The 55,903-nt window shown below is 39.7% G+C and overlaps 1 protein-coding gene across 1 annotated transcript; it reads right to left on the reverse strand.

Moving 5' to 3' along the window:
- Nucleotides 1–11,136: 11,136 nt before the first annotated feature.
- LOC139723007 (uncharacterized) lies at nucleotides 11,137–54,998 on the reverse strand. The gene is made up of 7 exons (XM_071634286.1): nucleotides 54,962–54,998; nucleotides 44,576–44,664; nucleotides 33,749–33,890; nucleotides 17,441–19,191; nucleotides 16,667–16,915; nucleotides 12,700–12,913; nucleotides 11,137–11,530 (listed from the first exon to the last, which is right to left on the reverse strand). Exons 1-7 carry the CDS (start codon nucleotides 54,996–54,998, stop codon nucleotides 11,262–11,264), a joined length of 2,751 nt encoding a protein of 916 aa, XP_071490387.1. The 3' UTR covers nucleotides 11,137–11,261.
- Nucleotides 54,999–55,903: the final 905 nt, after the last annotated feature.

The raw sequence follows: 55,903 nt of genomic DNA on the forward strand, positions 1-55,903 counted from the left end.
ACAAGTCTTTAAGGGATGATAAATATTGTGCAATACGCAGAGTGAGCTTTTGACTCTCTCAGAGTTATATATACTTCTTCTCTTTTTTTGCCATCAAATGTCACTGAAGTGAATTTTGTTAAAATTCTTACCTTGTAATTTAAGCCACTGAGTCCATGTTGTTGAGAAGGTGCAATATTTATGATCTTTAATACACATCTGATCTTTTCCTTTTTATTTTTTGGTGTTTGCAAGTGTAACATTTTAGCAGTACAGGCTGATGCTGAATCCAAAGAATAACAAAAAGATAAAGAGAGAGAGAGAGAGAGAGAGAGAGAGAGAGAGAGAGAGAGAGAGAAAGAGAAAGAGAAAGAGAAAGAAAGAGAGAGGGAGAGAGGGAGAGGGAGAGAGAAACAATGAGAGAAGATGAAAGAGTGATTGGTACGGAACAAAGAAATGCACTTTTATGTACCCTTAGTTTAGAGAAGTGGTTAGGAACAAGTCACAGTGGTAATTTAGTAGTCATGGAAAATATGCTACAGTGTTTTAAAAAAAAATCAATGCACTGTATTGCGAAAGGCAGCACTTTATTGTGACACCAATATGAAATGAAAATATGTGTAAAAATGTTTGTTTCCAAAAACAACTTGTACATCAGATTCTAAGAGAATAAAATGGCACATAAAATTTCAAAGAACTGTACTCGAGTGTTCACTATCTACTCTTGGTAACAGGTTGAGAAGTGAATGAGGCATAGTCACTAAATGGCTCGAATTCACGAAGGTGGTACAATTGAAAGCATGGTTTAAACCATGGACAATTTGTATGGAGCACCAAGCGTCGCATGGCCTATTTCATTACAAAACGATCATTTCATAACGAAATGACAACATTTAGTCGACGAAATGACTGATTTCATTACAAAATAGGCCATGCGACACTTGGCACTCCATACAAATTGTCCATGGTTTAACCCATGGTTTCAATTGTACCACCTTCATGAATTTGGGCCATTCTGTCTGTTGAAGGGTTGAATGAGTAATTATAATCCTCCTTCGAAGTGGATGTCTACCCATGCTGTCCCGTAATAGCTCAGTAGAAAATACCACAGACTATCAATCACAACTTTGCAAATTAACGAATCTACAGGTGATCTTCATGAAATATATTGTTTTGCCGTGTACATGTTTACACAGTAATGCGCTGCGCACCCTGCGCAGACCACAGAACCACATGCAGAATGACATTTTGTTACATGTACACGCGGGAACCCCTGTTACAATGAGCTGGCTTACAACGAAGTACCACTTTTAACAAGGTGAAGCCATCCATTCTGATATTACACAGCTATATTATTTAGCTGGTCTCTTGTTTTTTTAGCACATTGATAACAAGATGCCAGTTATAAAATATGCAGTTTCCCTGTATTGACAAACATGATAATGTGTCATGTGTAAATATGTTATTATTTACTGTTGTGTGTGTGTGTGTGTGTGTGTGTGTGTGTGTGTGTGTGTGTGTGTGTGTGTGTGTGTGTGTGTGTGTGTGTGTGTGTGTGTGTGTGTGTGTGTGTGTGTGTGTGTGTGTGTGTGTGTGTGTGTGTGTGTGTGTGTGCGTGTGTGTGTGTGTGTGTGTGTAGGAGGACATCAGTGTCACTTACTCACAGGAAGTATTGAGGGCAGCATAGCAATTAAAATGTTGTTTCCATACCATCACCAAAGAAACCAAAACCACCAACTTCACTGCAAACCAACAATTTTACCACTAACCACCATTATCCATCGATACCAACACCACCATCCCCAACACCACCTCAGCTTTCCTTGTGGTTCCCTTTCTATCCATTTGTCAATAATGAGAACTTAAGTCTTACCTACTCTTCTAGCTAGAGATGTGCCATTGCGTATTAAATGTCTGTATATAGTACGAATGAACATGAATGTATACATATATAAGAATATACATACATATATCTATATGTATATAAATAAATCTATATCTACACACACACACTTATATAATATACAGTATATAAATATTTTCATCTTTTTTTTAGGAATATTTGAATATATATGTTGATTTAGATACATTGATTATATTCATGTATGTATGTGTATAATAGACATAAATATACATATATATATATACATATATTTACATATATATATACACACACACACACACACACATATATATATATATATAATATATAAATATTTATGTACTTGTGTATCTGTCAAACTCCTGTACACGCCATATATTTAGCGAGTCTAAATTTTCACGAAACAGGACTTCCCGACGATTTCGCCAGTGTGTAAATTCGTGATCGTGGAGTACTGTACTGAACGGAGAAATGTATAATGTGAGCATCACATTCATATCGGGATCAGGGTCATTATTTTTCGCGTGTCTTTAACTTCACGAATAGCACCCGAATCGCGAAATTCGCGAAAATAAAAACCTTCCGAAATATTCAGTGTATACAGTATCTGTTTGTATATCTCTCTATCTACTGTATTTTTGGTCTCTCTGTTTATCTATATAATTATCTTTCATTCCATCCATCGTTCCTCCCATCCATCCATTCACCCGATACAATACACTGTAGAAGTGGACATTTCTGTGCATGTCGTGAGGCCAGTAACTAGCTCCAAATTAAAAGCATGCTTTAATGCTTCAAACACTTTAATGGTTTGATTCTGGAGAATTAAAAACACGCAAAATTCATCTTGTCCTGCTGGGTGCTAAAAAAAAAAAAAAAAAAAATACTTGCTTAAAAATGTCTGCTTTTACAACTTTTTTTGAAATTGCCCCTATTGCCTTACTCTCTTTGAGTGAAGAGCAGATTATAACACACAAACACACTGGTGAATGAGAAAAATCTCTTATCAATGCATCTATTACACACAGGACTATGACATAAAACAACAACGCAGGCAGGAGATATTACTGATTTAAAGCTGTGTATCGCTGCAGGCACAAGACCCTGTACCTTGATGTGTCTATGTGCTCAGAGACCAAAACCTGTTCAGAATCAGGCCCTGGTAAACAGATGAGACAAGGGCTTCATGACATTAAAATTTTTGGCTCCTTCGACCATTGCTCTCATGCAATATCTGCATGCTACAAATGTAAGCCAGACACAAATTCCACTCACAAACATAGCCCTAATCCTAATCCTAATCTAATCCTAATCCTCATACCAAACTAAACCTAAACCCCTATCACAACCCTAACCCTGTAAGTCCTTGGAGAAAATATTACAGACAGGAGCAATTGTCACAGGTCCTAGAGCAAATGTCATGTCACTGTGATCGGGACATCATTTTGTGCGTAGTCGTGATGGTCATCCAGTGAGAATCCTTTAAATTTTATTTTACTCTCTGTGTAACTCGAAAGGGACAAAATGAAATAAACTTTGTTCATGTTTTCTCGGAAATGATAAACTGAACTACATTTGAACAACTGGACAAAGACAAGGGCATGACAAAGACACATGACAAAGACACACACACACACACACACACACACACACACACACACACACACACACACACACACATACACATACGCCAAAAAAAAAAAATCCAAAATAAAACATATGCATTGCTTGTATTCCAAGATTGTTTTCTGCCAAAGTTTCGCTGCCTGGGAATGATTTTTATGGAGATCATACAGCAGGCATAGAGTCTTTCGTCCACTCATCTGGGCCCCCGTTTTATCAAAAGATAAAATTGATTTTAAATTTTCTTACCACACAGGCTGCCATAGACTTACAGTTGAAATCAACAATATAATCAATTTTAACTCTTCGAAAAACAGGGCCCAGGTCAAAGAATCAAAGAGACAGACCAATCTGTGAGCTTAATATCATCACTCTTTAATGAAAATTGGACTTTCCAAGTACAACATGACTCAAGATTTTTTTTTTCTTGCACTGATGCAACAGAAGGGGGTATCACCGAGAAGATAGACAGACGATTCTGGTACAACAATCACAGTAAATAGCTTTTCACCTCCTGATATTACACCCATGGGTTGACCACACCCATGGGTCAGCCACACCCATGGGTCAGCCACACCCATGGGTCAGCCACACCCAACCCTTGTTGGTGTCCATCCACTTGGTATCCACTTTTTCCCATTAAGCTCAAACTCAAGAATGGTTCTCTCTCAGAAGCGTGGAATTCAGTATCATCTCCCAACATCCTGGCAAGTCTCCACAGACAGAGGGCGCACTGCCACATATATCACAGCATTGTGGTTGATTGTCGACATAACATGCGCTTGTTTACAACTGTATCGAAAATATTCTCTAGATGCATTATTTTTAATTGTCTCCATTGACGTTACTATGTCATTTCACCGACTCACTTGAATATAAATAAATTGCATTACAGAGGAATACTTTACACACTTCAAATTCTTACTAATTTCAACAATATTTTGCCATTAATTGATTTCTGGAAAAGACACTTAATCCACAGGATGGGAGGGGTTGGCAATAGTTTGATGTTTGAGTCTTCAGAGATTGCCTGGTATGAAAGAAGACGCCAGCATCCATTTCAAAACTTTATGGAACGTGCAGCAGTTGACAACAGGATCGGTGCTTCCCCAAGGCACAGGGACACATGGATGATACTGTGGTTCAAATTGTGTAGGCTGCTAGGTGAGGCCTTCTTCCATTAAACATTTCTTTCAAGGGAAGAGATATTGAATGAGTGCTTTTGCTTGCATGTGCCCAGTTTTGAATGACTATTGCTCACAATTTTGAGATCAGAGCTCGACTACAGATGGAAACACGTTCGCTCCGTATAGCACGCTGCTGGTGCAACGAAGGTACAGGACGCGAGTATTTCTGTTCTGCTGGTCATTTGTATTGATTCAAATGTCCACTACAAACAAACATTGTATCACGCGCTTGCTGGAGTGGAGAAAACATACAAGGTTTAGTTTTGTAGGAGTGATATTAATGCCAGTCCAGGACCCCTCCACCTCCTTTAGCCTTTCCAGGTGAAACAATGATTGAACAATGTTCTCATAAATCTACTGGTCACAAGGCGCAGGTCATTTATTACTTATACAGGCTGGACGTAAGACATTTAAAGGACAGTAAATACCCTTAGCATGGAGTTCTCATCAACTTTGCTTAGTCAATGGAAAATCAAATACAACGACATTACAAAGGTTTCTTCCTTTTCCATTTCACATAACTACATACAGACAAAAAATATGCTTGTTGCATTTGCATGTAATATTTCACTTTTTTGTGACAAGAGAAAATATGCCAACACACAACACAATCGCAATTTTTAACACAATTATTTCAGAAACCACTGATTTCATCACAGACTTAAAATAGAGATTCAAAGTTTTATGAGTATTTACAAAAAAGACAACAGCAAAGGGGAATCTCTCTTACAAACCTAGAGATGTATCAAGATGAAACCAATGGCAACAAAAACGTCTCTCTTTCATATATAACATAAAGAAACAGAAATCAAGATTACTCACAACCCAGGGTACACAAAAATCTAAACAAACTGCAGACATTAATATGCACTAAATTCATGCATAGGAAAATACATTTCACAGTTTACATGTTTTGTAATACGTCTTTTACGTCGTACAATTTCAGCTGTTTTAGTCAAAATTAGTTTCATTTCCATTTCTTTTCTTAATATTCAAATGCAATCCCAAGGATGTGGTGAACACGACACAAATCACTGTATACCAAATGTGAACATGAACAATGAAATAATACACACATCTCCACTTTACCACAAGCAAAATGTTCTCTAGCATTCACCATAGTCCTAATATGTAAAGTTCATCATCAGACAGTCAGCAAACATTACAAAACATTTTGCTTTGGAACACAGGGCTCATATTCAAATTGCCTTTACATTTTTAAAATTCTATACATGACTGAGGTAAACGCATTGATTAACTTCTCATCCTCGTATTCATTTCTATCGTGATATCAGTAAATTTACACTGTTTTTTGTTGTTTTTTTGTAATGCTTCTCTCATTCTCCTCATAGTGTCTGGCAGTATACACATATGATGACATCATACAATAGGCAGAAGATGCAAAAATACAGGTTGATTCTTACATTGATGGCAGAATAAAGCGACCAAATATACAGTGACCACCCGACTGACTACAAGTGGACAAGCGAGGGCGATCTGTACAGCTACACTATTCACAACTCTTGCAGAATGGCAAGAAGGTTCACGCTGGTCAAGTGCAAAGAAACATGTCATTAGTACACTGAGAAAATGTCTCACACACCAGCCTCCCCCTCTTTCATTATGCATTTTGACATAAACTTTTTGCTGTACAAAAAAAAAGAAGAAGAAAAAAAAAAAGATTATTTTCCCCATGATTATACAAGTAACACACAATGACCGGTAGTATTATCCTAGTGTCACAAACAGGTGGCAAAATGTTGTGATATTCATATATACATACAGATCACAAAGAATTTATTCATTTTCTTTTTCTTATCACACTGTTTCCAATTCTACATCCACTATACACTAAACTGTGAAAATGCCTGAGAGTATATTTCAGATACATAATATACATTGGCTGCCAGTGACCAAAGGTGCACAGTTGTTAGAATTGAGTTGTTTGTTTTTTTCTCCTTTTTAAAATACACAAACAATGAACAGCTTGGCATCAGCACAATCAATCCCATGATTCCAGGGTGGCTTCATTGATTCTTATCCTCTTAAAATGAGATGCATTACTTACTGATTTGTTTTAAATTTCAAACATATTGCATTTATTTTTCTTTGAGCGCATAGGCAACATACACTTAAGAGGATGGAGATATAGTGGCAGTATGTAAGTTTGGTGTGATCCCACATGGCAGATTTCTCGGTTCTCCACCACATGACTGAACAACAATCGACAAACCCTAAACAAACTTGCTTCCTTCCACCCAGGCCACACGCTGAGCGACATGTAACTCAAGACACCAACTATAACAATTTCTTGACATCTCTTGAAAAATCCCTCAAAGGAAGAAGCACATCCAGGGTCCCCATTTCAATGCTATAATCACCTCTAAGATGATTAACCCATCCACCCCCCTCAAGTCAACAGTTTTTATAGCCCAGAGAAAATCTACCAAGAAACACTTCAGCAAAGAAAATGGTAAATAGAGGAAGATCTCTTATCATTGAACTTGGTAATGAAGTGAAAAACTACCTCTCATGTTCTTTGTGTACAAAAGGCTAGGAATAAGTAGCATACTACATCTCAACTCATATTGTTCGTCAGACCAAAGGACTACACAGTGAATGTCTGGGAATAGAGGTGATACAGCGCCATCTACTGTCAGATAGCAGCCAAGGTTACAGCCATGGCATGTTCTATTTCTGATTCTGAGGATTGTGGCAGTATGTTGATAAATTTGTGCTCTCACGAACAACCGACGACACGTACAAGTATCAAGGCATAGCAAACGCTCACACGTTCATGAAATCACCAGTCCCTATTGCATATAATGAGCAGCTAACAAGAATGCAGTCCACTTGTGGGTGGGGATAAGAAGAGAAATATGTGAGGAATTCAAAGCGATGTAGACAAGACCTTGCTATCGATACAGCAAAAAAAGAAAAAGAAAAAAAAAAGATTATCATCAAGCATCAAACTCGTATAAGTCTTTGGGTGTGTGTGTGTGTGTGTGTGGGGGGGGGGGGTGTCTAGCTCAAAAGGAGCAAGAATTGCATTCAACAGGTGTTTAAGCACAAAGTATGTGACTGTAGAACACTGTAAATTGAATTCTGGCTGCATCACATAAGTGATCCAAGAATAGCAGTATGCAGGATGGAGGATCAATTGGACCGCAAGACTTTTGTTGCAAAAATGACGAAACATGGTTTGCAGTCGGGTGGATATGCCAGTGTTCTTTCTCTTAAACACTCAGATGAGTTGCAACAATGCCTCCTTAGCTTCCCCCTTGCCCTCTACATAATGCTGGGTGGGGTGATGACAATAAGCAAAAAGTACTACTTCAGGCAACATGGACTGCATGAAACAAGAAATTCTCAAGGGGAAATGTACAATATAACCCATCCCACCCTACCAATAAGTTTACAGCACCCCACCCCCCCCCCCCCCCCCCCCCCGAAAAAAAAAAAAAAAATCCAAAGCGTGCTGTTGCATCCCGCATTTCATGACATTTGGCATCTAAAGTTTTATAATGAAAGTAAACATGAGGGAATTCATTGCCACGAACACTTCTTGTATTTATGACACTTGTATAACAATTTCAAGACAGACTACACACAAAAGTCAACTGACCACAGTGTTTAGAACGGCTTCTGGCATTAGCTTGGCTACCAAAAGGGTCACGGCTTCTCACACTTGTGCGCAGCATTTTTAACGTGAACATCCTATTGTGACGCTGCACACAGAGACTGAAGGACTACACAGGTTGCTTCTTTAAAGTCTCACATACATCCTGGTCAGATGCATGTTACATACCTTTTCAGAACAATACACTAATCACATCATGTCATCACGCAACTCAAGCATCTCAATTGATAAACGTAGGAAATAATTTGTATTACTGTCTGCTTTTGCATCTTACAAGGGAAGCATTCATTAGCTTAGCTACTTTTAACATAGTATTTCAATTTTTTTCTGTTTCTTTTCTTCTTTTTTTTTACAACACCAAGTTACAAAGTGTTATCTAGTTAAACTAGCTTGTGGTTTTTACGAACACAGTTACGCTGATAAACTTTCAACAGCTTTTATTTCAATTATTTTCCTTTAAACACGTATTTGCATCAGACAGGCTCTTGAGCCAAGTGGTAGTCACAAACTAACAAAGAAAAAACAAAATAAAGGAATCCCACATACTACAAATTAAGCTACATACAATTCATATTTCAGTTGATGCTGGCGTAGCTAGCCTAATTGGCACTCGGTGTGTTCAATCCAGTATAAAGTATCAGTGGCAAACAGAACATTGAGTTTTTTTGAGTTTTTTCCTCTCTCTCTTTATCTCACAATTTCTCCATGTTAGTGGAAATTTGTCTGATTTCAGAAGTGGCAGTATATGCGAAATATCTCTGTGGTATATATATAAATATATAAATATACTAAAATGTTCACCTTCTTTCCTTTTAATGTTCAAAGTCCTTGATTCATTATACTCCAGTTTCAAACTGGAGATAGAAATACATTTCGATTACAAGGTGACTAATCATAGGTGAGACACTCTAAAGAGTTGATTGTATGAACGCTGCTTAAAAAATAAAAAGATAATAATAATAATTCCTTAGAATTGCCAATTCCTCGTAGGGGAATCTCGCTTTTGCTCTGTATTCTATGGCAACATACTCTGCAATAGTGAGCGGCTCGTCTCTAATTAAGCTCCAAAGATCGTATGTTAGCAAAATGGGTGAAGGGACCGAGTTGTACTCTCCTTTATATACCATCAGGGCATCAAGAATGTCAGCTTTCACAAAAATTGTCGTGTGCTGCCTCGTGCACTTTTAGGCCTACATATCATGTCAGCTTCTGATCACTAAAATAAAGTCTCATTGTTTAGAAGCGATGCTCAGTATTTTTTGACAGATTTGCAAGAAACTTGTCAAACAGCCACAAAAATGGAGCAGAATGCACGTACAATTCTGCCCAGGAACATGACCCATGCATATTCCGCTTAGCAGCCAAAAGATTTTTTTGTTGTTGTTGGTGCAATTAGACAACCTCAGAAACCTTAATCACAACATTTGAGTTCTGATTGGTCACCACCAGTGCCAGTTTTTTTGTTTGTTTGTTTGTTTTTTTAGAAATGCATCTCTGTATAAAGCCAGTTGCAACGCATACCATCACAAAGATGTAACTCGTAAGGCTTTTTTTTTTTCCTTTTTAACATCTCCTTTTCCTACCACAAAAAAGACCCTGGTTTCCTTTTGAGAAAAAAAAGAAAAGAAATCCAACTACGCACATAAAAGCATGTTATTTTCACACACATTTGGATTAGTCTTTCCTTGTTCTGATCACAGTAAGCAGCCAATCATTAGCTTCATGTTAGAACAAACACAACAAAATCAAATTGTCCTTGTAACATTTCATATGATACAATCAGCCTTTTTTTGTCAGAAATTTTTTTGGGAGAAACCCGTACAAATTAGAGTAAAAATGGGTGAAGAGATCTACAGGGTTATGACATACATCTAATATTTTCTTGCCACTACATCTAGCACTGTATGAAAATAAAGGGTTCATTCTCAAGATATTGGGAGTATTGGGGTATATATATAAACTTTGTCAGCCAATCTGCACAGGTCACCTGTATTACTGAGATTAATTTAGATTTCACACACCTATGCACTATGGCATGATCATTTCAGAATGCTATTTCATTTTGTCTGCCACAATGCTTATGAAATCTCGTTCTTTCTCTCTTGGTCAACACACTACTCACTTTTAATAGCAACAGTGAGAGATACAGTTCTTATCAGTAGGTGCGTAAGGTTGTAAACTTAATGCCTTGTTTGAAAATTCAAAAGTCTCTGTAAAGTAACTTTGATGGAGAGGATACTTAGGCAGGGTCGACTGAAATCTGATTTTCGTTAACATCGACAGCTATCTCAGCCTTGGCTTACGGAAATTTTGAGTCTTGTCATTTCATGTAAATTCCTAGATTTTCTTTTGTTTTATTTGCACTGATCAAAACCTCTTGTAGTGCTTTGTACTTTAAGCTTCCCATGTACTTGGGACTGGTCCAAGGACCATTTACAAAAATGATAAAGAAGGGAAAACTTCTGATCTCACACTTGCTGACATGCGTTGTCATAATGCTGCTAAAGCGGTCATACTACACGTACCTAAAAAAAAATTACGACTTTAATTGCCCACCGCACCAGTTCCAAAATCTGGACACATTGACCCGCAAACAGTTTGCAAAACTTCTCCTCATTCTCCGGTCACTCATCCGCGGAGTAGAAATCTGGCTGGAGATGGACGGGCACGAAGTTGACCCTGTTTACCCTGCAAAAAGCCGTTGCAGTTTTCTCAAAAGAGTATTGTTACACAAATGTCGCTTGCATCTCCAGCTCACTACAAATGGCTGCGTACATCTCTTTCACCAAACATTTCTACGACAAGTTTTCAAATGACTCCCTGGAAATAAAAAATGGCCACAAGAAAGAGGACTATAGATTTGTTTAAAAAAAGAAAAGAAATAAAAAGAAGGAAAAACAGAGTCGCAATGTGTTCTGTTCTTGGTGGGAAGGTAGCATCACCATGCTGGCTAGCTAGTATCTGTATTTTCCTCCTTGTCCAGGTCAAAGATCTCCGCGTGGAGAGGTGGGAAGCTGACGCCGGGCTGCTGGATCTTGAGGTCCATGAGGCGGCGCGTGTGCTCTGGGCTGATTTCACGCAGCTTGGGAATGGTGGTGAGCAGGCGGGCAAAGAGTTGGTCGTCCTCGGGATGGTTGTCGCTGATCTCAAGCTGCAGCGCCTTGAGCAGGTCCAGCTGTACCTCCTTGATCAGCTTGCGGTTCTTCAGGCCGGGACGATCTTTGAGGATGACAGGACCAGAGGGAGAAGGAGGAGGTGGAGGCAAAGGGAGAAAGAGAAATGAATGACCTCTGTCCCAACATAGTGCTCACAAGGGCTCAAAATTCATCTTCCACCATTTTGAATTTACTTACAGTACATTGAAAGGGTCTACCCGGAAACTTATTTGTTTCGGTAGGATAGCGAGTTGCTTTGGAGTATTTTGAGATCAAGCATGCAAAATAATTTCATAATCATATGCATACAACTTTTATTTCTGAAATCCCCCCCCCCCCCCCCCATTCAGTAGGGTAGGTGGAATGTTACATGATGATCAATCGTGCTCTAGCAATCATATTTTTTCAACAAGCTGCATGAGATTCACTCTCGTGTGGAAGATCACTGGATACTGCTGTGGCCCAATTTGTTGCTTGTCAATAATTGTTTATGAAAAACTACATAGCTCCCACAATAGGGTATGCTCTGAGACCATAGTACTTCCAGGGAAAACTTTTCGGCCAATATTTCATATTTTCGTTATTGCCTACCTGAATCATGTTATTACAGCTTTATCAAAACTCATTCCTTATGCATATGTGCACATGTTAGACATGTTTTATACAACACCTCTGATGTCAACAGATGCGGACCTAACCAATTCCTGAATTTAGTGCTGCAATAGCACCATTTTTTCATGAAAGGTGAATGGTTGTACATTGTATTGTTGTACAGAGCAATCCAGTCAATCGTACACAAAAGCGCTTGTTTGAAGTTGCTGACAGTAAACTGAGTGACTGAATGTACACTTGCAACTGATTGAGTGCCCGCAACAAAGGTAAGTATATTGTGACGTCAAAGGCATGCAATGGAACAAATACTACAAGTTTATCATGATCCTAACATGGGGACCAATGTAAATTGGCGAGGTCAGCCATGCAATATCAAAAGTTGTTTGACAAAAAGTGCACGTCTCAACAGCCTCAGCCTGCAACGGTACTTTTAGCTGCATGTCACATGTCACAATCAACCAAATGAATAGCAGGAACCTTTTTTAGGTGCTGTATAATAGATGTTGTTCCAAGTAATGACAAGAAATTGAAGCACATGGGATTAGTGCATCTATGGCCCAGAGACCACAAATCTAGTGCCTTTCATCTCTTGGTTCCACACTCCATGCTTTGGAGCCATACCTGCAGACATGATGACCACAGCCGACATGAGTGCGTATTCGCTGTCGTCCAGCATCATGCGGTTGACCCTCTGTCCGAAGTCGAAGAGGAGGTCGAAGAGGTTGCCCATGGGCATCTTGTGGGCGTCGATGAGACTGAAGGTGTCCCCCGTCGTCCACCAGTGCACCGTGTTGGTGGCCACGTCCACCACAGTGGAGAAGCGTATAGTCAGCACCTAAAGATGGATGTGGATGGGAATGGGAAGAGAATAGTTTCAGGGATAATGGTTACAACAAAACACCTGCTCACTAAGATAACGGTTCCATGACATTTGCTCCTGTGACCATTGTTCCCATGAAATATCTGCATGCTAAGTCAAGCATAATTTCTACCCACAAACATGAATAACCCTAACCCTAACCTCAATCCTAATTCTCACATCAAACTCTATCACAAGCCTAACCCTAAGTCCTTGGAGAAAATACGACCGGAGCAACTGTTGCAGGTGCAAATGTCGTGTCACTGAAGACAACAGGCTACAATGTGATGTATGGAAGAGCAGACTTACTGTAAAACATGAAATATTCGCGGCATGAATTTTTCGCGAATTGGAGCCGACGGCCTTTTTTTCGGCATGAAATTTTCGCGAACTGCCTCTGGAATTCAATGCATATAGTGTAGACAAGAACTTTCACGTGCATTTTAATTTCGGGAATCTTGGCGCTTGCGAAATTCACGAAATTAAAATGCACGCGAAAATTCCTCGTTTTACAGTAAAACTTTGAGGACGGGTTGATTTTGCTACAACACACATTTCCTATAGACACTTGCCTGAGTATACTCGGGATTCATCTTCAACGGGTTAAAATGCTTCTGCCAGATAGGGCTATCATTTAGAGTATATCTGGCAGCCATATCATACGGAATTATGATTGATTACAGGAATCATTTAATTTGTAAATCCCAACAGTGTGCTGAACAAACTTGTAGTTGCTTGTTTCGTATTATATTGCACACACTAGGCTCTGGTCTACATACTTTATTGTGGGCCAACACAGAATTTTTTTTTTTCCTCTCTCTCTCTCCATAATACCGGTATCCAATGACCACTTCTATACCTACATCCCAATTCTCAAAACCTGATTACCTACATGCTACAGACACTGTTTCTATGAAACTTTAGCCTGGATATCACTGTCTAAGCAAACAATGGAGAGAGAGAAATCTTCCATGACAAACAGGGTATGTTTCATATTGTCACATGGATTTCTGTTACACACAGAATCTAAGACACTGGAAATGAGAACTGCAAAGGATGCTTAGATTGGATACCAGTCTGCCAAAATGCAGACAATATGAGACATCTCTAACCCGTTGAAGACTAGTCCCGATTACACTCGAGCAGGTGTCTATGGGAAATGTGTGTTATAGCAAAATCAGTTCACCCTCAACGGGTTAATGATGGTTTGGTGGCTGCCATACCATCAAAACCAACTGGACTGACACCAGAGAGCACCCCCCCCCCCCCAACTTCCCACCCTCCCCTCTTGAGCTAACCACTAGACACTTTACCAGACAAGGGCATCATGGATAAACTCCCAGGCAAGGTGTTGAAGAAATGTGTCGTTGAATTAGGGATGTGCTTCGCGCATTAATTCTTCACAGGAGAATGTACACCAGGCAGCTGCAAAAGACAGCTAACGCACGCAGGATACGTGGGTTGTCACGGCAACCAAACATGATTATGTCTACCTACTACATTGTGTTGCTGATGGGGGGGGGGGGGGGGGGAGGGAGGGAGGGGGCAGGGTGGTGGTAACATTATTTTGCACATCATTGTAAAGAAATGCACATAATACTTCCCTTCACGCCAGTAAAGTGAGCCGTACACCTGTACGTCTCCTTTGATCAAAGCATTAAGATGATTAGTACTGATTACACTCAATGCAACCTATCAATTTTGTTCATTTTTTGTTGCTGACACAACCAACCAGCAACACAATAGCATGCTCGATGTGGTGTGTAATGTATTGATAGTAAAATGAAGCAAAGAAATGGAAGCAAGAGGAATAGTCACTGGCAAGTGATACATCACTTCAAAGCACTTTCCTTCAGATAAGAGTGCTCTGTGCATTCAACTGCAATGTGGCAGAGAGCAAATGTATTGCTCCTTGGGGAGCATTTATGTATGTGCCATTTCAGAATCAGTAGCATAGCATCCTGGTCTTTGAATCTAAACTCATGAAGTACTATAAAAGTAGAAATTTTCATGTGAGTAATTTTTCATGCTTAGTCTGGTATTGAATTTTGCATGTTTTTTTTTATTCGCGAAATCAAAGAGATAACATGTCATTATATTACAAGTAAAAACATTTACAACGCTTTTATTTTCACGCTGGTTTGATGTCGGGCGAAATGCATGAAAATTCCACACTGCAAAGTTGTCCAGTAACCACGTTGTAAATATCCTCTTCAGTATGTAATTTATCCCCTCCCCCATATGGAAAAAAAAAAATATATATATACATATATAACAAGAGACGCGCGGGTCTAGCGCTCACCTGAGTATCGCAAGTTCACCTTTCAAGCAGTCACTAATCTAAATTACACACACAACTCTACCAAAATTTGACCAGGCATTCTCAAGTAGAAGATGAAAATGTACAATTAGGGCCCAAATTCGGACCCCCCCCCCCCCCCCACTCATAAGTATCAATTTTAGCTCTATCACTTCTGGTTCTAGAGAAGAGCATTTTTTTAAAGATTCCTTAATTTGGGGGGATTGGGGACCCCCTGGGGCCTTTCTGGGTGGAGCATGGTGCCCAATTTAACAATTGAGATCATAACCCCATAGTTTGGTGAACATCCATCATGAGGTTTTCAAGAAGAAGATGAAAATGTACAATTTAGGCCCCAATTTGGACCTCCCCATCTCCCCCCCCCCCCCGCAAAAAAAGGGGGGGGGGGGCACCCCTGGATCTGCTACGAACAAACTTGAAACTACAGTCATTAATGTACTTACTCATAGTATTAACTTAGCTCTATCACTTCTGATTATAGAGAAGATGTTTAAAGATTCCTTAGGTTTGGGAGGTTTGGGTCCCTTGGGGCCCTCCAGGTGGGACACTGTGCCCATTTGAAGAAATTGAGATCCTATGCCCCTAGGGATGCTACCTGCCTAGTTTGGTGAAAATAGGTCATGAGGTTCTCAAGAAAAAGATGAAAATGTACAATTTAGGCCCCATTGCAATTTAGGCCCCATGGCAGATCCAGGGGTGCCCCCCCCCCCCCCCCCCCCCCCCCCTTGGGGCAGGGGGGGGGGGGGCACCCCTGGATCTGCCATGAACAAACTTGGAACTACAGTCATTAATGCACTAACTCATAGTATTAACTTAACTCTATCACTTCTGGTTCTTGAGAAGAAGATTTTTAAAGATTCCTTAATTTTGGGGGGTTGGGGGCCCCCTGGGGGCCCCCTGGGGGTCCCCTGGGTGGGACATGGTGCCCATTTTATAAATTGAGATCCTAACTCCCTAGGGATGCTACCTGCCTCGTTTGGTGAAAATTGGTCATGGGGTTTTCAAGAAGAAGATGAAAATGTAAAAAGTTTATGCACGCCGGACACTGGACGCCGGACGCCGGACGAAGAACGATCGCAATAGCCTTTGTTTCAGGTGAGCTAAAAATCAAAGACCAGCAAATCCACTTGAAGAGGTCTAACTGCACTATGGCTACCGGAAGAAAAAGTACTCTCTGTTGTTGTTGGATTTTTGTTTTTGTTTTTTATGGGGGGGGGGTACAAATTTTTTGTTTCTGACAAATCAGTGTGATGTAAAATATAACATGCCCTACAAACATATTCAATTTCATGGCAGCTGGCATCAAAGTTTCAGAATTGAGAGCATCATGCCTTAAGATGAAGAGAAATCTGGATGAATCACAAGTTGAAGTTAGCTGCTATCTTCTCCCAGTTGCCGGGCAACCCTACCTCAAAGAGTCCGGTCTTGATGAGGGTGATCTGGTCCTCCCGATCCAGCTGCTTGAAGCCTGGGATCATCTTGCTGAAATTGACGATGCGGGTGATCTGGCTGGTGAACTTGTTGGAGAAGAAGGTCCACATCCTCTGGCCATCGATGGCGCCCTCGGCCGGGTCCAGCTCTCGGGGCGGGGTCAGCGAGGTGGGGAAACCTGGGGGCGGGTCACACTTGCTACAGTCATGGTCGTACTTGGAGTGTAACTGCAGGGTGAAAGAGCAGGTATGTGGTAGATTCTATAAGCCACTGAGACATAATGAGAAGCTCTTGAGGTGTCCATGCACTTTACAAGAAGTAACTTGCCAAGTTTTTCTTTTAGCAACCATCTATTTCTTCAAAATTTGCGTGAGTTAGACTCATGCATGTTCTCTTTTAGGATAATGCAATTGATCTATAAACAAAACATGCTGCCATATGTCCATCAGTTAACTCTTCAAATGTTACATTACATCAAAACAAACTTCTTTCAAAGCAAATTATAAACCTCGATGTCTGCACAAACAGGCTATCCAACTGTGCCAAAAGCTGTTGTAATGGGCTTTTCAAATCCGTCTATTGCCTTTTTAGATTTTCATCTTTGATAAAGAAAATCAAATAGAAAACTTGGTGGTGTTCACTGAGTATATCAACTCCTATCACTGAGAATTCCATGCAGATTTTGATACTTTTGAAGCTAAAATCATGATCCCATCAATGCCTGTACATTATGGGACAATTCATGTTCTCACCCTTCCATTCAGCTCCTCATCTTCTCCTAGATGCGGGAAGTAGCGCTCACGGAGGAACTTGATTCTCCTGAAGGTGTAGTGGCAGGTGTCATGGTAGACCTTGTTGACATCGTGGATGATCTTGTGCAGCTTGGCCTTCATCTCGGCCGTGATTGGTTCGTCCATGTTGAACTCCGGCAGCCCGCCGCGGGGCTTGGGGTCAGGCTCGTCGGGAACACCTGGCTCCTTCTTCACCTGCTTCACCTCCTTTGGCGACGATGGGGACCGCGCTCCCCGGGCGGGCGAGGAGAACGACGGTGAGGGTAGAGAGTGGTCGTGCTTGTCGTGTTCGGGAGGTGAGCGCACTCGGGCGTGGGACTGCGTCTGCGGGGACTTGCAGGGGTTGAGCGGCGAGTGGTTGCTTTTCCGATCCACGGGTGTCGCATGGATTTTGGGGTTGGGCACCATGAAGGGATTCGTCATGGTGATGTGAGGTGGGGATGCAGGCATGAACGACGCGGAAATTGCAAGATTTGGTCGAGATATGGCCATGGGTGACCACGGAGAGCTGAGAGGTGAGTGTGACGGGAGAAACGATGCTGGCGGCATACCCTGGGGGAAGGACCCACCCAAGAAGAACTGGCCACCAGGACCCTGGATGGACGGAAATGAGGTCATCTGTTTGCCCGGTGGGATGGGGAAATCTTCACCTAAGGATTTTCGCCGCTTCATCGACGACATCTGATGTGCATATTTTGATGAGGACGGTGAATCTCTGCTATCTGATTTTGTGCTCTTCTCGTCGTCATCGTCCCGGTCGTCGGCCATCTCTGAGTCTACTTCTCTTTGATTCTCTACTACCACTACCGTTGGACTGGGTGGTATTACAATGTCTTTATGTGATTTCTCTTCCCTGGACACATCTTTGGGTATTAAAATGACCGGTTGACCCGATCTCAGCATCTTGGATATGGTTGACATTGGCAGCTTGCTATAGGCGCTTTCATCGACCTCCATGGCAGTGGGTTCCCCGGACTGTTGGCTGTTGGGACGCGCACATGGCTGGTATTCCTCATCCACTTTGCTGGGCACGCACACATTGGGTGACCCATCTTGCCTCTGGGTGGCAGTGCTTCCGGGTGAGGGTAACTTAATGGCTGAATACAGTTCCACACTGTTATTGCCACGCTGCTCCCCGGGCCTGAAGGGCGTTGACAAGCTGGTGATGGTTGGAGACTGCATGGCGTTCTGCTGCATCGTGGCTGACCCGTCCGAACAGCCGACGGACGAGCGTCGACTGTGAACGGGCGGCGGCGAGCCCTCCGGTGGAGTGGAAACCTCTGTGTAAGGGTCGTGGCCCCCCTGCTCAAGTTCTTGTTTGATGATGGTGGAGATTGAGCGCATGTGATCCATCACAACCTGGGGATTCACCTGTCCATCACCACCCAACATGGCAGCCATGGGAAAGCCCCCCATGCCACCAGGCATGGCACCCATGTGGCCATACATGGCCCCCATACCCCCCATGGGCATGCCACCCATGCCGCCCGCCATGTGGTGCCCCAGCATTGGCCCGTGGGGCCCTCCGGGATGGTTCATACCTGCCGGCGGTAGCGCGCCCGGACCATACTTTCCTGCATGCTCGAACAAGCCTTGGTGGTTGCTATAGAAACCAGCTGGCTTCCCTGTGAGGTCGCCCTGGTTGCGTTGCTTGGCAATGGTCTCGTGCATCTTCTCTATCATCCGTTTCGACCTTCTGCCTAACCTGGAGCCTGAATTGCAAAATGGGAGAAATAGCAACAATTAACTTACCAATAGCTTTTGAAGACAACACATGTTCAGACATAACTTCAGATGATATTGATATATTATTAGGAAGCTAGAAAATTGATTTGATAGTGTGTAATTTCTTTAGAATGAATTGAAAACATTGAGAGAAAGAATAGATGAATACACAAAAGAAAGATCCATTCATCCAAGTTACCCATTATCTATCAAGAAATGGTTTCTTTCTCCTGATATTCTAAGAGTAAGTAGTTTAAGAGAAATCCAAAGGTCAGAAAAACAAATATGTACAAACCTTTGAAGCTACAAACATAAACACACGCACGCACACAAAGGTTTCAGGTAAACGTTCAAGTCTCATTTGAAGACCACATTAAATCCTGTCTCATTGGGTTTCTCAATGTTTTTCCTTTCTTTCGCAGCAATATCCGTAAATGGTCACATGAATTGGTGTTTAGCTCTATAAAACACTGATAATAAATGGACACTCTTCGCCAAAGAGTTGACAAGCCTAATACAAGCACCCAAAAAAAAAAAAAGAGGAAAAAAGTCTCTTTAAAATTTGATGTGTTTTTTTTCTTCTTCTTTTTTTTTTTTGCCATTTTTGATATCCACTGGAGTAGAGTACCCTCAACCTTGATGGCTTCCTGCCACTTCCTGGTAAAAACACCAGATCCTCCGATTCTATGGCATGCGCAAAGTTCATACACCTTTCAGCCAGTTACAACCTGTCTTAACATAATGTTATTACAAGCAGTAATGTAATTACTTGCGTATTTCAGCCACCCCCTGGCCCTGGTACACGGCGTATTTGCATACACGTATTGTAGGATCACAGTAATTCATTTAACTTGTAGCTTTGTGATAGCTCTTCAGGGATTGTCCAAGCCCTGTCTCTGGATACATTTATGACAAGATTAAGTTTTGTTATGCTTCTCTGAACTTTCATTCTTTCTTTCTCTCACACACACTCACTCATTTGCTATGAAAAGACAATGTTATGCACTTCCAGGCAGTTTGAGTGCACTCTTAGCACTGTTTCGTCTACTCTGAAAGAATCAAACATTTCATGTGCTTTCACGCATTTTGCAAGACCGCCCTCTACTGGCTTCCAGCAGTAAACTGTGTGATAAATTGCAGCGTGATATCAAGGTATAAGGGCTGGCTAATGTCATACTACTGCTTTAATATCCAGTTGTGTATGATGCAAAAAGAAAAGCAACTCATATGTGTTGTTGATAGTCAGTTTGTTTACAAGGAAAATGCTTTATGGCTTTTATAATCAAGCAATGTCTTTTTCTTTTGGAAACCAAGGGTTTAAACCATGTAATCACAGTCTTCTGGCTGGAGCATTGAATGGCAACATAAAAACACTGCATGATTTCACAACATGTGAAGTTCATCTTTACGGCAGTACCCCAAAACACATGACAAACGCAAGGATAACAGAAGATTAGTTACGAAGATTGGACAATCTATCTTCCTGATTGACTGAAAAACTACATATTGTACCCAGTTATCACTTTTATTCCCTTTTGTTTTAAGTAAGTATTAGCATTTTTGTCCACTGAGACATGCAGCCACATCAAACAGGCTTAGTCCAAATCTCCAAGCTCTGTTTTACTTTATATGTATGTGCTCCTTGTGTATCAAGAAACTAGGAGCTGCTGAGTTTATGGTATTTCTAACTTTTCCTTGACTGACATATATTATGAATGCATGTCTCTTGCTTAGAATCTTTATTCAATATCTCACTTCAAAATCTTGATTTGATAACTCGCTTCAGAAATATAAAATAGAAAAGGATATTCCATCACCAGTGACTTTCGACTGGTAATCCTATTCTGTTTCAGTTTTACAACAACAAAAAGCAGAGCAAAACAAAACCAAACACAGCAGTGTGCAACCTGATTTGAAATTCATGAAAGATGCACGTAACAAACAATTATTGGTCAGAGAAACTTAATTTACCAGTTCCTCTCCCTGTATTAAAATTTGATACCTCTTTCTGGGAGATAAATCCATTGAAGTAATAACCCCCCTCCCCCTTAAGATTTCCCACGTGCAAAATTTGTCACAGGCATACTGTATACTACTGCACAGTCCAGCACTGTCGCATTTCTAAATTTGTCTTTGGGAGCCAAGGCACACACTCTCCTAAATAAATGATGGCTGACAGTTATGCTTCATTTTCTCTCGGACATGCTGATTGGACAGATATTGAGTGCAGATTGACCAGTAATGAAAATACCAAAGCTCTCGCCCCCCTGGCACCCTTCTGAATGCAGAGGGAGACGGGCCCAGACCCTGAGAAAGATGAAGAGCTGAGCGAGAGGGAAGATGACCTTTCTCTTTTATCTCTCATTGTCTTCCAGTCCTTTTTATTTTTCTTCATCTCCACTCCATCTTCCTCTTCTCCTCTCCATCCTGAAGTGATGGAAGCCAAGAATCCTGACTATCGCTTGAGACTCTAGAGCAGAAAAGACACTTCCCTCAACTTGGACATTAATGAAGTGTCACGACTCATCAAATGTACTCAACATATTGTGTGATTCGCAGCCACAACAATGAGCATATATCGATGTGAAAAATGAACTCATCTGCTCAAAAGGGTCGAGCGAAACCGACAGAAAGTTGCGACAATTACTAGTTGTACATCGCTGTTGGAAACTAAACTACCAGTAGTGTGCTGTGATGAAAACTTTGAGAGATACACGACTGTACTGCAAGCATTGGCTCCATGCATGCAACACCAGCTCAGCTGACGAGGGCATAATGATGCTGAACGAGGCTCAAAATGGCACAGGAGAAATTGTGGCAATAAACACATGTTTTGATATTCAATGCAGACATTTCTTGCTTTCCAGTATCAAAAAGCTACATCTCATGTAGTCCGCCATCCACTCTGTCCACAGACTATGTTATCCATCAGCAGTGCGGTACCTTGAACCCTCCAAGGCTGGGGGATCTCTATCATTAAACATACCACTCATGGTACATATTTCATGTCGGAAGGCAATTTCCGGCCAAATTGTTATGTGGACTCCATTCGCGCGGGCAGGCTTTTGCGTGTTTGGAGGTCAGGCCATGTGCCATTCCCGTTTTTCCCCTCGTCAGCTAATTGATCCTTTGTTTGCTGATCCATGGCCAAGGTGATGGGTGGTGCTGGAGGCGCGTGCAGGGGGGTCCTTGGCGTAGTACCAAGTTTAGCATTACATCATGGCCGTATGTACATCAGTCTGCACCGGTCCATCATCTGTCTATCTTTGTCAATGTCACCTTCAGCTCCCTCTCCTGTTCGGCTGCCATGGCAACGGAGAACGAATGCAGAGGAAACAAACTGTGCAATTGTGAAATCATCACATATTTGCCTTGCTATGATCCTCCAAGCCGGTACTCCTGTCTCTCTGCTGTACCAATCTAAATACATTTACAAACAGGATTCCAGCCCAGCATATCGAAACAGACTGAGAAGCAGAAAGACATTAGTCCCATAATCCTTGTATGGAGGGTGGTAACACCCTTCTACTCCTATATTCTTTTGGTCATCTATACCAGTTCCACATCCACATGAAATATGTCATGGTCCACCTAAATCTTGATCCAGCTACCTGTCCACATATTCCTTCAACCCAGAGCCAATACACAGAGTAAACATCACCCAAATGCTATCATCTAGGCTGATAGACAAGGCTGGAGCAGGACAATGTATGTGTAATGCCGTTTTCTATCAAGGGCATATGCCTGGGAAGACAGTACTGTCGAATGACTTTACAGCTAAATTTAGTTGGAAGAAAACTCCACAAAAATATGCAGCAAAACTTCCCAAATTTTCTTTCTTCTCACTCAAAAAAGGATATTATAACATTAAAAAGTTCATTGTTTTCCTTCTTGTTTATGAGGAAGTACTCATCCTATTTTCCAAATTTCTACACAGGCATTTTCTGTGATAGGAGCTTTCACCTTTGTGTGTGTGTGTGTGTGTGTGTAAAATATCGTTCTATGCTGGTCTACAATCACTAAAATAAAGGGTCTCATATGCTTAGCTCTTGCAAGTAACCCACGTTTCCATTTACAAAATGATGCTACAGCTTTCCCTCTCCCCTTTGGCTTAAAGGTTCAGTTTACCTTTGGGAGCAGTGATTTCAAAAATATTCAAGATGTCACATTTGATGCATACAAGCTTGTATGTGCAGGTTTGTTGTATCACAAAACATCCTACCATATAAAGTTTTTGCAAGAAAGCCTGAAATACAAAGAAATATAAGTGTTTTTCTCAATAAACCATAACTGTAGACGGTTTAGTCTGGAAACATTTATATTATAACTATTGGTCACATTTTGTGTATTTAACAACACTAAACATCGATTATATGGATTCAAATTTTTACAGTGGTTGTTTCTATCCCTAACTCACATTTTAGAACTATTTAAAAGCATTATTGCTGGGTTGTTTCATCTGCAAATGGTAAATTATGCCTTTAACCCTTTGCATGCCATATTCCTTTACTATCAATTGGTATGTGTGTGAAGTCTGTACACATGAGACTCACAGGCACAGGAAGGGTTAATGATCAGGGAGCATTGTGAGGATATAGCAAATAGAATGCACGGTGACATGTGCTGTTTGAACTTATCTTCTATGAATAAAATCACCTAACGTATCTTTAACAGAAATACTTAGCTGACAACAAAAACAACAACAAACACATATATACACTTATATGTCGCATGGGAGGTGTGGCTTTCAATATGTACCTGCATAATTATGACTGTTGACAGACAAAAGAGACAAGCTTTTGAATATGTTTGTAATATGCAGGGGCTACAAACACCTGCTGACAAGTGCCTTCAAAGTGCAAGTGACTAAATCATACCATTTGATGCTTTTCATATGCACCATATGATTACCACAAAAATTTACCACAAAAAGACCAAAAAAAAAAAAAAAAAAAAAAAGAGAGAGAGAGAGAAGAGATTACTCCAGAGTGTTTAGCAACGGGTGTCATTTTTCCAATGACTGAACATGGACAAATCAATCATACTGTCCCAGAGCATGAGGGGTTGCCAATGACAGAATCACTATCATGGAGTCCAGGGGGGTGGTGGTGGGGGGGGGGGGGGGGGGGGGCTGTGCTGGGAGACTGAAGCTGCAGCATTCTCATTAGACGGAGCAGCGTCAGCTCCGTGTCTACCCAAGTGTGACAAATGCTCACAAACTCACATTCACCAATGAAAACATTGGCAGTATGATTGAGTAAGCCCAAGTGCTTTTGGCGCGATACATCAAATCATGACATGAGAATTCTGTTCCCCCAATTTGGGTGAATGCCCTTCCCCCAAGTCCTGGCTAGGAGAAGTCATCATGGCACAACATGACTTGTCTTCTTCCATAAAAGACCGGCGGGGGTGAGGGGCGGGAAGGGAACACCCGGTAGGAAGTGAACGAAACAGTGTGCTGCCAACAGAAGGCTGAAACCAGGAGGTAATTCCAAGAGGATGGACTGTGCTGTTCTCATGGCAACGCCATCTGCCGTACAGACACAAGTGACATTCGGCGCTACATATCATTTCTGCTCTTATAATAACAAAAATATGGAGCTCAGCTTAACATAGCCCTGCAACTGTACATAGAGGATTCTATCACTGCACCAGAGATACCACAGAGTTCGAAAGTTACCAAAGTGTAGATTCTCAACAAAGCTTTATCAATTATTTGCCTTCAGATCTACTTCTCTGTCTGTGCTCATCATAATGATTCTTATATTCCTATCATGATATTGACATGAAACACAAACTTATGATGCATTTCGGGTGCTTGGTTATGAGGTGCATCAGAGCTACAAGAGAAAAACCCAGCATACTTCCAAGTCGAATTAGTCCGTACAGTTCTTGGCAGACTCATAAAATGCCATCAAACAAGTCTGAAATGAGGCTTTGTCGTCGTAATTAATCTTAAATTCTGACGTACCAAAATGTCTGAGGACAGCGTCTGCACGCATCAAATATAATAGCCATACAGATATGCTTGAGATGACTTCCAACTCATTTATCGATAAAAAGCTCCAGACAGTGAGCTTTCAACCCTCTATATCAGCCACTTTTTATTTTGTCTCGTAATCTATTTTTTTCTTCTTTTATTGGGGGAACAATATTTCTTGTACCAAGCTCTCTGGTGAGATACAACTATCTTTGCCACAAATGCTTGGACGCAAGTTGCAAAAAATAAAAGCGGAAAGGATTATAGGCTAATTCAATGCATTATTGGTGCTGAACACTCTATAATGGTTTTCATTTAGAGCACCGCATCAAATATTTAAGGAGTAAAGTGCAGCAAAAGCCTAGTTCATGCCAACAGCTTGGAGGTAGAAGCACGCTCTTGGACGACCTGAGATGACATCAAGCATACAACCTGTCTTCTGCAGCTTCCTAGAATGTAAAGCAAAAGTGCCAGAACTTTGACCCATTACTTTCCATGATGTGTAATAAATTTGTTTCAACAAAATTTTCATTTTTTTTTCCTCTCGATGTCCCTGATGTACACTAAATTGACAGAATGACATGTACACCTTCTGCTCAAATTGATATATTTTCTAATAACAAAAATGGAGAAAAAAAAAGAATCATATTTAAAGGGATGGTACAGTTTTGGTTGAGGTGATGATTCAGCTTTCAACTTTTTGCGAGATACAGTAAGGAACCACTTCAAAATGCGCTGGAACCAACAAAAATCTCATTCAAATCTTGAAACAGCTAGCCAAAGCTTCTATTGAGCATGTGTGGTGAGTTCACCCAACCTCTGCTGTAATATTCAGGCTTAATATGGTGTGACATCACTCGCTAGGGCAATACTCACAAAGTAACAACCAAAGCCTGAAGCTGCTTCATTACGGACACTGGAGTGTGATCAGCAGGGTCTCATTTGTAACAGTTAGGCATATGTTGATATCAAACAGTGCTACTACTGTACAGAGAAAAGACTAAATCTCTTGACTTCTACATTAATTTGTTGCAATGTTATGTTAGTGACATACAACCACAAATGTTCAGTATTGCAGTAATATGCCAGAGCAGCCTAGCAGTAAAGTCTTTTTAACAAACCCACCTTAATGAAACAAAGAATACAGGGGTCCCTATCATGGTGTGAATGTATAAAATCCCAAACGCACCTGCTGCTACCAACACATTTCCTTGACATACTTCAACTCCACACTGACCTCTTCCAGACCACAGGAAGTGCAGGAAAGAGGCAAGTGATTGGTGCTGAAAATCAAATCTATTATTCAGTAGGAAAACAAATAGGCCTGATCCTTGAAAGCACCAGCAAAGGGGGTGACACATATACCTCACAGGAAACTACAAACAATACTACCACAGCCTCAGCCATCTCCTAACTTCTAAATCTTCATATATATTCTCTCCACATGCCAGCAAGTTCATGGCTGTATAAATCTGTCTTCATCACAGTAAATGTCAATTTACTTCTCCCTCCCTATGACCAAAGAATAAAGAACATGACCAGTGAATATATCTATGTCTCCTCAAGGACTGCTGGTCACATTTTCTACATGCTGCACCCTTGTCAAGATAAACTGTCCAAATTGTTGAAGTACATCAGCCCATGACAGAGACTTTACTCTGCAGAGGCCTTGTTATGTGGTTTAGGTTCGTATCCCATCACATTGAGTGCATATTGTGATGGTACAAGAAAGACATGTCCACCTCCTACATACAGGGTTTTTGCCAACTTGATTTGACATTCCTACGTTAAAGGGGAATTAACCCCAAACATACATGCGGATTGAGTGAATGCAGCAATATTAGTAGAACACATCAGAGAAAGTTTGAGGAAAATCTGACAATCTGTTGAAAAGTTATGAATTTTTGAAATTTGATGAGACCACTGGATCAGAAGACTACTACAGATCATGACATCACATATGGACTATGATATATAGAAAGTATAAAGAAAATTCCACAAAATGTAATTTCATATGAAAAGTACCCATTCCCTGAACTTGTTATTGACATATATCAAGGGTAATATTATTCCCCCTGCTTTCTGAAAGAGGTAAGTCTAGTGCTCTTTCATTATGCTACAAAAGTGAAAAAAATTTTAATTTTCTTTATATTTTCTTTCTATGGTAGTCCATATGTGATGTCATGATCCTAAGTAGACTTCTGATCCAGCAGTCTCGTTACCAAACTTTAAAAATTCATAACTTTTGAACGGATTGTCCGATTTTCTTCAGACTTCCACTGTTGTGTTCAAGTAATATTGCTCCATTCACTCAATCAACATGTATTTGGGGGATTAATTCCCCTTTAACTTAAAGGGATCGTATAGTTTTGGTTGAGACCTAATTTCAGGTTTCCAACATTTTTTTTTGTGAGATAATGAGAAACCTCTTATGAAATATGAAAGAGCATGTAATTCCATGAGGAATTCAACGTTTATTTGATGAAAATTGGTTTTGAAATGGCTGAGATATCCAAAACAGGGCCATTCTAACGATCGCTTTGTTTCACTTTGTTTTTGGATGTTTCAGTCATTCCAAACCCGATTTTCATCAAATAAACTTTGAATTCCTCTTAGAATGGTATGTTCTGTACTATTTCAGAAGTGTTTTCTTGGTATCTCGCAAAAAGTTAAAAGCCCAATTCTCATCTTCACCAATACTGTACTATCCCTTTAAGGTTTCTCCTTGATTTCTCTACCAAAATGGAAGTAGCCATTCAGCAACATTGTTTACCATTTGCAGCTAAAACAAAGACCCAGTGTTAGCAAACAGTTCTAAATTGTGGGTTAAAGATAGAAACAACCAATGTAAAAATGTTGCGTAATCTGTATAATCAATGTTCAGTATTGTTAAATATATACAAAATGTGAAAAATTTTATGATACAACTGATGTACACATACATGCATCAAATGTGATAACTTTAACATCTTTAAAAATCACTACTCCCAATGGTAAACAATACCTTGATGTATGCAGATTTTATGCGACTGAAGATGATGCATTCTGTGCTCAAAGGGAATGACATCTTCATACTGGGTAGGGGAAGAGCCTGTTTCCAAGGTTATGCTATAGGTATATTTTTTTTTTCCTCTGTTGAGATACAAAAACCATCAACTCCTGTGTGTGAACGCAGCTAATCATAACCACTTGCCCAATCAGCTATGTAGGGAAACAATTCCTTGAGCTAAACTGGGGATGGGGGGGGGGGGCATTCTTGTACCCAACTAAAACATATCACAGAGTGATATTAACTTTTTGCTCTATCATCAAATATGGAAACCTGTATTTCAAGCCAATATTTCCTTCACAATCAAATCACATATTTTATTACACATTATCTCTAGTAATTTTTCTTCACTACAGGTCTTATCTTTCCAGCTTCTGTGATGACATGAGAATAAATGCCTTTCATATATCATTTCTAATTTCTTTCCTCTTTTATCATTGCTTTTTTTGACTGATGTCAAAGCAAACTCAGGAGTTACAGTACAACCTCTGGGCCCAATGTAGGTACATGTATATTACCTTTTAAGTATCTATCTGCTTGCCACATATGTAGATTAGCTGTGAAGCTTCCTAAAACTCTCTGTTGAATGTGAGATAAAGGTGTCACACCTGGTCCAACAGCCACATCCACACACGGGAGTCATTATTTTTCTTTGTCATAATGTGAAAATTGATTTTAGTTACCACCGTTCACACAGCAGCCCTCCCCCCCCCCCCAAAAAAAAAGAATAACAACCAAAAACCAAAAATTATTCTGATGCAAATGAAGTGCTTTGAATCTCTAGACTACACATGCCTAAAGAAAAACCAGATCATGATCCTGGGCACCCCAGTTTGCGGACTTCTGAATGGCCAGTTGCATTATGGTATTTCAAAACAAAAATTGATGGTCTTCAAGTGCCGTTCACACATGTCACACAGGGCAAATTATTGTGACAGTCCCCCCCCCCCCCCCCAAAAAAAAGAAGAAAATCAATCTGGACTGATTTTTGCATTGACCGCAAAAATTAACGATTTTTTAGTTTGTGTTCACACACAAGAATTAAAGGTTTTTTACATCGCTCTGTTAAAAATTGGTTTTCAGAACCGTGAATTTCGAATGTGTGTGAACAGGCCTTCTGATGACATCATCAGGTCTTATTCTGAGGGAGCACTACTTCACACACAAACAAACACACACACACCCACACACACACACACACACATATAATGGCAATGGGTCTGGGTCAAAGCACCTTGCTGCCCTGGTCCATTAGAATCGATTGAAAAGTAATCAAACGTTAGGCTTTAGTGGCCATGCAGTTGCCACTATCTATTCACTGGTGGTTTCTTGCACTTCTGATGACACACATTAAAGCTGATCTTCTCCATAAAACCATCTTGATATACGGACTCTACTTGTTCATTTGATGCATTTTTAAAGTCAAACAAACTATGAAGTAAAAGGTTGCATATCAAATAATACCAGAGAATCTGAACGTGCATCTGTGTTGTAACACAGTTCACATACAAGTGTAGCAGTGAATGAATTTTAGACAATCTTCAGCAAAGGAATATTTTGATAGTAACATGACAAAATCAACTCTGGTATCTACATTGTATACACGTCTATGACCTGCACATCAAATGCCAGCACATGTTTTATATCACTGCAATATTATAAGATTCCAGGTGCCAGCTAAACATCCATTTTCATTAATTTGTCAGTCTCATAAAAATCTTATTGTGGGATGCTAATTATCACCCTCCTAATACATCAAATTCCTCTATAAGTATTAAGATATACAAAATAAAGCCTTAATAAACCCCTCAAAATAAGTTCTGCAATTAAAGTTTGATATATCATATTTCTCTTATCCCGTCATTATCTTCATTAAATATGACATCATAAGAATGCCTAATCAATTATCTTTAAGATGACACCTCACTTGCTATGATTGGGTGTTCTTGGAATGTGCAAAACAGCTGAGTATGGGGACAGATCAAAAGTGAAAAGTCGCAACAATTCTGCTATTGATAATGGACAGTTCTGATAAAAAAAGGTCACTGGAATAAGCAATGCTGAAATGAGAGCACTTTCAAAAATGCCCATTTCCTAAACATTAGATGACTGTTTGGTCAACCTTTATGTTTGATTTTAATCTGCAAATACTACTGCAGTTTGTAATTCATGGATGAAGCCTGGAATCTAATAATAATCTCAAAATGCATTCTTTTCAAGCACATTCCTTACATGAAACGACAAAGTAAATGGGAATTATATTGTTTGACATTACACGTTTGCTCCTTTTTGCAACATTTCACATTTGACCTTTCCTCATACTCAGTCATACTGTGCATTCCAGGAATTGATAATGTAAACAAGTGAGTTGTCGTTGTAAAGAAAATTAATCAGGCATTCTTATGATGTTACATTTGAATGAAATGATGTAGTTTTAAGAGAAACATGATACATCAAATTGGAATTGCTGGACTTTTTTGAGGAGTTGAGAATACTTCTAATAGATTCTGTTCTGCGTGCTCATTAGTACAGTGCTTCACACACTGAGAAATCATAGAATTTTTAATATCCCTTTGACAGGGATGTCATTATCTAAAATAACACCGAACAATAAGCCAATAGCGTGGACACACCTCCACACGCACCACCACAAAGTGTGAATCGGGCAAAATGAGCGACGAACGGGAGACAGATGGCCGTCATAGAGAGAATCTGTTATTACTCGATGGTCATCTCTCTCTCTTAATAGGGCCAAACTTAATTACTGTTGTGACGCTTCACTCCTGAAAATGATTGGTTACTGACAAAAGGCATCTGCTGATTTGCCCCCTTGGACACTATCTTTTTTTCTTCACTCTACCATGACACAACTCCTAATTTAATGGGCCTAACTAATTAGCGCAAGGTGCTACTAGTGCCCTGCCCTTTCTACGGTTCACACCATAGCCCATTCCTCACCTCCAATCACTTAAGGAGATAAATGTCACTCATACTCAATTGATGCTGAAATCACTTGCATATCATGTCATCTATTTGTGTCATGCCACAGAGTGAGAAGCTCGAGATTTTCTTTAAAGGAAAAGTCCACCTTAATATACATGTGGATTGAGTGGTTGCAGCAATTTTAGTAGAACACATCAGTGAAAGATTGGGGAAAATCGGACAATCCGTTCAAAAGTTATGAAATTTTAAAGTATCTACGCAGTCACTGCTGGATGAGAAGACTACTACATTTTGTACAGTGTATGATGTCATATGCGTAGAATGAGAAGAGGAAAATATATAGAGAATTTTACAAAATTTTACTTTTTGCAAAAAAAGTGCACATTACCTCAACTTGTCACCGACGTATGTTAAGGTAATATCATTTCCCCTGCCTTCTGAAAGAAGCAAGTCAAGTGTTCTTTTATTATGTGAGAAAAGTGAAAATAAATTGATTTTTCTTTATATTTTCATTATATTGTTGTACACATGTGATATCATACAGTGTAGTAGTCTTCTCATCCAGGAGGGACTGCACAGAAACTTTAAAAATTCATAACTTTTGAACGGACTGTCCAATTTTCCTCAAACTCTCACTGATATGCTCTACCAATATTGCTGCGTTCACTCAATCCACATGTCTATGAAGGTGGACTTGTCCTTTAAAAATCTTCATCATATCATGTGACATGGCATCCCCTTTTTCCATCGATGCACAGCATTTTTTTTTTTTTTTTGTATAATCTTGACACAGTTTTTCCTTTCCCCTGCAATTCTGTTGCATTTACTGGCTGAAACCCTAGACTAGGTCACAGTGCCAGATGAAGGTATTGTGCCGAGTTTCCCCCGTGTGAACGGGATGCCACTCTTGTGATATGGTCTATACGCAGGTGTGACATACAGCTCATCATTACACACCGTAAAGAGCCCTGCCTGTTCATTCTCCCCTCATCAACAATCAAGGTCAGCTGACAATGCAGTCATCAAAACGTAAACGGGAGTCAAAATTTGTGACCGGACCCTCGCGCACAAGAACAAAGTGCATTCGTATCTATTCAGACCTTAGACCTCTGTGGCCCCAATATCCTTCCTTTACCTTTTCCCTCCTGACCTTGACAATCAAATAAACCAGAATTTAGCTTCATCTCTGAATGAGTACATTAATTCCCTCTCTCTCTTTCTGTCTCCCTCTTTCACTAAATTTATCATGATCATTTTTTCTATATATTTTTTTTTTCTCTTCAATTTTTGCATTATAACAGCCTGGTTCATATACCTGTAATTATACTCAAAATATTCTACATTGCATTGTATTCCCTGCTGATGTGCGCACCACAAATACACATTTTCCTTTCTTACATAGTTAGCGTGATTGGTGATACTAATTTCTGTCTGCCCTTTGCAAATTATAAGCTTTTTCCTCTACTCTCCCTTTCTTCTATATGCTCATATACAATGATTAAATCTTTCAACTACAGTCAAACCTGTCTATAGCGACCACCTGCCATTTGCGGCCACTCAACACAATTCCCCCAAGAGAAAAGCCATGTTAATGACCCTGTCTATGGTGGCCACCTATCTACAATGGCCACTTTTTTCGTCTCCCCATAGACAGGTTTGACTGTATATTTAGAAGTCGTACAGCTGGTGAACTGGCAATGCAGGTTGAATGAAAGCTCTACACGTAGATGTGATTTTGGTGATTTTGTTGTTGTTGTTGATATTTCATTCAAAGTGAATATCAATAAAGAGTTTTAACCAGATGATTTCTTTCTTTCTTTCTTTTTTACACACAGCTTAAGCATCAACATTTTGCCAAAGTTAAAGGAACTTGCATGATTATGTTACTTATTATTGTAGTATGTCATATTATACATAGCATTATCACTGTCATCAAGATTATCAAGGTTATCATCACTTATGCATTCATAATCATCATCACTTTCAAAAATATCATTACAATCACACTGACATATTATATAGAAAATACACTGTATTTCGTTGAAAAGTGATTTGTGTAACACTAAGACAAACCTGAGCTCGAGATAATTTATGTCATTATGTCTACTGCATGAAAACTGGACACAAAGATGACCCAATGATGTCTAGCATGCGATACATATTGTCTTACATTTGTAGGAGGAGCAATGTAAGATGACAAAGAAATCTCGAATCATTAAACTGCATTATCATGTATCTTTCCCAATTTCGGCAAATACGGCGAATGTGATTGCTGATTATCTGTGGGGTATCAGTTTTCAGTTTTTTGATCGGATAGCAACTATGACTGCGACTGTTGCTAATCAATAGGGTATCACTTTTCTGTTCCTTGATCAATAAAGAGATATTGCCAAACGCCACCCTCTACGTTTCAATTCCATAGAATCCCATTGTATTTTGTTCTCCTCATCTGCCTGTCACCGTCTCCTATACGATTTCCGTCTCATTCAATGCGTCCCTTTCCATTCTCTCCATTTCCCCCCATCTTTCCTCCAAGCCTGGTCTCTGGATGGAGGTATACTGGGATACTCACCGTCTTTTGACATCCCAACACCCAGGCATTTCTTCCATCGGCAGAGTTGACATTGGTTTCTCGTGTAGAGTGAGATTTCACACTGGCCGTTGTTTGAACATGTGTATGATTCATGCTGGTTGAGACTTCGCCTAAAGAAGCCCTGCCAATCAGAAGAGGACAAACAAGAATGGGGGGAGAAATGATTAGCGTCTTACGGCAAATACGCAGGGTTAACAGCGTGGCCGTGCCTCCATGAAGCGGCCCGGCAATCCCTGCAACACAGAGTATAACTTAATGCTAGACTGCATCACTCTCGGTAATGGGCAGTGGAGTTTACCTCGTAAGAGCATTTTTTTATAAGACACAGGGAGGTTTTAGGCCCCTCCTGCTCAAGGATCTTCTTTGTATTTGATTTCATCAAACACTCCCGAGTGAACTGACTTCTCATCGCATTTTCTTCACTACCCGTCTACCGCCTGACAAGCAGGGGTTGCGTGTGCACAGCTATGAGGAACCGAGCATACTCTTCAAAAGAGTTCGATTGCATGCAGACTTTGCTCGTCAGTGAAGAATGTTGTAAAATCAGGGCGAAAACTAAGAGACATATTTGTCGTTTTGAGCAGAACTGGACAAAGCTTACCACACAAATGGAAAGAGTCTTGGAATGAATGCAGTGACAGATAAAAAACAGATTCATGGAAATTAATGAAAAGTGACACAATCTTGTGACCAGTATATGTATTATGTAATCTTACATGGTGTGATATGAGCAATTCGACATAGCTGCAATGTTGATAAGATTGTGACATCACTTTGCAGAATCTCCCTACTCTAATTTCTATATTTTAAGAAATCTTCAAGACTGCTAAATACATGTGCAAAGAACAGGCGAGCATACATCAACTAAGACCCCGTTTACAGTGCAGGGCTGGGCCGAGCCCAGCCTCAATTGCAGAACTCAGCCCTGCAGTTCTGTGTGTTAACAGTGGCGCGCGCTCGGCCCGGGCTTTTAATTCAAACCTTTCAATATTTTGTCGTAGTGGCACTCTGCTTGTAAACAAATGATTATTTGGGAGCGCGCCAGTTGCAATTTGGTACAGCATTTGGCCCAGTTTGCGTTTACAGTGGGAAAAGGCAAGGCCAAAAGAAATGCGCGGCCGTTTTTGATATCGCACTTGGCCTTTTGAACGTTTACAGTGAAAGGAAGGCTGGGATGAGCCCAGCCTTTTCACTCAATGTAAATGGGGTCTATGACTAAGGGAGTTTTATTCCTTCATACAAAGTCCAGAAACAATGTTTTTTCTTGCCTCTTCAGTATTGAGTTCAACACCAGTACTGTGACCAGCAAGTAATTAGTAACTTTTGAGGTCCTAAGTGGATGATGCTTAGCCATTCCGATACTGATTTTCATGAAATTAACTTTAAATTCCTCCTATAATGGTATGCTCTGCACTATTTCATAAGTGGTTTCTTGGTATCTTGCAAAAAATTAAAAGCCCAATCCTCATCTCCCCCAATACTATAGCATCCCTTTAAAGGTAGGCCCACCCTGTATATTCACAATATATCTTTCTTCTTATCTGCCTAATTTTGCTACAGACTCCATCAATCAGTTACTAATATACTGCTGATTCTATATTCACCATTGCTACCTCATTAAGATAACTTCTAATATAAACTTTGACCACATAAACATACAGCAGTGTGAGGGGGGGAAAAAAGAGTTCAGCACTGCCTTGGTCAATGTGACTGCAGTGTCTCTTGCATAACATTCGACACTAATTTGTACATTAACAGTCACTGGCTTCACACTTTCCTCGAAGATCAAATTCTTCAAACTCTCTGCTTATACTGACATTGGAGACACTCTACTCTCAAGGTCAGGAATAAGTTGATTGCTTCTGTGTGGATTTTCTTTCTCTTTAATACAGTTTCACACATGATCACAAAACAGAGGCATTATTTTTCACGGACAGCCAGTAAATAATGTGAGTAGCTGGCAGCCTAGGAGGTTTAACTCTGTCCTTGAGGAACCTGGCCTTAGGAGAATACTATTCTTAATGCAGGAACTTGACATCAATAACCTTCATTCAGATACTAAACACTGCGAACACATACACACTTCAAGGACGATATCAACAACAACCACAGGCTTAAAATTCTGTTACGAAATTGTCCTGCTCATGAACTTTGACATCCTTTTCACTCTCTTCACATGGATTGAGGGAGTTGATACCTTGATCTGGTAGGATCTATGGTCCTTAATCAGGGGATAATCCTACTCTTACCTTCCAGGGATTTGACAGTGAGTTGTAGTAGGGGGATATTTGCCATCTATTTTAGATGCCTGTTCCATTTGTCATGCACCAATTTGATTTTCCACTTATTCACACACCCACTTGTCGGGTCCGATGCATATTTATGTACCGGAAACTGAATTATTCCTGTCATGCAGCAGTGTTGGCAAAATATGAAAAATGCACAGCCATAAATACACTTGCAGAGAGATGATTAATGTCCGAGCCAAGACACATATTTAAAAAGCTTTGATTTCTGAAACGAAGATAAATTCTGCAACATCCATAATACATGGATCCAACAGGAAAGGGCACTATTGCATTTTGTTTGGCACAGAATAAGTTTGCCATAATGCTAAGAAGCACAAACATGTTACAGAAAAAAAAAATGAGTGAGGGTCATGACGACTTCAAACCAAAGGCTTGGAGATACACTATCAAAATATATTAAACATGGCTCGAGAGACACAACACAGTCCCAAGAGAAAGCATTGTTTAACTCTGAAAAGCTTGATGACCAAAATAGAATGAGGAGGGTATACACCTGTCCTTTCCAAGCTGGATCTACAATACTTCATGTAGAAAAATAACATGTAGGCCCTATGTGATTTAGACGTGCATTCAATATCACAACATTGGAGCTCTGGATATCGTGCCAAGGAAATGTTCTGATGAACAGGTGTACATCGATCTGATACATTACTGATGATTACATCAGAAAGCAATGTCTTTGCAACCACTTTGCACCACACTGATATTTGTGACAGATTATTAGCAGTAAGGTGGCATGACATTGTGAATCAATAGCTATATTGAACCATATACCTTATAAGAGACAGGTTGATTAGTGTATGTGACCTATGCCCCCTGCCCTTACTCCCCCATCCAATAAAGTTTCTCGATTCATTCCAATCTAATCTGGTGAGAGCCGGACCCCCATAATGGCTGCAACTTTGTGGCTGCGGAGAGAGGCACACTCAAGTGAAATACTCATTACCGCAAATAATGTATTACTTGAGCTAATGTCTCCCTCTGGAGCTGGGTATCAAAGCCCGGCTGAGGCGTATCTGTTTGGTGCAACACACAAACATGTATGTCAAGGACCCTCTTCCGTGGAGAGGGAAGTTCAAGGATTTTCATTTCTTTCAATTTACGATTCCAACTCCTTTCTGTTTTTTTCCCCCGGACAGCGAGACGGTTTGGAGAGGGGAGTAATTGACAGGGGGTTGGAGAGATTAGCAAATCTAAGAGGAGGAGGAGGAGGGGGGCAAAATGAGATTTATTGATGAGAGGGAAATGGAAGGCACACTTTGATTTTAGGTGAAAGGGAATGGAGTGGGCCACTTCAATGTTACTGCATCTGAAACGGGATAGGAGCTTCTGCCTCCTGTGTTTGATGGGACGCGTCGCCATGCGCGGCCCCAAAACTCCCTGCTGTCATTCAAGTTCACCCCTCTGACCCCACACAAACTGCAAACCTGTCGGCCGGCGGAATGCATTTGAATATTTTATGCGCCTTTTGACAAGCCAAAAAGCAAAGGGCCCCCCAAACATTACTCCATATTGGTCAGCAGTCTAACAACGCTAGTGCATCAGGAATAGCATCTCTGTTCTTACAATTGTACATCAGACATGGTAATTAGCTTTCATAAATATGAAGAGGTAAACTTATCACATTCAAATTATACTCTAAAACCCTCTTAACGATAACATTAAATTCTCTGAATAAAGTGACCCTCTTTTGTGAAATTTCCTCACTTGGTTACAGAAAAGGTAAAGGAATTTCCATGGATCAGTCTGTCATTAGTCATACTTAATTAAACATTATGATACACTCATGATCGACAATTTGCTTCTCTCAGAAATATCATTAACAGCAAGATACATATATGACCAACGCATATGACTTTTTCAAACTAGATGGTCTTGACACAACAAGTATTTACTCTCACATGCATATTTAATACAAAAAGCAATATCATTTCAATGCCTTGGAATTTCTGACATGTTTATAAAATCTTGGCATCAATAAGTATCATTCACTTCCAAGTTGAACGACTGTCCCAGGCAAAACTGCCAGCGGACTATCACACAACATTTATGTAATCTGCACATCTGTAGGTCTGGCCAACAAGCTCATCCTTCATGTTTTTACTGATTAATCATTATCGTCATCAGCATCATCATCAACAACATAATCTTCATCATAAATTCATCATCATCATCACCATCATCATCTTCATTATCATCACCAACACTACCATCATCATCACTGTTATCATTGCCATCATCATCATCTCCATCATCTTCATTATCATCATCATCATCATCACCACCACCACCACCACCACCACCATCATCATCGTCGTCATCACCACAACCATCACCATCATCATCATCATCAACATCATCATCATCATCATCTCCTCATAATGTAAGAGGCCATCTGGTTCTCAGTCGACAATGTTCCACTCAAAACTTCAAGCATGCATGATGATGAGACCATCATCATCAACACCACCACCACCACCACCACCACCATCATCATCATCATCGTCGTCATCACCACAACCATTACCATCATCATCAACATCATCATCATCATCATCATCATCTCCTCATAATGTAAGGGGCCCATCTGGTTCTCAGTCGACAATGTTCTACTCAAAACTTAAAGCATGATGATGATGAGACCATCATCATCAACACCACCACCATGACAACCTCTGCCCTTGTGAGCAAAATGACATAATCCTCTCTCTCTCAACAGTTTTCACACGGAGTCAACTCTAACGATACAGGCATATCCATAGTGTCACACATTGTATTAAAAAAAACACACAAAATTTAAAAATCTGTGACTTCTTCAGTCAAAATCATGCGATAAACGCTCATCCCGACAGATGAGCATCGAGATTTCCTTTTATTCAGACCTACCATGCACCAGCCTAATTCCCCTGGGATGGAAGAAAAACATATTCAGGAAACTGGGTTTAAAACTAAGTTACCTTCATCCCAAGTGCTCAATCATGACCTTGTAATTTTGAAGTTACCAGGCTGTTTAGATTGTTGATAAAATTCGCTGAATATGAGCAAAGCTCAAAGGATAGAAGTTTGGAGGTCATCATCGATCCATGATAATCCTACTGGCTGAGTCACAGTCTTGAGGAGAATTATTTGCATCCAAATATCATCTTCCATGATTTGACATATTACTCTCTAGTTCCAGTTGCAACTTTTTTGTTTTTCAGACACATAAAACTTTGTTAAATTGATAAGTTGCCATACAGCCACTCTGATAACGAAGTTTGTTCAAAGGGATAGTATCATATTGGTAGAGATGAGGATTGGACTTTTAACTTTTTCCAAGATACCAAGAAGCCACTTATGAAATAGTACAAAGCATACCATTCTGAGAGGAATTCAAAATTGATTTGATGAAAAGTGATCCTAATATAGTGTAGGTTCCACCTTTTATCAGGATCACTCGATTTTGGATATCTCAGCCATTTCAAAACCAATTTTCATCAAATGAACATTGAATTCCTCTTGGAATTACATGTTCTTTCATATTCATAAGAGGTTTCTCATTTTCTCACCAAAAAATATTGGAAACCTGAAGTTAGGTCTCAACCAAAACTATATGATCCCTTTAAGTTTGGTGACAATTTTATTTATTTATTTATTTTTTTGCTCGGCAGCCTTTCACCTTTAAATCAGTGTTCCTTCTCACAATCATAATAAAATTGGTAATATACACTGTAAATCAGTTCTGATGGCACAATCACTCCCCATAGCTGATAATGGGAGTATACATTAGTATTTGCTTGTGAGGATATCGAATGAACGACATACATAAAACTATGCAAGTTTCTTTATTTCATCTTCTGGCATTGAAGTGCATGCATACACTAGATTGACAACATGACTAGTAACCTGTTGAGGACAGGCTGATTTTGCTATCTAGCACACATTTCCCATAGACACCTGCCTGATAATGCTCGGGACTAGTCTTCAACAGGTTAAACATGTTTTATTTAATGGACAACCAAGTGATGGGCTGTTTGTCAAATACTGATAATACTTGTAATTTCAAATCTACTGCAACATCTGTTTTTATCTCTTTCACAATCGTTGCCATCTGAAAATACTTGATACATACATGTCAAAAAGTTTTGATCTAGCCAGATAAGCTAATCTGATGGCATTGCTGTAAGTGGCTGATTGATAGACAAAAAGCACATCAACTCACTTCTGGCATAGAATTAAAGTTTCCGAATGACTTCGTTCAGGGATATAACGCAAAGTTGTTTGGATTTTGGGGTTAGAAATGCAATTTTGAATGGTTAAAAAAAAGTGTGATCTCAAATGCATTTGAGCCAGAAAAGCGTTTCGGCAGAGGTGATAAACGCAATGTCGTTCTGAAAGGCGTTTATAGCTTGGATCTACCCTTGCCAACTATATGACCTCAGTTCCTCGGGTCAAACAGTGCAATGGAGCTGCCTTCCTTTCCACTTGCGATTGAGTTGATGGACGCAACCAACAACTCAAGGAACGATCTGAAAGGCCTTTGCAAACACGTTTTGATACTGGGTATTGAAATGTGTTTCAAACATGGGAAAGATGATAAATGCAGCTTAACTTGCCACAAACAAGTGATGAGGGTCAATCACAAGAGCTCTTCCATTTTGCATCCTAATCTCTGGATCATTAAACACCACCTTGGCAGGGAATGACCCCCAATGTCTTTAGAGTCCTCCCATCTCCTCCTCTTCCACCCCCCCCCCCCCTCCTCCTCCTCCTCCTCAATTCCCTTCTACTCTGTCTTCCTATACCAGAGCTGATAGCCAAACATATGCATGCAATTTCAATCTCACCCTCGTGAGCTTTGTGCTCTGAATAATTGAATGGTTAGCAGCACTATGATAGATTGACAAGGTCCGAGAAATGATTCACCATCTTCCATACACACCCACTGGTGCCACATGGCTTCCCCTTGCACTTCCAATGTCATATAACAGCCGGCCGGTCGAGGGAGAGGGAAACTTATTTTGTTAAAGACAATCTTGATCCCCCTCACGCTGTATGACAAGTTCATGAAATATGCATGCTACACGAGTAATGACAATGAAGGAAAGCCTTTCCATGGCTTGTTTTAGAGCCAGAAGGTCACTGCCTTTGGGAAACTACAAATTAGGTGGTGTAAAAGGGGAGGGTTCCGAGGTGGCATCTCAATATTATGTGAGCGCAATTGGGCATTGGTGGCTTTGACGTCCATCCACAGGACAAAGCTAAGCCTCACTCACAATGGTGTATCAGGGTAATTAAATGTAGAATACAATCAGCTGAAAATCAGTGTAGGCATAGCCTGGCAGCTAGACCTGGAGAAGTAGTGTAGCTGTATTGTGCCCACTGTTCAGTTTATCTCATCCAATAGGCTGATATCCCTGACCTCTTGCTATGTCAACTTCCCCTCATTCTTCTCTCTGTATTCTAAGCTCCCTTTCATCATCTACCATTTAAACTAAAATGTATTATTGCCCGTATCAGACATCTGAGCTGTGATTCTAAAAAGTTGCATTCCCTTCGTTTTACGTGCCAGCAGGGAAAAGAGGGTAAATTTCTTATATCCCCCTCTTCTAAAATGACTACGGAATTTATGTGTTAAAAATGAGGGGAGTGTAGCATCTGGGCACTTCAGTACTAGGTGATGAAATTCTGCTGTTGATGAGAATTTCTCGTGGAATGGTTTCGCGACACAGGGCAAATTCCCATACGTTAACACGTAAGAATTGAGGACGATCCCTGCAACTGCCTTCTGTGCGTAAGCGTATGTGTGACTGTGCGCACATGGCTGTAACGCATGCTGCATGTTTGAGTTTGTGACAGAGGGAAAATTTTCATACGTTAACACATGAAAATAGAAGACGATCGTGCCACTGCGTGAGTTGGTCATTACGCGCTGCATGGCTGTGCTGTGCATGTGTGCAAGCATGATATGGTTGCAGTGGTGTAGAGCTCAACCTGGAGCCGAGTGAAAATTTGCTATTGAAAAGTTGTAAAAAGTTTACATTGTTATAATCTATGCTACTGCTCAAGATGCCTGAAAGGGGTAATAATAATGACATGGACTGGCTTCTTTCGAGGGATATGACATTAATTGCCCTCACTAGAATTGTACTGCCCTCATCTTCAACTCAGACAATACAATTCTATTTCAGGCAATAAAAGTTGTATCTCCCTCAAGGCCAGTCCATATCACATTAGTGTTTTACCTCCCTTGTCTTTCTCTGTACCTTTCTCCCTTACACTTTGTCTGCATATGCCTCAAAACGTTCTTGTTGTCTCAAATATGCTAGAAACTAACAATTTATGCAAAGCTTCATTATTTCCAGAAATGAAGGAGCTGCATTGCTGAAAACCATATAGGATACTGATTCTCAGTCCCCATATTCACTGTTCCAAGTTTCTAAACACTAACATTTTGGCTGGATTTTGAAAGAATCCAGATGCTCTTCATGTATCAATTCTTATTCTTTTAAAATTTGAAATGTTCTTTTGAAAGTTAGCAAAAGTGAAGATATGTCTCATGACATCATTTTCTGTAAAAATAAAAGTCTATGTATCATCTTAATCATGCACGAGAAATCTTCTAATAACGTAATTTCTAAACGTATTCTAAACTGGAAAAAGCCATGTTTTCAATACCTTTCTAAGAATGTCCTATTTGTGTAAAAAGTTTGTATGTTTGTGTTCTGTGTGTGGATATGTGTATATATTTGTGTGTTTGTGTATGTGTGCACATATGTGGTTTTCAGCAAATTCTTATCATTTATGCTGGGTTAGAATTAAGTATAAGTCCATCTGATTATTCACATAGACAAAGATATGTTTGTCAGTATTTATAAATGTGGAAATTTTTGTGCAAGTAATTTTTTTCTTTTTTCTGCTCAGCCAGGTAAGATGAATTTGACATGTTTTTAAAGGACAAGTCCACCTTCATATACATGTGGATTGAGTGAATGCAACAATATTAGTAGATCACATCAGTGAAAGATTGGGGAAAATTGGACAATCTGTTCAAAAGTTATGAACTTTTAAAGTATCTGCGCAGTCACTTTTGGATGAGAAGACTACTACAGTGAATGATGTCACATGCATACAACGATATAAAGAAAATAAAAAGAGAAATTCACATAACTTCACTTTTGGAATAAAGTGCACATTTCTTCAACTTGTTACTGACATGTATATGTTAAGGGTAATATCATTCCCCCTGCCTTCTGAAAGAGAGAAGTCAAGTGTTCTTTTGTTATGCGAGAAAAGTGAAAATATGTTGAATTTTCTTTATTCTTTCTTTATATCATTGTACACATGTGACATCACAAGCTATAGTAGTCTTCTCATCCAGTCTTGAGTGAGCAGATAACTTTTGAACTGATTGTCCGATTTTCCTCAAACTCTCACTGACGTGTTCTACTAATATTGCTGCATTCACTCAACCCACATGTCTATGAAGGTGAACTTGTCCTTTAACTTTGCGGCACCAAGACATTAAATAGTGTTAACTTACGACAAGCAAAAATATTTGTGAACTTTTATTTTCACGCTAGTTTCTCACGTGACATGTGTGACAATTCATTTCAAATAGCAACATTTCATTATTGGAACTTCAGAGTTTCTCCCAAAAATACTACTGTACTGGACTCAAAGATGTTATGAATCTTTACGAAGACCACGGACTAGAAAGAGTAGAGCTATCTGGATGACAAAAGCACTGACAAATGACGGTGAAGGCATTCATAACAAATTACTCCAACTTTGTCTACATCTCCGACAGCGTGTACCTTTCTACCGTATCTTTGGAGTAGTTTGCTTCATTACACTCAGAATGGTAGTCAAACGTCTAGACAGAGTCAGACTTGGCATAAGTCAGCCTTCACCTTGTGATTTGATATATCTCTCTCTCTCTCATCACCATCATACCAATCGTTCATAATACTTCATGGTTCGATTACTCATCTCTCTGGTCTGTTCAACCACTCATCATTTTATCACTAATGCACCATCCAACAGACACATTAAGAATTTACTATTGCTCTAATGTCCTGTCATCCTTCTACCAGTTATCTAATTGACAAGGTTGATGTGATGGGTGTTCTTTTTTTTTTTTAAAGAGTACTTTCAGAGAATCAATTGCAAAATCATTTACGAAATGTCAACCATTGCATGTATGTATTACCAACTCCTGTAGTCCTGACCAATATTCTGCCAGCATCAACTTGTGTGGGTGATTATCACTAATTCTATTGGTATTCCGCTTCATTCAAGAATGATGTTGATGGTGAAATTGGTATAAATACTGCATCATGATGTCACAGTCCCTCCCACCACGCCATCACAGCTCCATCAAACCATCTATCACATCGACAGCCACCAATCATGATTAGCTTTAGATGTCACATCAACATCCGTCCTCCCAGGACCATCGTCACCCCGCTTCATCATTCGCACCCAGAGTGTGTGTTAAAGGGCCTTGATTGCCTACCTTACATCCTTCACACGAGTGTATACCATAATGAAAGCCAGTCGATGTATCTCCACACACCATGCATTTGATGAGCTCGTTCAGTTCATCTGTACGGAAGGAAATGCGAGAAAAACAAAAGCGAAATTAAGCACAATGTTGAAATCCATCACGGAAAGTAAAATTCAATATAATCACAAATGAATGGATGTGTCACAGGTTGACTACAAACAAATCATAAAAGAACATTTATCAACCACTCTGTATGACAAACACACTGAAATTTGTGGTTCTTGCGAGTTCACATGGGTTTGCAAATGCTTTTGATTGGCGATCAAACATCAAACATTGATAAAAGTTTCCCTGGGTATTGATGATTGCAACCCTCAGAAATGTGTTTAAAAGTGTTACACATTTTCACTTTACTGTTCAAGGGACTTTGGACGGTGTGCACAATGCTATAGGCTTTTCTGTGCCAATCAGTACTCACAGCACATAAAGGGTTACAAATATAAATTACTGTATAAGTCGTTATTATCACGACGGTTTAATTTTCGTGAATTTCGCGAAACAGTGTTGGACTGCAAATTTAACAACACGCGAAAGTGTGTCGCCATGCGCTAGGGTGATAATGCACTTAATACGATGGCATGTGTCAATTTGCGAAAACACATCTCGCACAAATGTCCGTTATCTCCTCACCCACTAAAATGTATGTACGGAAAAATAACTGCTTATACACTACAATACAAGACAATATTTAAATCCCATTTTTAAAGGCATTATGTTTGAAACATTCAAAAAAACTCTTGGAGGAGCAAGGTCTATTTTTGTACCTCACAAATCTAAAATGTACCAATCAGGAGTGAGAGATCAGGGGGACATTTCATGAAGCGTTTTGTCAGACAAATTTGTCAGACAAATTTGCTCTCAGACAATCAGATGAAAGAATTTCAGTAGCTTATAACAGTTTGTCAGAGAAAAAAAAATCTGCCAAATCGCTTCATGAAACGATCCAAGGCTGAGATGGGACTAGAATTCCTCCGTGGGCAGTACAGTCTCTCCAGCTTCTCATGGTGTTCATACTCTGTCCCACATACTGAAATGAGTGTTGGTTTGATGAACCCCTGTTCTGTCTCTTCAGCACATATCGATTGCTTCTGGATATCAGAAAGTGCAGTACATGTTTCAGATAGCACCTACTTCTTCATATCAATATCCACTCTTATTATATCAAGAGTGTAAATTATGAAAACAAACTTTCCAGTTCATGGACATTTGAACTGAATAACAAACTCCTACATAAAGAGCAACATGTGAGATGTACAATCTTCTTCTACTTTTTTTTTTTTTTTTTGGGGGGGGGGGACTGATATGTATAACAGATCACCATACATATGTTAATGAGCAAATATGGCATTTGTCATCAGTGCATCTGCAATTATGTACAAGTAATTCAATGTATATTTAACAGAGAGAACATGGTGACAGAAAGCTCTCATAATCACTAAAACAGACATTTTGGCCTAAAGAGTATCTATAGTAACCTTCAGGTATCATGACTTCAGAGAAGCAATTGACATTTGTGTGTGAGAGAGAAAAAGGGTTCATCAAACCAACACAGAGCTGTCTGAAATGTGCTGATGTATTCATCAATTATACATAGCTGCAGACATTACCTCACCAAAACAGGCCTAGTAGTATCAGATCCTGAATTGATGAGATTTAAACATCAAACTTGTCGACACACAACAGTTTGGGAATCTCTTCTATGCCATGGTTATCACAAAATTGCTGATAAAACATATCCTGGGCGCTGCAATGTATCAAACCCTATCAGTTGTCAGAAATGCAGGCATTACGATAACTACTGTGTGACTATTACTGACCGATGACTTCGGTGAATGTCATACACAGGAAAGGAATACATATCAACATCCAACAAAGACAGAACAACAACCTATCACATCATGTAACAAAGAATACTAGTCCCATGTCAAAAACAAAACAAAACAAAATAAAACAACTTCACTACTGTATGCCTTCTCTCTGGGTTTCATCACTTTCGATGAAATTCTCAAGAACAGAAATGTCCTTGCCCAGTGCAGAGCAATTTTTTTTTTCTAGAACTGTCATAGTAATGTATCTGCTGCCATCTAGAGGCCAGTAATTGATTAATACAGGGTTTGTCCAGCCAATATGCACATGTATATAATATACATTTCATGTTTCAAATCAAGTACAGAAACACTTAGTAACAAAGACAGATGGCGCTAATCTGTACCCACCATTATACAGTTATTTTGCTTATCAAACCTGATGTTACGATACAAGGTTCATTTTCAGTGCATGGAAAGTTGAGCTTAATTTTATGTGCAGATACAGAGATATTTGATAAAAGTAAACAGAAACATGCCATGTTACTCAGTGTTTCATCTCCAGAGTTTACATATTTCTGTTTCTCAGATCAAAATACAAATATGTCTCCATTTTGAATGACACAACTCATATCTACTTACATGGAAATTTTTAGCATGTACACTGTTTTAGCATCTAGTAATATGAGAAATCCTGTTATAACTTTAGATGACTCAAAATCAAAATAAATATTCTGCAATGAGAAATAGGCAAAACCTATAAAATACATAGATAGTACTCATAAGTTCTTCACAAACCTATAGATATTGAAATAAACAAAACCACAGTGCATATCTATCATCTATCTATCTATCTATCTATCTATCTATCTATCTATCTATCTATCTATCTATCTATATACATATATACACAGATACATGTATATATAATATATCCTTTTATATCTCTCCCCTCTCTCTCTTTCTACATGTAAATTGTACAACATATTTTTTCTTTGGCACTTCATTCATGGTATTTTGTTTCCTTCCACGCAGATACATGAGAACCCTCCAGGCAAAACCGAGTGGTCTGAATTTTGCTCCTGTCTGCACTGACCAGTGCAGTGTGACATGCTGAGGGAGAGAAGAGGACAGGGGAGACGACTAGTTCTGCAGATCTCTATAGGGATCATAAGAGTGAAGAAGTCAAAATATTACTATCATTTTATCCTTTGGACAGACAGTGAGTAGCTGCATCATTTAATTCTATCAAGTCATGACCTGCCAAGAATGAAATATAAGGCTCTCTCTCTCTCTCTCTCTTTAAGACATCACACAACAAGGCATATGTGGGTATGATAGAGTTAATATTTCTACATGCAAGGTCTCAATGACTGGAGCACAGGTAAATCAAAAGAGACCGCAAAAACCACTCAACTTTTCCTGCGAGGTCAACTTGTCTGCTATGTTTGTTGCATGTACCTACTCACTACGATCACCATTTTGTCTGAATTTTTCTACACAGCTTTATACTCCGACAGCATGTGAGAATCATGATGCTTGCCATTAGTATTGTGGTTATCATACTACATGAGAATGCTTGCCCTCCATAGTCCCACCCCAATCGGATTATGTTAGCATGCCACTCTCCTCAATGAATTTTCCAGACCCTTGTGTGTAGAGGCCATTCTCCTTGCAATCTGTATTTTCATTTTGAACTCCTTTTGCTCAGCATGAAGGGCATTGCCACTGCTCCATTAGTCCCTACCCCTGTATGTACTCAACAGGTGTTTTGGGATAGAGTGCAGCTGAAAGTGGATCACTCTCGCAGTTAGATAACTCTGAGGAAAAAAAAATACCGGACTCAGATCCCACGACGAAAACGCATACAGTGTACATAACATATTGCATCCAGCTTGACAACCAATCACATACCACAGACTTTCATATAAGATATAAAAACACAAAAACAAAGAGCAGTCAAGTGAGTTTAAAAAGAAAATCTACAATGCAAGCCAACATGTGGCATACACAGCTTTATGTGCCAGGGCAGAATATGCCTTGTATTCATCCCTCCAAACTATCTTTAGCTCTATATATCTACATCTGTGGAAACATTCAGCATTTAGAATACATCAGGCTAGTGAAAATCAGCAGGTTCATCCTGAATGGTCACAATGTTTCCCAAACATTTGAGGTGACACATTTAGGTGGAAAATCACGCCCCAAACATCAAATCGTGTATTTCCATGGAATACTAGCTGTCTCCTCCACAGCAATATGTCATTAAGTGATCAGCATTTGTAACACCTACGATGCCTCTCTTCATATACCCTATCAATACTTCTTCACTGCATGGTGATAGACATCAATGACATTCACTCCTTCACAAGAACACAGTTGAGCACAGTGTACACCCATGACCACAAAACACAAGAAATGATAGGAAAAAAAAAATAATGAGCCCAAATATCAGTTTATTCACATTGTAAGCAAACTTCTGTCATATCAAAATAAATGAATTCATCCTCTTGGAAAATATACATATTCCAACATTTGGTGCAGACATCATATTTTACACTGCTACAAAGGAACATTGTGGATGTGGGCTGAAGATGAACTTGCAAAATTAATGGATGGTCATACTCTTATGTCTTTAAAAGAAAATAAATGATCCCAACTGGTAATTCATCACCAAACCACGGTCCACTGTTAATGCCAGGGTGTGATTAACCTAGAGTGGTGTAATCCTCATCAGTGTGCGGCTTGATGACTGAATGATGGGACTTTAATGGGTTGGGACCCACTGAACCTACAGACCACCTGTATGCTGATGCCATACCATCACTCTCTAGCAGTCAAGGCAAAGAGATCCCAGAGAGGCCGGGTATGGCAAAACTGAAATCATTTTTCTCCAGAGTACACCTCAGGGATTCCAGACAAAAAAAAAAAAAGAGAGCACATAAGCTCTACTCTTCTCCACGATGTTGAGTCTATATTCTTCCACCATGCCCTCTGCAGAGGTCATTCCTCTTGCACTGTCACGCTGTATGTATGTGAAAAGATCAGAGGGTCACCACGAAGTGTTGATTTTCACAGCCCACTGAATGCCTGCAATAAGGTTTGGGCACCAAGGCAAACAGCCCCTTTCTTCTCTCCCTCCTGGTACTCCAGATGAAATGTGGATTAGTCTGTTTTGCCCCCAGACAGACAGAAAGAGTGGGCACCAAGTTCACCTCCCACCATCTCCCCCCATATGGTGGTGCTACTGTAGCGGCTTTCTTGAAAAGCTCTGCTTTTTGAGGACACTGTACTGGTTTCACACTTGCCTCCAGATTCCAAACATCCCTGCTTAAACTTCTTACAACTACTATCTTCACTACTACTGCACAGGGCACAAGCACTTTTGTTTGAAATCTAATGCCTCTTTTGATCAGACATGATTTTCTGTACCTGAAAACAGAATCATAAATACTGTTTCCTATGTGTATAACATGACATTTCACAGCGCTTTGTTTCCAGTGGAAAGTCGCTATAAAATATGAACTGTTATTACTATTATCATCATTAAAATGCCCTCATCTATTTTGCCTACACACAGACACATCATATTTTGTCCCTTTTGTAGAGCATTACTAGAGTATTTGATCATTTTGTTATGGGGTCAATGTGTGATAATGACAATAATATGACATCATGAAATCCATATAGGGTTTAACTGCTCATATGTTTCTAAGCCACTAAAAAGAAGATGATTTTTTTCCCCCTGAACTGTTAATTTTCACTGCAATCAAATTTAAATGTATGAAGTTTTCTGCACTGAACACATCACAAATGAAACCGCTGATAATCTATGACATACTGATTGATACAGTTTTGTCTTTAAATTCAAAGTATCTAGTTAGAATAGAAATGCGTGCTAATCCAGATATATACTGGGAGAAAAACTTACAAATGATTAAAGACCCGGACGCAAAGTGACGGACAAATAAATCATGTTGCCATTCTTTGAGTTCTAACTCATCTACCAACGTGTCACCTTCAGACCAGGATATCTACAGCAGGAAGTGCACTGTAGGAAACTACATACTATGAGGGAGTATTCTGATCTCTCATTACTGACCACATTATACCAGCACTTTCTCTGTGTAATGATACGGATGCACTCATAGCTGTTACCACGTACATTCTTTGAATCAATAGATTAGGTGTACATTTGTTGTTCTCCTGCTGGTGTGTAATTCCACTACGTGTAAGTTTTTCGTGAAAATGGGGGGGGGGGCAGGATGGGAGGGAGGGGCAGAAAACATAGATTATTTCCTTTTCTAGTAGTTGGACATGGAAGAAAGGAAAGCAAATTGCAGGAGGTTTTTTTTTTTCTCTCTCTCTTCTCACAAAGTTTTTGCACTGGAGGAAATAATGAAAAGTACATTACCGGTCAGATCCAAATTAAAATGAAAAAAAAAAAAATGGAACGGATATGTTTTGCGAACGAGGTGAAAAAAGTGCAATCATAACATTCTCCACGCAATCGTGTTTACATAATTCGTCGTACGGACAAGCGTTGGTTTACAGAACAGAAACAATGAGTACTGAGTCAGTCATAATAGGCTGCATCTATCTTACGTGAGAGAGAAAGAATCATGTGTTAAAACGCATTTCAAATGGCATTTATGAACATGGTTTGAAACGCAATTCTTGGAGTGCTGCGTTTATCACACCACTATGCAATTGCTATTTGTGTGTTGTCACTGTGCAGCTGCTTTGCACTGTTCGACCTGGAAGTAAGGTTAACTGCGTACCATCAAACATGCCTCATCATTCACACACAAATAATGGGTAGAAAACACAACCGGAAACAGCTGAGAGCTGACCTTGAGATATAAACGTGTTTCAAAATAGCACTGCGTTTATCTACTCACAGAAAGGCGATCGTGGTCTCAAATGCATTTGAAACGCCCTTTGAATGGCATTTCAAATTGGCATTTCTAAATGTGTTTGAAAACACGGTTGCCTTTATTTAACCATTGCCTGAAACGCATCTAGGGTCGTGATTCTGCCTCAGACAATTTTTAGATAAATGCACCCATAAAATCATAAAATCATAGATAAACATTGCAAGGCTACAAAATTACGTTCTGCACATCTCTGTAAAACTTGACATAGAGCAAAAATTTTGCACATGAAGTGAAGAGAGATTATAGATGTAGATCATCTGGTTTAATCTTCTTGAATATAAACATTAGGCCCTACACCTCTAGCACATTGACATTGAAACCGACACATTGTGCATTCTTGTCACAATTATTATGCACTTTTAGCACGTACTAAAACACAAGTAAAATGTTGACTGTTTCATCACAGATATTCACATGACTGTCCTGACATAATGCTGTAATATGAAACAATGTTCACGGTCAATGTCAAGGCTTGTCCAGCTTTGATACTTTTGTCCTTTATCTAGGCACAGCGGAAATAGTACAGTGACCTTGACAATGAACAGGGAACTGAAGGTCTCTTACACACATTGCACGTATTCGACCAAAGCCCGTGTGCAGCTGCGCCCAGTGAGCATGAATAAATTGCCTTTGCAAAATGTTGTCATAAAAACACTGATGACAATTGAAGCAATGTTCCACTTCCAGTACGATCTGGTCCATTCTAATGCTACTTCCTAAGGGATCTTTCTTTTTCCCAAGTTTGCAGTGGTCTTTTCAAGTATGTTCAGCATCAATGACTATACTGCTGATACAGACAACTAATTTATTCATATGAGCTAATAACAGCACGTTTCAGGAATGGAGCATGCTCCTCTATTTTGTAGTCCAGCTATTGGCATTCATCACAAGAAAAAATCCTGGTGAGCCAAGCATGCTATTAGCTCACTTACCACTTGACATGAACATGAGGAACACAACTTGTTCAATCTGTCCCTAAGGAGTCATAGGGGCAAAATGTTCTCACCCCACTCAATCCAGGTATGAAATGTATCATTCAATCAAGCAATGATTATGACAGTCTTACATTCTCTTGAATCTTTTTTAAGTGCCATTCAACCCCCCTACCCACCTCCCCCCCCCCAAAAAAAACAACAACAAACAAACAAAAATACTGGATGTGTCTAGAGGGACATGGTCTTGCTTACACAACCAGTTAACTGCCAGCAATGGTCTTCAATGATCTCTGAATCATAAACTTTTCAAAACATGACATAATTTTTCGATTGAAGAGCAGTTGAAAACAGCCAAACAGAAAGTTGTAATTTTCATGAAAGTAAAGGCCTTTATTAAAGGCATAATTTACCATTTGCAGATGTAACAAAAACCCAGCATTAGTGCTTTAAAATAGTTCTAAAATGTGAGTTTGGGATAGAAACAACCACTGTCAAAATTTGAATCGGTAAAATCGATGTTAAGTATTGTTAAATATACACAATTTGAATAATATTATAATAAAAATGTTTCCATACTTAACCGTCTACAGTTACGGTTTATTGAGAAAAACACAGATATCTCCTTATATTTCAGGCTTCATCACCAAAACTTTATATGATAGGATGTTTTGTGGTACAACAGACCTACACATATGCATTATATGTCATATCTTGAAAATATCTTAAATCACTGCTCCCAAAGGTAAACAGGACCTTTAATTTCGTTGAAAGGAATACGAAAAGACCTCCACATTTCAATATGCACCTATATGTAGCTCATACCTGAATATTCACATCATATTTTCATGAGGACCTATTCAGTTTTAAATTACCTCAGTTACAAGTCAAGAAGGTTGAGAGAAGGTTGATTGCAAAGGTTGTATATAGAGGCACATGGAACGATTCATACATTAATAAGCAAGATGAGAAAGCCACAGCCACAAATAGAAATGATCCAAGATTTTCAATATTTTTTGACTACCTTTACATTATATGTTTTATTCAGTTTTATCTTGCTCTCTTGCTTTTTTTTTTCCGAGGGTGCCATAAATCTTGTATAACCTTTGTTAGTAGATACCACTCACTTCTTTTATAGAATGTCATGAATACTGCAAATGACTTTGCTGCTGGAATTATATTCCTTGTGCCCCTTAGGCAAGAGAAATAATGAGACAGGTCTAGTCTAGCACATACAAGATGGTGATCGATCTAACAATCTACTCTTACTCGGTCACCAAATGCTGAAAATAGGTGATATGAGTTGTAGATGGGCTCTTCCAGAAATAATACTTCACTCACATAGATTAATCTATTAAAGACAACTAACACAAATTTCTTTAATACATTCATATCTATGAAAAAAGAAAGAAAGCACAAAACAGTATGTTACTCTTTTTCTCCCAAAGTGCTCAAGGATGTTGTATTAAGATATTGAGATGGATGCTAACCTTTAGGTCACCAGAAGCTAAAAGACTTGTGGCTTTAAAGACAACAATACAAAAAATGGATTTATATACAATGTAGTGCACGTAAATGCTATAAGTTGTTTCAAAGTACTCTATATCATATCATAATCTATAGTGCAGTGATATGTGTATAATTATGTCTGCTTAATTTCTGTTTGAATTATACATGCCAAAAACAATTACAAACTTAGAAACAAAAAGAACTCATAAAAATTAATATATTATCAAAAATCAAAACAAAACAGAGGTACAATTGATGAAAATGATCACTTTTTATTACTGACAGGTTTGATACCTCTAGCATTACAAAGATTTTCCTGGATATATTTCATTGTAATGATAATATATTCACCTGTCATTATGGTATAAATTTAAATGATTTTACACATGACATTATACACCTTGTAACTTACTTGGAAAGACCTTCTGTTCCTTACATCATCTGGTGCCAATGAGCCTCTTCTGGAAAATTTTGAACCCCCCCCCCAAAAAAAAAAAAAAAAAAAATTGATGCTCTCTCCAGCAGAAAAGAGAAAAAAATCTGAAATCTTAAATGCCTACTGATGTGACATACAAAAGACAAACATACTAGTTCATCAGGAGTCTATGGAATGTGATTTCTGCACTTCAGCTTTACAATACAATTATCTGAAAAACAATTAAACAGTTTATGGTACCATTATACTTTCTTCAAGCTTGACTAATGTCATCACCTTCTGTGTTTTAATTACAAATTCGAAGGATATAGATGTCATGATAACAATGATTTGTGGAGATGAACTTGAATAGGAAGGCACCACTAATACTGCAAGTCTCTACCTGTATGTGTTTTAGCAATCACGATAACCTGTGTAATTGGTGCTAAGTGAACAATTTCACAATCTCAGCATGACATTTGTTAATGGATTAATTTGGTGAAGAATACAGATAATGCATCATATCACCATAGGACACTCATAAAGGTAAATGCAACGGGCACATTAATGAGTGTTGATTACCAAACACTCTGCACACTACAATACTTTTCACATTCCTAATTGGCAATGGAAGTATACAGGCAAGTGCTGTTCACTGCACCGACAAGCAGGGCCCGCTCTGCACTGCCTGGCACAACACAACGCAAGGCAGAGGTGACACACAGATCTGACATTACCTGCTGGCAAGTACGACTTCATCCTGGCCACTAACATGTCAGCCCCCTCGTGGTGAGCAGCCCGGCCAAGGCGGCAGGCAGCGGCAGCGAGCGATGAATGGCCGTAGAGGCGGCTCCGCAGCTCACAATGCCTTACTCAGACTCACACGTGTGCCAAAATCCCCCGGGGCCTTCTCTGATCTCCCTCTTCATTCATCCAGTTGTGTGTAGGTACGGTCGGCACGGTAGTAATAGGGCAATCCAGATATTTGGTTATAGTGGGGCCGGTGGTCGGAGGTGGGGCGGGGGATAGGCATAAGCGAAGATTTGTCCCCCTTTTTTTCCCCCTTTTCTTCCTTAATTTCTTTACAGGGGATTGTGATCAGACGAGGGCAAGTGTAAAGAATGCTGGTTTTCTTCCTAATGTTGTGAGTGAGTAGTCAACGGGCTGTATGTCATCTTTAAAGATGCAGACAGTATAGAGAGATGGCACACGACTGAGTAGACTTTGTATCCTCCTTGGTTCTCAAAGTCCTTGGGTAGGTAAATGCTCTTTGGCGGGATGAAAAGACTATTTCCAATCATTCACAAAATGTCATGCACACATGGCCAGGTCTTTGTGGAGCAACAAACACTGAGCTCGTGGCTCCGGCGATTAGCCCGACGAAGAAAAGCATTCAGTGGACAAATGCATAGAATGCGCTGGCAGCATTGAAATGATATCCTTTGGCCGAGGAGATAGAGGAGAGCATAACTCAAAGGCACACAACAGACTGAGGAGAAATCAATTTGCGTCGTTGCTGAGATATCGCCGCTATATATCCATTGACAAGAAATCTGGATATATGTGCATAAGGATGAGCCGAACGTGGTGAATGTCCAAGCCTGCTAACACGCCGTCACCATGCGAGCGAGAATCGAGGACAAATCCATTGCGGTCACGAACCCTGCTGGACTAATGTT

Source organism: Diadema antillarum, unplaced genomic scaffold (assembly GCF_040938485.1).
Source record: "Diadema antillarum isolate AM-2024a unplaced genomic scaffold, OU_Dant_1.0 scf00000180, whole genome shotgun sequence".
Classification (NCBI taxonomy): domain Eukaryota; kingdom Metazoa; phylum Echinodermata; class Echinoidea; order Diadematoida; family Diadematidae; genus Diadema; species Diadema antillarum.

Coding starts and splice junctions, on each gene's coding strand:
- LOC139723007 (XM_071634286.1), bottom strand. CDS start 54,998: ATGTTAGTGGCCAGGATGAAGTCGTACTTGCCAGCAG. Junction 44,665..54,961: donor GAAGTCGTACTTGCCAGCAG/GTAATGTCAGAT, acceptor CCTTCCGTACAG/ATGAACTGAACGAGCTCATC. Junction 12,914..16,666: donor TCAAGACCGGACTCTTTGAG/GTAGGGTTGCCC, acceptor ATCCATCTTTAG/GTGCTGACTATACGCTTCTC.